Source organism: Bufo bufo, chromosome 1, assembly GCF_905171765.1.
Source record: "Bufo bufo chromosome 1, aBufBuf1.1, whole genome shotgun sequence".
Lineage (NCBI taxonomy): Eukaryota > Metazoa > Chordata > Amphibia > Anura > Bufonidae > Bufo > Bufo bufo.
The window spans coordinates 25292166-25364254 of NC_053389.1; the positions used below are offsets into that span (position 1 = coordinate 25292166).

At 46.7% G+C, this 72089-nt stretch overlaps 1 protein-coding gene across 1 annotated transcript; it reads right to left on the reverse strand.

Moving 5' to 3' along the window:
• Positions 1-11101: 11101 nt before the first annotated feature.
• On the reverse strand, positions 11102-60068 carry LOC120992452 (phospholipase A2 inhibitor subunit gamma B-like). The gene is made up of 4 exons (XM_040421447.1): positions 59972-60068; positions 13846-13989; positions 11304-11471; positions 11102-11272 (listed from the first exon to the last, which is right to left on the reverse strand). Exons 1-4 carry the CDS (start codon positions 60021-60023, stop codon positions 11250-11252), a joined length of 387 nt encoding a protein of 128 aa, XP_040277381.1. The 5' UTR covers positions 60024-60068; the 3' UTR covers positions 11102-11249.
• Positions 60069-72089: the final 12021 nt, after the last annotated feature.

A 72089-nucleotide genomic window follows, 5' to 3' on the forward strand; every position in this document is an offset into this window, starting at 1 on the left:
CAAAATGAGCCGGGGCGTGAACACTAGCAACCTCACCACCACCAGCATGATCCGCCACATGACATTCAAGCAACAAGTGGGCCGAACGCCTGGGTCCACAATCTGGGTCTGGGGGTCACACCACTGCCTCCTCTTCCCCTGTGTTACGCACTGCTGGCCAATCCCCTGTCGAAGGCGTAGGCCTGGATGCCCCTCGCCCTGCACCTGAACCTTCGCATGAACCATCAGCAACAACATCCACTTCCCTGGAGTCCAAATATCCGTAACTCAGTCATTTGAACGCAAGCGCAAATACCCACCCACCCACAAACCAGAGCACTAAATGCGCAACTTTTGAATTTACTGGCCCTTGAAATGTTGCCATTTAGGCTTGTGGACACTGAGGCCTTCCGCAGCCTGATGTCGGTGGCCGTCCATCGGTAGGCAGTCCCCAGCCGCCACTATTTTTCATGGTGTGCCATGCCCGCCTTACACCAGCATGTGTCCCAGAACAACATGCCCTGACCAACGCAGTTACTGGGAAGGTCCACTTAACCACGGACACATGGACAAGTGCTGGTGGCCAGGGACATTACATTTCCTTGATCGCACACTGGGTGAACGTTGTGGAAGCCGGGAGTGAGTCATACCCTGGAATGGCACAAGTGCTACCCACGTCCAGGATTGCGGGCCCTACGTCCATCAGGGTCTCGACCAGTCGCTATATTACTGGCTCCAACCCCACTTCTCCTCCTCCGCCGCCTCCTTCTCCATTTCCACCTCCAGCAGCAGTCAGCTATTAGTTGCTAGCTGGAAGGAGTGTAGCACTGCTGTGGGTAAGCGTCAACAGGCCGTGCTGAAACTGATCTGTTTAGGGGAGAAACAGCACACCGCCGCAGAGCTGTGGCAAGGATAAAAGGGAACAGACCGAGCTGTGGCTCTCACCACTCAACCTACAACCAGACATGGTTGTGTCTGAAAATGGACGTAACTTGGTGGCGGCTTTGGATCTCGGCAAACTGACACACATCCCATGCTAGTCCATGTTTTAAACTTAGTGGTTCAGCGGTTTACCAAAACCTACACCAATTTGCCAGAGCTACTAGTAAAGGTGCGCCGCATGTGTGCCCATTTCCGCAAGTCGTCCACAGCTTCAGCCGGTCTGTCAACACTGCAGCAACTGCTTCCAGCTCACCGACTGTTGTGCTACGTGAGCACGCGCTGGAACTCTACGTTCCACATGTTGGAGCACTCGCATATAATGTTTTAGAGTGACAGATCACCAGCAGGCACTCGCTTATAATGTTTTAGAGCATCAGCTCACCAGTAGGTAGTCACATATAATGTTTTAGAGTGTCAGCTCACCAGCAGGCCCTTGTCCCTAATGTTTTAGAGGGTCAGCTCAACTGCAGGCCCTCACATATAATGTTTTATAGGGCCAGCTCAGCTGCAGGCCCTCGCATATAATGTTTTACAGGGTCAGCTCACCCGCAGGCCCGAACCTAAAATCTTTTACAGGGTCAGCTCACCTTCAGGCCCTCAACTCAAATCTTTTATAGGGTCAGCTCACCTGCAGACCCTCAACTTATGCTGCCTTTCTTTAAAGTGGTAGTCATTGCCGTATTCAGGCTCCCTCTCCAAAATCCAACAATGATTCCCCGTTACCGGTGGTCACCATGTTAGGCGCATAAAAGAATATCAAAAGTTGATAGGGAAGATATCCAAATGGATCGTGGACGTCACGAGGACGTGCGATCAGGCAGAAGTTATCTAGAGTCAACAAAGCGACAGCAGAGCCTATCCTGTATAACGTTTCCTCATCCAAAATACCGCAGTGACATTCCCTGTAATTTTTTATTACTCATTCCAATAACAGGGCATCTTAAGAGTCCTGTATTGTTATTTATCGTCACTACCTCCCCGAGTCGGGAGTGGGTAATGGCCACGCGCCTGCTGCCTTCCTTGGATTCTTGAACTTTAATAATAATAATAATAATAATAATTTGAGGGTCACCAGCAGGCCATCAATCATAATTTTTCACGGGTATGTATGATGTCCTCCTTTATGTGTAACAAAGGGTGTATTGGAGTGCCGGTTCCTTGTAATTTTTGGCAGCCCTTTCACTTAGTGCATAGGCTTTATGAGTGTAGGAGTCCCACTACCTGAACTGTTGTACCATAATGTGAATGAGGCCCTCCTTTATGTGATATACAGGTTGTTTCAGAGTGCCTCTTGCTTGTAATTTTGTGCAGCACTTGCACTTTATATACAATTGAATATACAGGAAAGAATGTTTCCTAACAATTTTTCATGTAAAATAGATTTTTTTTGTGGGGGTTTTGTGCGTATTTTTGTCAGTCTGTAAAAGTGGCGTACTACTCGGACAACATGGTTCCCAGCAGCGACCTGGGAGTCCAAGATGCATCCAGACATCGTCCCCATGCTGTTCCTGATCCATTTCGGTGGTGTTTCTGTCACTTTCTGACCTTTTCCAATGGACCAGGCACCCTCCCCTCTTCAGAGCAGGGGGTGCCTGGTTGTCTCCCATTGTCTTCCATTATACTCGGGTGCTCAGCCGAGCACACGAATATAGCAATGTGTTCAGGCCGAACACCCGAATACTTTGGTGTTCGATCATCACTAGTACTGAAAATGTCACTGTTAAGGGTGTTGGGTACTGAGGAGGTCACTGTTATGAGGGAACTGTGGATATCACATAAACATTAAATAAAATAGTCAAAATATAACATAGTAACATAGTAACTAACATAGTACATAAGGCCGAAAAAAGACATTTGTCCATCCAGTTCGGCCTGTCATCCTACAAGTTGATCCAGAGGAAGGCATACCTGTACGAAGCCGAGTTATTCTGCTAGTGTTGTATAAAACTGACCACAAGTACATGAATAGGTTATTGGTTAATTACTCAGGGCCTCCCCCATAAACCTCACATTTTCTCCTCCCCGAAGTCCTTCCCAATAAGCACGCAACACACTTTGCTTGAATTAAATCGGCCACAGCAGCCATTTTTATTAATAAAATAAATACATCCATAAAAACAATAACATTAACCCCTGACGAGGGAGATCGTTGAAGCCCCAAAATGTTACCATCCATAAGAAGCCAACATGGCAATTTCATCTTGACTCCAGCCGTAAAACACCAGCTCGGAGACACCAACTGATGGACGCCTCTCCGAACCAACCAAGTGCCTTAAAAAATGAGAGTCCAGCCCCACCATTAAGGCCCTCCCATTTCCAATACCATCATATACCACTAGCTTCTATGATCTCCCACCGTCACGACAGCCGCGACAGCCACACCTGCCCATAATCCACCCCATCCCCCCAACTGACTACCGTGTCACCCTTATTACATCACCCCCAGACCTCTCCTTTTTTTTTTTTATACCTTAATGTGGGAGGGTGGGAGTTTTTCCTCCAAAATGACGCCCTCTCACCCCCGGCCACCTTCTTTTAAAACTTAAATCCCACCCCCTTTGTCTCCCTAAACACCTTCTCTCCACCACTATTAACTCACTCCTGCCATGGCCCTTTCTACTGCAGTACGCAGCCCTGCAGGGTGTCACGGATGGTGTACAGGAAACAAGATGATACAAATACAAACGATGACACACTGGATCCACAACTAAGGAACAAAAGGGAGACCCCTGCAATCGACCTGCCGCTCTCCCTTATTGCTCAGCCTATGCGACCACTCCAAAGGTGAATGGGCGCATATCCACGTACCTCGGCTATCTTAACCTGAAGGCCCTACAATAGTGAGGGCACACGACCACCGGCTCCCTACACAGACACGGAGGGAGTCAGGGTCACCTGAATCCAGACAACAGAAAATCATAAATACTTAAACAGAACTTATCTGCAGACGACTGTGGAGTGGGAACTGGTAGCTGGGCGCTGAGGACAGCATGCACACACATTCCAGGAAGTTGTATCAGCCGCACCCTACTACCTTATGGGGAAGAATTTAAAGGGAGGTAATGAGTCTGACTGCATGACAGCTGAGATAGCCTAACGAGGTGAGGAACAGAAACCAAAACAAAGAAACTCAAGGGGGAGGATCTGAACGGCTCCTGTCAGAGCTTCTCAACTGTCTGGTTGTGACAGTACCCCTCCCTCTAGGAGTGGACTCCGGACACTCAGGGCCCACCTTCTCAGGATGGGACCTATGGAAAGCCCTGATTAGGCGAGAGGCCTTAATGTCCGTCACTGGGACCCACATCCTCTCCTCAGGACCATAACCCTCCCAATGAACGAGGTACTGGAGGGAACCGCGGACAAGACGAGAATCCACAATCCTAGAGACCTGAAATTCAAGATTTCCATCAACAATAATCGGAGGAGGAGGCAAAGGCGAGGGTACAATAGGTTGAACATAAGGTTTCAATAAGGACTTATGAAAAACATTATGGATCTTCCAAGTCTGAGGAAGATCAAGACGGTAGGCAACAGGATTGATGACAGAGAGGATCTTGTAAGGCCCAATAAACCTAGGACCCAACTTCCAGGAGGGAACCTTCAATTTGATATTCTTGGTAGACAGCCACACCAAATCATCAACATTCAGGTCCGGACCAGGCACACGTCTCTTATCCGCCACACGCTTATATCTCTCACTCATGTTCTTTAGATTATCCTGAATCTTTTGCCAAATAGATGACAAAGACGAGGAGAATCTGTCCTCATCAGGCAAACCAGAAGAGCCCTCTCCAGAGAAAGTCCCAAACTGCGGATGAAACCCATATGCACCAAAAAATGGTGACTTATCAGAGGACTCCTGACGACGGTTATTTAAAGCAAACTCAGCAAGGGACAAAAAAGAACACCAATCCTCCTGATTCTCCGCCACAAAACAGCGCAGATATGTCTCCAGATTCTGATTGACACGCTCTGTCTGGCCATTCGACTGCGGATGGAAAGCAGAAGAGAATGACAAGCGAACCCCCAAGCGAGAACAGAAAGCCTTCCAGAATCTGGAAACAAACTGCGTGCCCCTATCAGAGACTATGTCTGAAGGAATCCCATGCAATTTGACAATGTGGTCAACAAATGCCTGCGCCAGCGTCTTAGCATTGGGCAAACCAGGAAAAGGGATAAAATGCACCATTTTGCTAAAACGGTCCACCACCACCAGAATCACAGACTTCCCCGAGGAACGAGGCAAGTCCGTTATGAAGTCCATGGACAGATGTGTCCAAGGACGGGAAGGAATGGGCAAAGGAAGGAGAGGACCTGATGGCCGTGAATGAGGGACCTTGGCACGAGCGCAAGTCTCGCAAGCTGCCACAAAACCCTCAACCGACTTACGAAGCGCAGGCCACCAGAATCTCCGAGCAATGAGATCCAGTGTGGCTCTTGTCCCCGGGTGCCCAGCAAGGACCGTATCGTGGTGTTCTTTAAAAATCTTGTGTCTCAAAGCGAGAGGCACAAACAACCTCCCAGGAGGACAAAGATCAGGAGCTTCTGACTGGGCTGCCTGCACCTCTGCCTCCAATTCAGGAAAAAGAGCAGAGACCACCACACCTTCAGCTAAAATGGGACCCGGGTCTTCAAAATTCCCACCTCCCGGGAAACAACGTGACAGGGCATCTGCCTTCACATTCTTAACCCCAGGGCGGAACGTAACAACAAAATTAAACCTTGAAAAGAACAAAGACCATCTGGCCTGTCTCGGGTTCAGACGCTTGGCTGACTCCAAGTAGGCCAGATTTTTATGGTCAGTAAACACGGTAATAGGGTGTCTGGCTCCCTCTAGCCAATGGCGCCATTCCTCAAAAGCCAACTTGATGGCCAACAATTCCCTATCTCCCACATCATAATTTCTCTCTGCGGAGGAGAGCTTCTTTGAGAAAAAGGCACACGGTTGCCATTTGGCAGGAGAGGAACCCTGAGACAAGACCGCACCCACCCCTACCTCAGAAGCATCAACCTCAACTATGAAGGGTAACGAAACATCAGGTTGTACTAGGATGGGAGCGGAAGCAAAACTCTCCTTGATATTAGAAAAGGCCTTACGCGCCTCTACCGACCAGGAAGAAAAATCAACCCCCTTTCTGGTCATATCCGTGAGTGGTTTAACAACAGAGGAATAATTCAAAATAAATTTCCTGTAATAATTAGCAAAGCCCAAAAAACGCATCAGCGCCTTCTGATTCTCAGGAAGCTCCCACTCAAGCACAGCGCGAACCTTCTCGGGGTCCATGCGAAAACCAGAAGCGGAGACAAGAAACCCCAGAAATTGGATCTCTGGAACCGCAAACACACATTTTTCCAGTTTCGCGTATAATTTATTCTCCCGCAGGATGAGTAAGACCTGACATAAGTGTTCCTTATGAGTCTTGAAATCAGGAGAAAAAATCAAAATGTCATCCAAATACACTAATACAAATTTTCCCATTAAATGATAAAAAATGCTGTTGACGAAATGCTGAAAAACGGCTGGAGCATTCATCAAACCAAAAGGCATAACTAAATTCTCAAAATGGCCCTCAGGGGTATTGAAAGCCGTCTTCCATTCGTCTCCTTCTCTGACCCTGACCAGGTTGTATGCCCCTCTTAGGTCTAATTTGGAAAAGACTTTAGCCCCAACAACCTGGTTAAACAAATCCGGGATTAGAGGAAGCGGATAAGGATCACGAATAGTGATACTGTTCAGCTCCCTGAAATCCAGACAAGGTCTTAAAGAACCATCTTTTTTCTTAACAAAGAAAAAACCAGCGGCAACAGGTGACTTTGAGGGTCGTATGTGTCCTTTTCTCAGACTCTCAGAGATATAAGCACGCATCGCGACCCTCTCAGGTTGGGAAAGATTGTATAAACGAGATTTAGGCAGCTTGGCGCCTGGGATGAGATCAATAGGGCAATCATACTCCCTGTGCGGAGGTAAACCCTGAACTCCACTCTCAGAGAAGACATCCAAAAATTCAGAGAGGAAAGGTGGTACAGTCTTAGTAGAAACCTCAGAAATAGATGTTATGAGGCAATTCTCTCTGCAAAAGTTACTCCAACCATTTATTTGCCTCGCTTGCCAATCAATGGTGGGGTTATGTTTAGTGAGCCAGGGTAGCCCCAACACTAGAGGAGTAGGCAAACCGCTAAGGACGAAACATGACACATCCTCAACATGAGCATCATTCACAATTAAACGGATATTGTGAACTATGCCCTTTAATGATTTCTGAGAAAGTGGAGCTGAATCAATAGAAAAAACAGGAATATCTTTTCCCAAAGTGCATACCTGGAAACCATGAGTTATTGCAAATTGGTTATCAATGAGGTTGACAGCTGCTCCACTATCCACAAAAATCTCACAAAAAATGCTCTTGCTCTCTAGCGCCACCCTAGCAGGCAGGACAAAACGGGAACTACAAGCAAAAGAAAAATCTTCAATTTCCGCCTCAACCCTGCCAATAGTAACAGACGGAATATTCTTAAAAGATTTCTTCCTTTTTGTCTCTTTATTACTCCCAGAAAACTGCCTGAATCTCCTAGAGGGACAAACATTTGCCAGATGATTTATACCTCCACAACAAAAGCAAACCCTCCCCTGCGGGCTGAATCTTCTATTGTCAGAGGCAATCAACCCCAGCTGCATGGGCTCCTGCTCAGAAGGGGCTGACAGCGACTGAGACCCCTGTGCACAGAATGACACCGCTGCACTGTCCCGGGACTGAGTATGACAAGAAGGAGAGATCTCTCCTCTTTCTCTAAGACGCCTGTCAATACGAACAGCCTGAGACATAGCAGAATTCAAGGAGGTAGGTCTTTCATGAAAGGCAAATGCATCTCTCAATCCCTCAGAAAGACCATAGCAAAATTGACTTCGGAGTGCAGCATCATTCCAACCCGTATCTGCTGCCCATCTCCGAAATTCTGAGCAGTATATCTCTGCGGATTGTTTACCCTGGCATAACAGACGTAGTCTAGACTCAGCCAGAGCAATACGATCCGGATCATCATATATCTGACCCAGGGCTAAAAAGAATTCATCCACTGAACGGAGGGGCCGTGCCCCCTCCGGCAGCGAAAAGGCCCAGGACTGAGCATTACCTCTGAGCAGCGATATAATGATGCCCACCCTTCGTTCTTCATCACCGGAAGAATGGGGAAGAAGGCGAAAATGGAGTTTGCAAGCCTCTCTAAAACGTACAAAATTCTCACTACCCCCGGAAAACGTATCCGGGAGCGAAATCTTAGGCTCAGCACAAACTCCATGAACGCAAGCTGAACCGGTCACTTGAAACTGAGAAAAAGTCTTACGGAGATCAGCTACCTCCAAAGAAAGACCCTGAAAGCGTTCAGCCAAAAGTGTAACCGGATCCATGCTTGAGACGGTTTAGGCGGCTGATAATGTCACGGATGGTGTACAGGAAACAAGATGATACAAATACAAACGATGACACACTGGATCCACAACTAAGGAACAAAAGGGAGACCCCTGCAATCGACCTGCCGCTCTCCCTTATTGCTCAGCCTATGCGACCACTCCAAAGGTGAATGGGCGCATATCCACGTACCTCGGCTATCTTAACCTGAAGGCCCTACAATAGTGAGGGGACACGACCACCGGCTCCCTACACAGACACGGAGGGAGTCAGGGTCACCTGAATCCAGACAACAGAAAATCATAAATACTTAAACAGAACTTATCTGCAGACGACTGTGGAGTGGGAACTGGTAGCTGGGCGCTGAGGACAGCATGCACACACATTCCAGGAAGTTGTATCAGCCGCACCCTACTACCTTATGGGGAAGAATTTAAAGGGAGGTAATGAGTCTGACTGCATGACAGCTGAGATAGCCTAACGAGGTGAGGAACAGAAACCAAAACAAAGAAACTCAAGGGGGAGGATCTGAACGGCTCCTGTCAGAGCTTCTCAACTGTCTGGTTGTGACACAGGGTGAGTGAGTGGCAGGTCACGGTTAATAGGCAGAACGAGGGTTGCTTTTGGGTACTCACAGTTCATAGAAGACCCTGGGCAGGCGTACAGCAGTGATGGAAAGGCTGGCACTTGAATCCTCTGGGGCACTCTCTGTGTATAGGGACCAGGCCAGTGGTAGGTGAGGTGCCCTGGGTGTTGCAGGTTTAATGTGCCCGTGGCGAGATCCCTTTAAGTTTGTGACCCCAGTGCCGGTAACGGTGGCACACCGATTGATGATAGTAATAATGGAGGAACACACGTTGCCGTGAACCAAAACTTCCTTTTACTGGAACAATCAACCATTTACAGTCTTTTGGCAAAGTAACATATGTCAGCAGAAGTCAAAAGCAGGCTTATACAAATGGCAGGCACAATGTTCTTGCAAGATACTCAGAGGGTTAAACACTTACAGATCTGGCTGCACTTTTCCTCAGAATCCTGTCTGTCTTTATCCCAAGGCCGTATGCCCTATTGCTGGCTTTATCCTTGGTTAGGGAAACTTCCTCAGGTATATAACTCCTTGCTTTTAATATATCCTTCTGCCCTTCAGCTCTCTGTTAGCTGGAAACAACTTGGCTCTGCTCTGTTGTAGGAACTTGTCTTCTCTCAGGAGGCAGCTTCTTCTCCTGGTAGCAACTAGAAGCCTGGGCTGTCCAGCTGCATGTCAGAGCCTACACTTCAGCTCCTCTCTGGCTAAAGTGTCCTCTTGCTTCTGACTCTACACACCTTTCCCTGAACAGGACCCGACTATATATATTAGGGGTTCCCTAGCTCCCTCTACTGTCTAGGAGGAGGAACTACACCCTAACAGGCCTGATACACAGATAACAGGAAAAATACACATAAAAACATAGCAATATACATTAAAATGTAATGTAAAATACAATGCCACTGTTCCACGGGAGTTGGAGAACAACGTGGCCAAATTGACCGTTGTGTAGTGCCCACATTTACCTAGTGGGACACTACACTATCAAAACCTCTCATGTCGGCCTCCCCTTACCTTTCGTCCTCGTCCGGCCTTTCTATACAGAATAGAATATCACTGCACCACTTATTAATACACATCGCTGTTTTCTTTAGATGTTCCTTTGCTCTATGATAACTCGGTGATTTGTGTGGTTTACCTGATCAGTGGCTCACATAGAGAAAACCAGTCTTTCAGCAAAGAGCAAAGTTACCTGCGAATGACATAACCGGTGGACATCCAATGCTTTGCTGTGGCCATAGGGGCTGCAGTGTCTACAGTAGTGATGAGCTGCAGGGGCTATATTCGAATTTGCAATATTTTACGAATATTTGGGAATATATTCGTCATAGATTCACGAATTCGAGATTATTTTCTTGATTGCGAAAAATCAGCAATGTAATATACGCGTAATGCGTGCGAAATAGAGGCGTGGGTCACTTTTGCTACATTTTCCAAGCTGCTAAAAGTTACCTGAGACTGGAGAAAATGGTTGGCACGGCAGAACATTAAAAATGGCTTAATATACAGTTAGAGTGCTCTAATATATTTGCGATTGCGCTAATCGGCACTAATGATGCGAATATTTTGCCGCAATATGTGAAACTTCACATTTTAGCAGGTCTGGATGTATGTATGGACAGCAGAACCTATCACACTACCTAACACCCTGCACTGCAACAGCCCCACTATATCAGGATATAACCTACACTATATCAGGATATAACCTACACTATATCAGGATATAACCTACACTATATCAGGATATAACCTACACTATATCAGGATATAACCTACGCTGACTACCTGCACTAACTATCTGTATTACATATATAAGCTATCTAACTATCTATCTAATGTAGTGTGGAAAGCACAGAGCACAGCAATAACACTGCTCTCTCTCTCTCAGGACTTTAAAAAACGATAGAAAATGGCTGCTGGGGAGGTTCTTATATAGTAAGGGGTCGACAACTTTCCTATTGGTTGCTAGGGATGTTGCTAAGCTGTGACAAAGACATTGCAGCCTTCTCATTGGCCCACAAGCAAGAAGGGAGGTTACTGATGAAAAGAAAATCTAGAATATTCGAAATTACGAATATATATCACTATATTCTAAATATTTGCGAATTCTCGAAGTGCCGATATTCGCGATTAATATTCGCAATTCGAATATTTGCGCCCAACACTAGTCTACAGTACAAAGAGATAACTCGTGGCCACAGATCTTTCTGTACAATGCCATTTATTATGTATTCAATAGGAAAAATCTAAGACAACATCAATCGACATGAAGAAGAATTTCTGAGGTTTTATCATTAAAAACAATGGGGAAAGATCTGACAATGACGGGAACATTCTCATCGGCCGCACGGACCTGGAAATCTTCTAGAAAAGCCATCTCATCAGTGGAAGACACACGACGGCCGGAGTCAGGACGACTTTCTGGACACTTATTCCTCCACTGGAGCAGAAATAAATATCCTTGAATGTTGTTCCTCCTTTAGTATAAGACTCAATCCCACGGTCACAGTAGCTCTGGGTTGCGCACCCCTGAAGGGCTGATACATCTACAGATTGTCCTGCAGAGATTTCATGTTGATGTTAGCATATACAATTACTGTAACGATTGTCTCAGCATTACATGATCTGAACAATGAACAGGTTAATGTTTCTACATCTGCATGACTTCTGGGTCAGAATCTGAATCCAGCCTGAGCTAAAGGAGACTGAATTGGAAGCTGCACATATTGTACTTGCGGCTGTCATTTCCTCCTCTGTGAAGGTGGATAAGGGGGTCAGTGTTAGACCAACAGGCAGCATAAAGGGAGAGCAGGTATACCACAGAGCCTCCTGTATGGATTTAGACCCAGGGGTCGGGGGGACATGAACCTTTCATGTTATCACCCCCTTATCAATCAGAGAACATAGATATTTGCTCTTTATTTGTCACATATGTACAGTAGTGACTTTCGTTTGCCGAAAGGACTGAGCATATAATCATCTAATAACATCTCTTGTCCTAATTAACAAGTCTGATGCCACGGTCTGATGTTTTACAGTAAAAATTCATAAAAATTATCATATAAAATGTAGTATTATTGACAAATTGAAAAGTAATAACTTGAACTATAAAATGAAAGTTTTTATCCCCCAGGGACAGACACTAAAAAACGCTGCCAGAATCACAGTTTTTAGTTATTCAGCCAACAAAATAGAAGAATAAAAAGTATTTAAAAAGGTGTATGTTCTCCAACTACAAGTCAACCAAAAAGTATGCCGTGCATTCAGAAAGCCTTCAGAACCTTTCACAGTTTTTACATTTTATTATGCTGCAGCCTTGTGCTAAAATAATAAAACTATATATTCTGCACTTAATTCCCCACAATGTAAAGTGAAAACAGAATGTTCCAAATCTTTGCTAATTTATTGAAAAAGTATCACATGGACAAACGTATTCAGAGCCAACTGTGCTCTTGGAAACGTTCAGTTCAGCAGAAATGTTTTGTCCCCTTCTCTATATCTGTGCCTTCACACCAGTGGCGTTCAGGGAAGCAGGGGAAGAGGCTGCTTAGGGGCCCCAGTTGAGAAGGGGCCTGGGGGCAGTGTCATTTCTAGTACAATTCGGGCCAGGTCGGGCCCCCAATGTGACTGTATCTGAAGAAGGCCCGGCGTGGCCTGAATTGTACTAGAAAAGGTGTACATAGCAGTATGAAGGACCTTTGGAATACAGTAATGGTAGGCTAAAGGACCTTTGATGATGTCATCATGTCACATGATTGAAAGTCCTTTCAGAGGCGGCTCTAGACTTTTTGAGGCCTTAGGCAAAACTCGAACATGAGGCCCCCACGAAGATCGTTGGGATGCTCGTGATCTCCCATACGGCGCCCCGGCTCAGTCCTCAAGAAATAAGCTGTGTCAACCACCGCACGGAGCGGTGGTGTGGTCAACACTCCCCCTCCATGTATCTCTATGGAAGACTCGGAGATACACAAGTGCTCCCATAGATACATGGAGGGGGAGTGTTGACCACTGCTCCGGGCACAAGGAGATCTGGAGTACCATACAGGAGATCGTGGGGAATCCCATCGGCCAGACCCCCCGATCAGACACTTATCTCCTATTCTTTGGATAGGGGATTTATTTTCTGCCCCCTACAGTGCCCCCTACAGTGCCCCCATTGTGTAATTTGCCCCCACATTGCCCCATTAAGTAATTTGTCCGCCATACTGCCCCCCATTAAGTAATTTGTCCACCACACTGCCCCTATTAAGTAATTTGTCCTGCGGCGCGTAATCCCGCGAGACCCGTGACCTCCCATGGCGGGTCTCGCGGGATCGCGCTCCGAAGTGACTGAATTCATAACCGCGCGGCGCAGCAGCCTAGCAGATCAGCGGGGTTGGGGTGGGGAATAGGGGGGGTTGGGGTGGGGAATAGCATTCGGGGCACTGGCTCAAGCCCCGAATGTTTTGACCTAAGGACGCTCCCACCCGACTTTGCCGCAAGTACAATTTGTACTTGCGGCGGTGTCGGGTGGGAGCCAGAGCGAGGCCCCCACCAACGCGAGGCCTTAGGTGATGGCCTAAGTGGCCTAATGGAAGAGCCGCCTCTGGGTCGTTTAGTCTACCATTACTGCATTCCAAATGTCCTTTAGCCTCCAAGAGAAATTAGAGGAGAAGGAGCAGAATGGAGAACCTGTAAGTAAATACCGGTAATAGTGACACAATTTACCAGAATTTACATTAGAAACTGGCATTAATCACAATAGAAATCTGACATATAGCATATGACCCTCCTCTCTTAATAAATTCCCCCTATGTCTTTTAGGAGCTCTGTAATAGACATCTCTAGATAGGTATATGATGAGATTATTCAGCTAACAACAAAATAATGGAATTACCACCTGTCCTGTCAAAAGATAAAATACCAGAAATACTTTGATTCTAGAGGACTTACCTGAGTTGTGCTCTGAGATCCTGAGAAGACATCTGTCCTCACTTCCAGTGCATTTCAGAGATACTACAGCATCACACGTTATGGAGCCACTAGCGTCACAGGTTGGACACATCAGACCATTGGGGTTACCATTGCTGGGTATTACTGTCATGGAGGAGAGCAGTAAATAGTAATATACAATGATGGGAATACAGTGTGATAGAGTCACTTACAAATACAAGCCCTATATTACCCACAGAGCCCTAAAACCTGTAAGGCCATCAAATACTTAACCTTCAATAACACCAGGGCCGCTAAAACCATAGGGAAGATGGAGCACATGTACCGGCTCCCCCCTGGCAGCGGGCCCCATAAAAGCGGAGTCACTTTTAACTGTATTTGTGTCTTATGAAGCAAATCCAGTTAAAAACTTACAGCAGGAGAACATCTGCTGTATGTCCTGATGCGTCATGATGGCAGGACAGCAGCATCACATGGGGTGAAGCCTGAATCAGCTTCCAGTCTGACTACGGCAGCACTGACTGTTTTTTTTTTAAATTGTTTAAATTTTTATTGAATAATAGTTTGTAAATGAGGCAGTTTACAAATTAGACAAAATGGACATAAAGCAAAAAGACAAATAATAATAAATAAATAATAAAGGGTACCATATATGCGTACAGCAGAATTGTCAATTGAATATGTAACATGAGCAATGAGTATTGTATACTAAACAGAATGCATCTTACATTTTACAGTAAGCCAATGTGTCACAAACACAAATATTCAGTGTACTTATACAATAGGTCTATAGCAGATAATATGGGAGTGGGACCGCATGTGGACTAGACAACCATAGTAACCATGTGTTACGTGTTGATATTCTGTTTTTCATAGAGGAGGCGAAGGTGAATTCGCATTGCATATGATAGTTTACTATACTTATGACTTCGCTAAATAATGGGGACTGTAGACTTTTCCACTGGTGGGCAATCACTTTTTTCGCTGCTGAGAGGATATGTGCCACTATGCTTCTACTGTCGTTAGGAATGTCCACCAGGCCAATGCTCAGGATCGCCAACTCCGGCCTCAGTATTCCCCTTATCCCAGTTACTTCTTCTAGGATTTTTAACACTGAAGCCCAGAAATGGGTTAAAGTAGGGCAGCCCCACCACATATGACACGGAGAGCCTATTTGACCACATCCCCTCCAACATAATGGTGAGTAATCCGGGATGGTATGAGCTAACCTGTTTGGAGTGAGATACCACCTCAGTTGAACTTTCCTATTCTGCTCTGCATGGTTTATGCATTTTGAGCATTTCATGGACCAGTATAAAGCATCTGTCCATTTATCTAGAGTAAATTCTTTCCCCATTTCAGCCTCCCACCTGGACATAAAGGGCTTTTTATCTTCCACGCCTGATGACATCATGAGTGGATACCAAAAGAAGAGGCTGGAATGAGAGCAGGCATTCGCATTAAGAAGTTTGCTGATTGGGTCACTCTCATTCATTGATGTATCTAATGTGAAAGATGAGAGAAAGTGACGAATCTGCAGGTACTGGTAAAAGAGAGAGTTAGGTAGGTTATAGATGGAGTGCAGAGTCTCAAAGGGTCGTAGGGTGGATTGCTCAAATAGGCTCCCCAATGTATCTATCCCACAATTCAGCCAGCCTGTGAGTTAAAGCGTAGGAATGTGATATTCAATCACCGAAATGGGAAAATGTTTTTTCTCCATAGGGAAAGGTGTTTTATTTTTGAATGCATGGGCCCATGCAAATATGGAAGCTTGCATCGTGTCTAGAGGCATGGAGAAAACAAAAGGTTTTAACAAATAGTGTTGATCACGAATATTCAAATTTTTGTCGCGAATATAGGTACTTCGAAAATTCGCGAATATTTCGAATATAGTGATATATATTCGTAATTTTGAATATTCGATTTTTTTTTTTTTAATCAGTACACATGATCCCTCTCTGCTTCTAGCTTGTGGGCCAATGAGAAGGCTGCAGTATATTTGACTTTAGGAGTAGTGTTGTTTGCGAATTTTCGTATTGCGAATTTTTCAAATTACAACTATTAGACAAAGAAGATTATAGCACTATATTAGCTAAATTGCTCTATATTCATTTTTTTTCGAATATTCGCTATATTGCTATAACTTTGTTTTTTCGAATATTCGTAATATTCTAAAACAAGAATATATAGCAATATAGCGAATATTCGAAAAAAAAATGAATATAGAGCAATTTAGCTAATATAGTGCTATATTCTTTGTCTAATAGTTGTAATTTTTTTCTCATTTGAAGTTCAGATTGGAAAAAAATTTCAACTATAAAAAAAGATTATAGCACTATATTAGCTAAATTGCTCTATATTCATTTTTTTCGAATATTCGCTATATTGCTATATATTCTTGTTTTAAAATATTACGAATATTCGAAAAAACAAAGTTATAGCAATATAGCGAATATTCGAGAAAAAAAACTAATATAGAGAAATTTAGCTAATATAGTGCTATAATCTTTTTTTTTAATAGTTGAATTTTTTTTCCGATCTGAACTTCAGATGAGAAAAAAAAACTATTAGATAAAGAAGATTAGAGCACTATATTAGCTGAATTGCTCTATATTCGTTTTTTTTTAGAATATTCGCTATATTGCTATATATTCTTGTTTTAGAATATTACGAATATTCGAAAAAACGAAGTTATAGCTATATAGCGAATATAAAAAAAACGAATATAGAGAAATTTAGCTAATATAGTGCTATAATCTTCTTTGTCTAATAGTTGTAAGTTAAAAAATTTGCAATAAAAATTCGCATTACGAAAATTCGCATATTACACGATCATTACCTTGCCGATTTTTCGAGTAAAAAAATCGTAGAATACAACGAATATTCGAATTTGCGAATATTCAATGAATATTCAACAAAATATTCGTGAAATATCGCAAATTCGAATATGACCCCTGCCGCTCATCACTATTAACAAATAGGCTGCTAGCAGCGATTTCAAGGATCTCCTTTTGACATAAACCTCTTCAATACTTAGCCATTTATGGGGCGAAGATGGAGACCACCATTCCATAGCCTGATCTAATAAATTGGCTAAGTAATAACTGTATAGGTCTGGAACCCCTAAACCACCTTTACGGAGAGAGGGGAATAACACATATTTACTAATCCTAGGATGGGTACCTCCCCAAATGAAACTAAGCATGTCATTTTGCAACTGCTTTATGCAAGTCCTGGGAATTTTCAGAGGGATGCATCTGAATATATATAGGATCTTTGGGAGCACCAACATCTTCACTGTGTTGATTTTAGCTATCCATGAGAGTAACACTTTGTTATACTTAGAGTAGTCTTTTTGCAGTTCAGACCTTAATTTTCTAAGATTGAGCGAAAGCATGTCAGACAGTGAGCTGGTCAGTTCTACTCCCAAATATCTTATTGATTCAGATGCCCAATTGAAAGGATACCTATTACTTAGATCTTGTTGCAAACTTGCTGGCACATTAATAGGAAGTACATTGGTTTTGCTAACATTTAACTTATAATATGATAAGGAGGAATACTGATCCAGTATTTCCAGTACCGCTCGTAGTGAAGTTAAGGGGTTAGAGAGTGTCAGGATAATATCATCAGCGTACAAGCCAATGCAATGTGAGTATTTCCCAGCTGTGATCCCTGATATCTGCGTACAGTTGCGTATTTTTTCTGCCAGTGGTTCCATCACCAGCGCAAATATCAGGGGTGACAGTGGGCACCCCTGCCTAGTCCCATTAGTAATCGAGAAAGGGGCAGATAAGAATCCTGATGCTAGAACGTTCGCGCTTGGTGTCGTGTACAACCCTAGGATAGCTTGTAGGAAATGTCCATCAAACCCAAATTTCCTGAGAGTCTGGTCCAGAAACCCCCAGTGCACTCTATCGAATGCTTTTTCAGCGTCTAAGGAGACAAAGATCGTGGGGGTCCTGGACCATCCTGCAATTTGGATTAAATTTATCATTTTTCTAGTACCATCTCTACACTGTCTTCCTGGCACGAAGCCAACTTGGTCAGGGTTTATTAGGGCTGGTAATACCGTGTTAAGGCGAGAGGCTAGTATCTTAGCAAACAGCTTGAGATCTGCATTTAGCAGGGAAATTGGCCTGAAGTTCTCAGGGGCATCAGGAGATTTCCCTGGTTTAAGGCAGGGTAATTACCGTGGCTTTAAGCATTTCTGGGGGAATTCCTCCTCCTCATGACCTCTGAGGTCATGAAAGCGTTATATAGCTTAGCTAAATAAGGGAGTAACATAGAGTGAAATGTTTTATAATATTCCACTGGGAATCCGTCAGGTCCAGGGGCCTTGTTAGACGGAGTAGCTTTAATGGTTTTTAAAATTTCTTCGGAGGTGATTGGCCTATTTAGAACGCTTAAGTCATCTGTAGATACTTTAGGAAGCTTATGGGAGACTAGATATGCCGAAATTGCCTCCACGGATGGCTGGGTGGTATTACTATCTAACCGCAGGTTGCATAGGGAGGAATAATATGATGCGAAGGCATCAGTTATTTCCTGAGTATGAGTGAACACTTTGCAATTGTGCTTTAAGCTGGTTATTCTAGCTGCGGCCTTTCTACTTTTTAGTCTGCGCGCCAAAAGTGCAACTGCTCTATCTCCTGCGTGGTAAAAGTTTGTCTGCAACCGCTTCATACCTAGTTCTTGGCGATATAAGAGAAGAGTTCTGAGTGCAGTTCTGCATTCTTGGAGGGTGGCTAACGTTGTATGGTTGTTATTTATTTTGTGGCTCTGTTCTGTAGTTTGCAGACGGGTTAGGGCGTCTTGTATAGCCTTATTTCTATTTTTATTCATTCTCGCCGCTAACTGTAACAGAACCCCTCTCATGAATGCCTTGTGCGTAAGCCAAAGGGTATTTGCACTGGTGTCAGGGAGATCATAAAATTTCATAAACTCCTGCATAGTGTCTGTGATCCCTTTAACTCTGTCTGGGCATTTGAGCAGGTAGGTGTTTATTCTCCATTGCCGTCTAGGTAGGTTAGGAATGCCATCATCAATAACAATACTCACTGGGGCATGATCCGACCATGACGCTCCCCCAAGGTCTGACCTTGCGACCCTATGCAGGAGGCTTTTGGAAACTAGAATATAATCAATACGAGACTGTGATAAGTGTGCAGTAGATATGAACGTATAGTCACGCTCATTACTATGCTGATATCGCCAAACGTCATGAAAGGCGGACTCATATAGTGTCGTTCGCAGCTCTGCGCGGCGACACCCTTGAGCGGACTTATAATCCAGTGCTGAATTAATCGGGATGTTAAAGTCTCCACCCATTACTACCTCGCCCACCGCTTATTTCTCCACCTTGCTGAACAGCCTCCTGCAGAAGGCCACCTGACCGACATTGGGGGCGTACGCAGATACCAAAGTAAATGGCTTACTATCTAGAGTACACAATAAAATGATGTATCTCCCCGCTGAGTCAGTTATGCATTTCTTAAGGGAAAAGGTAATTGTAGACTTTACACCAACAAGTACCCCTGCTTTCCTCTTTTTCCTTGTGTGTGAATGGAATAACACAAGGAAATTCTTGTGTTTGCATCTGAATGCGTCTTTTTCCAGCAGGTGTGTTTCTTGTATTAAGAGCACATCACATTTAGCTTTAGCGGCTTCTGACCAAAGTTGTGTACGCCTGTAAGTTCAGGCCACGCACATTAAGAGATAATACTTTCAACCCCATTTCTTCTGCGAAAAAGCTCCCTGTAACACATATCTCCACATTTCAATAGGGAAGCCCTCAAGCACATATTACATATATGATATGCATCGGTACCAACAAAAAAGTAAAACTGAACACGTGAAAAAGGAAAAATAAAGTTAAATGTAGTATGGTCATCAAGGCGTAACGAGCCCGACCAGTTAAGTAATGGTCAAGGGACCAAAAAAACAAGTCCCATCGGGGCAAAGAACTTTAGCTCCTTACTACGGACTAACATTAATGATTGCAGACAGTCAATCGACTACCCCCTGTCGGGGAAAACTCACGTATCAGGCAACGTCCCAATCTGGAGGAATCTTGTCCGGACGCGGGGCGGACTCCTTTGCCCTGTGAGGATCTTCACTTATGAGGCCCCAGTCGATCAAGCGCTGAGTCACTCCTTGTGGTGAGTTGAAGATCTGCAAGCCGCCATTGTATGTGACCAGCAGTTTTACTGGGAAACCCCAGCGATACTTTATTTGATGTTGCCTTAGTGCAGCGGTAATCGGGGCAAATTCCCTTGTTTTTGCAAGGGTAGCTGCACAGAGGTCTGTGTAGACCGCTATACCTTTGAAATCCTCCGTTGGGGTCGGGTTCTGCCTTAGGGCTCTCAGGAACGCTTCTTTGATGGTATAGAAGTGGATCCTGGCAATAACATCACGTGGAAGAGATGAATCGAGGCCTTTAGGCTTAGGAACTCTATGAATGCGATCTATTATGAAGTCCCTTTCTGTAGTCTCAGGAAATGCTGCTTTAATAAGTTGTTGCAGGAGGTGCTCCAGCTCATTTGCTTCTACAGACTCTGGGATCCCACGGATTCTGACATTATTCCGTCTGTGTCTGTCCTCCAAGTCTTGAAGTTTAGCTGTTAATTTAGGAATATCGTCCTCCATAGCCTCATGGGCATCTATCAAAGTATTGTGGGAAGTGGCAAACTCGGCCATTTTAGCCTCCAGATGAGACGTGCGATCGCCAATGCTCTGTATATCTTTTCTAAGATCTTTTAGAACCCCCAACATGTCCTCCTTCATAGAAGAACGTAAATTCTCCAGCATGGAGCGCATGATGTCCGCTGTTAGCTGAGTAGGTTCGAGGACTTCCCGCTCAGGCCCGCGCTTGTCAGCAGAGTTAAACGCAGATAGCAATGGCGTTCCCTCCGGAGAGGCCAGCGTGCAAGCTGGAGGTGGTGTCCCTCTCTGACCAGTCTCTACTGGTGTCGCTTTACCAAAGAATTCAGTCAGTTTAGCCGGGGCAGGACGCCTTCTGACCTTCCCCATGGCTGGAGCACTTAATAAGGCTTCTATTAATTGCGATATGGTGCAGGAGTAGTAGCTGTGAGCCGCTTGTTGAATGTTAAGTCCGGAGAAGACGCGCTATGCGCCATCAGCGTGCAGGCCACGCCCCCAGCACTGACTGGTTATAGTCACATTGTATAATGTTTATTTTTGATTTAAAAGATCCCAATGTGTTCCTAAAAATAGTATAATTAGGCTTGTAAAAGAAGGTATAATGTCCCCATTAGTGATGATCGAGCACCCAAGTATTCGGGTGTTCGGCCCGAACACATTGCTATATTCGCAAAAAAAAAAAAAAGGTCCCTGTTGATGAAGGCATGCTACAGGATTGATTTGATGAAATAAACAACACTTGGTTGAAGACACGTTTGCTGGGATATTCTTTGTACATTCGTGGAGACTGCTTCCTATTCCGTGCAACGTGCAAACTGAGTGAGTGCCGACTGTTTCTTTTGTGTTCTTTTGTGATGTCTATCACATAAAGGAGGGCATCATTCACATTGTGTTACAATTGTTCAGGTAGTGGGACTCCTACACTCATAAAGCCTATGCACTAAGTCAGGGGTCTCAAACTCGCGGCCCGCGGGCCATTTGCGGCCCTCAGTACAATATTTTGTGGCCCGCACCAACGGCCGGCCTGCGCAAAAATGAATGAATGAAAAAAAATAAATCATCTGACTTACTGTAGTACTGCTGCAGCGCCGCGCCGCCCGCCCAGCCTGCGAGTGCCGTCATGGCAACACACGGTCACATGGGCTCAGGGCAGACCACGGGGGTGTGACAGGGTGAGTGAGCAGCGCCGCGGTGGCGGGAAGCAGCCAGAGCAGAGAGACTGTCAGAGGCGAGCAGTCTGACACAGCCACAGCGGTCAGAAAAAGATTGAATTGAAGAGTCGCAGGCAGCCGGCAGGAGAGTCAGGACAGGTCAGGTTGTGTTATGTTAGGGTAGCGAGTGTGATGTGAGTGACAACACAACATGGATGGCATGGAGGGGGAGAAATATGATAACATGGATGAGGGGGAGAAATGTGACAAGATGGAGGATAGAGGGAGCCAGAGGGGGAGAAATGTGACAACATGGAGGGAGCCAGAGGGGGAGAAATGTGACAACACGGAGGGAGCCTATGACAACGTGAGAGCATTCTCCACAAAACTTGTGTTATGGAGATTCCAGCTCTCTCAGACAAACCTTTGCCATTTCCCAGCATGCAAGGCACTTGTGGATGCAGGCATACCATTCAGTGGTGAGAAATATGTTGATGCTATTTTTAAGCTAGAGAAGGAATTTGATCACAGATTTGCAGACTTCAAAACGCACAGAGCCTCTTTCCAAATTTTTGTGGACCCCTTTCCCTTTGATGTGCAAGATGCCCCTCCTGTGCTTCAAATGGAGCTCATTGGAGCAACTCTGATCTCAAAGCCAAGTTCAGGGAGATGAGTGGAAAAGCAGACATGCATGGGCAATTTTTGAGAGAATTGCCCTCCAGCTTCCCTGAGCTTTCCCGAATGTTCAAGCGGACCATGTGCCTTTTTGGGAGCACATATTTGTGTGAAAAGTTATTCTCCACCTTGAACTTCAATAAGTCAAAGTACAGGTCTAGACTTAATGATGATCATCTTCAAGCCATACTGAGGGTCTCAACTGCTTCTTCTCTAAAGCCAAATGTGGTTCAGATTTGTGAGAAGAAACGCTGTCAAGTCTCTGGCAGCAAGGAGTAGGCAAAAGATGCCATGTTCAGAAGAACTGTTCATGATCTTCACTCAATGTTCTATTCATGTTCAGGACTAGAGTTGAGCGAACACCTGGATGTTCGGGTTCGACGAGTTCGGCCGAACTTTCGAAAAATGTTCGGGTTCGGGATCCGAACTCGACCCGAACTTCATCCCGAACCCGAACCCCATAGAAGTCAATGGGGACCCGAACTTTTGGGCACTAAAAAGGCTGTAAAACACACCCGGAAAGGGCTAGAGGGCTGCAAAAGGCAGCAAAATGTAGTTAAATCCCCTGCAAACAAATGTAGATAGGGAAATGATGAGTTAACATAAAATAAATAAAAATTAAACAATATTAATTGGAGTGAGGTCCCATAGCACAGAATCAGGCTTCAAGTCACCCACCAATGGAGAAGGTCACTTACTATTATTTTGACCACAGCACCCAGACAAAGGAGAGAGGTCCCACAGCAGAGAACCAGGCATCATATCACCCACCACAGGAGTAGGCCACCATTTAGTTACTTTGACCCCTACACCCAGACGGAGGAGAGAGGTTACACAGCAGAGAATCAGGCATTTAGATCACCCACCACAGGAGTAGGCCACCATTGAATCAGACCCTGGCAACCATGTCAGATGGCACAACCATCAGCTTTATATCAATCAGCACAGGAGAAGGCGACTTTGAAAGACTTTGACCCCTACACCCAGACGGAGGAGAGAGGTTTCACAGCAGAGAATCAGGCATTTAGATCACCCACCACAGGAGTAGGCCCCCATTGAATCAGACCCTGGCAACCATGTCAGATGGCACAACCATCAGCTTTATATCAATCAGCACAGGAGAAGGCGACTTTGAAAGACTTTGACCCCTACACCCAGACGGAGGAGAGAGGTTTCACAGCAGAGAATCAGGCATTTAGATCACCCACCACAGGAGTAGGCCCCCATTGAATCAGACCCTGGCAACCATGTCAGATGGCACAACCATCAGCTTTATATCAATCAGCACAGGAGAAGGCGACTTTGAAAGACTTTGACCCCTACACCCAGATGGAGGAGAGAGGTTTCACAGCAGAGAATCAGGCATCATATCAGCCACCACAGGAGAAGCCACCATTTAGTTACTTTGACCCCTGCACCCAGGAAGAGGAGAGAGGCACCACAGCACATATTCTGGCATCATATCAGCCACCACAGGAGAAGCCACCATTTAGTTACTTTGACCCCTGCACCCAGGAAGAGGAGAGAGGCACCACAGCACATATTCTGGCATCATATCAGCCACCACAGGAGAAGCCACCATTTAGTTACTTTGACCCCTGCACCCAGGAAGAGGAGAGAGGCCCCACAGCACATATTCTGGCATCATACTAACCACCACAGGAGAAGCCACCATTTAGTTACTTTGACCCCTGCACCCAGGAAGAGGAGAGAGGCACCACAGCACATATTCTGGCATCATATCAGCCACCACAGGAGAAGCCACCATTGAGTTACTTTGACCCCCGCACCCAGGAAGAGGAGAGAGGCACCACAGCACATATTCTGGCATCATATCAGCCACCACAGGAGAAGCCACCATTGAGTTACTTTGACCCCCGCACCCAGGAAGAGGAGAGAGGCACCACAGCACATATTCTGGCATCATATCAGCCACCACAGGAGAAGCCACCATTGAGTTACTTTGACCCCTGCACCCAGGAAGAGGAGAGAGGCCCCACAGCACATATTCTGGCATCATATCAGCCACCACAGGAGAAGCCACCATTTAGTTACTTTGACCCCTTCACCCAAACAGAGGAGAGAGGTTCCACATCAGAGAATCAGGCATCATATCAACCACCACAGGAGTAGGCCACAATTTAATGGGACCCCGGCAACCATGTCAGATGGCACAACCATCAGCTTCATATCAATCAGCACAGGAGAAGGCGACTTTGAAAGACTTTGACCCCTACACCCAGACGGAGGAGAGAGGTTTCACAGCAGAGAATCAGGCATTTAGATCACCCACCACAGGAGTAGGCCCCCATTGAATCAGACCCTGGCAACCATGTCAGATGGCACAACCATCAGCTTTATATCAATCAGCACAGGAGAAGCCACCATTGAGTTACTTTGACCCCTGCACCCAGGAAGAGGAGAGAGGCCCCACAGCACATATTCTGGCATCATACTAACCACCACAGGAGAAGCCACCATTTAGTTACTTTGACCCCTGCACCCAGGAAGAGGAGAGAGGCACCACAGCACATATTCTGGCATCATATCAGCCACCACAGGAGAAGCCACCATTGAGTTACTTTGACCCCCGCACCCAGGAAGAGGAGAGAGGCACCACAGCACATATTCTGGCATCATATCAGCCACCACAGGAGAAGCCACCATTGAGTTACTTTGACCCCCGCACCCAGGAAGAGGAGAGAGGCACCACAGCACATATTCTGGCATCATATCAGCCACCACAGGAGAAGCCACCATTGAGTTACTTTGACCCCTGCACCCAGGAAGAGGAGAGAGGCCCCACAGCACATATTCTGGCATCATATCAGCCACCACAGGAGAAGCCACCATTTAGTTACTTTGACCCCTTCACCCAAACAGAGGAGAGAGGTTCCACATCAGAGAATCAGGCATCATATCAACCACCACAGGAGTAGGCCACAATTTAATGGGACCCCGGCAACCATGTCAGATGGCACAACCATCAGCTTCATATCAATCAGCACAGGAGAAGGCGACTTTGAAAGAGTTTGACCCCTACACCCAGACGGAGGAGAGAGGTTTCACAGCAGAGAATCAGGCATTTAGATCACCCACCACAGGAGTAGGCCCCCATTGAATCAGACCCTGGCAACCATGTCAGATGGCACAACCATCAGCTTTATATCAATCAGCCCAGGAGAAGCCACCATTGAGTTACTTTGACCCCTGCACCCAGGAAGAGGAGAGAGGCCCCACAGCACATATTCTGGCATCATACTAACCACCACAGGAGAAGCCACCATTGAGTTACTTTGACCCCTGAACCCAGGAAGAGGAGAGAGGCCCCACAGCACATATTCTGGCATCATATCAGCCACCACAGGAGAAGCCACCATTTAGTTACTTTGACCCCTGCACCCAGGAAGAGGAGAGAGGCCCCACAGCACATATTCTGGCATCATACTAACCACCACAGGAGAAGCCACCATTGAGTTACTTTGACCCCTGCACCCAGGAAGAGGAGAGAGGCCCCACAGCACATATTCTGGCATCATATCAGCCACCACAGGAGAAGCCACCATTTAGTTACTTTGACCCCTGCACCCAGGAAGAGGAGAGAGGCCCCACAGCACATATTCTGGCATCATATCAGCCACCACAGGAGAAGCCACCATTTAGTTACTTTGACCCCTGCACCCAGGAAGAGGAGAGAGGCACCACAGCACATATTCTGGCATCATATCAGCCACCACAGGAGAAGCCACCATTGAGTTACTTTGACCCCTGCACCCAGGAAGAGGAGAGAGGCCCCACAGCACATATTCTGGCATCATATCAGCCACCACAGGAGAAGCCACCATTTAGTTACTTTGACCCCTTCACCCAAACAGAGGAGAGAGGTTCCACATCAGAGAATCAGGCATCATATCAACCACCACAGGAGTAGGCCACAATTTAGTTTATTTGACCCCTGCACCCAGGAAGAGGAGAGAGGCCCCACAGCACATATTCTGGCATCATATCACACACCACAGGAGAAGGCCTCTTTCAGTGATTTAGGCCTTTGGACCCAGACAGAGGAGAGAGGTCAGAGATTAGCTTCATATCCCCCAGCACAGCAGAAGACCGCTTTATTTGACTTAGGCCTCAGCACCCAGACAGAAGACAGAGGTAGCATGGCAGAGGTTATGGCTTCATGTCACCCGTTAGTTTAACCGGCCACTTTCATCTGGTTAGGCCCCGGCGCCCAGACAGAGAAGAGTTTCATTCAACTGTGGGTTTCATAAAATACTTTCAGTCTTTTGACTGTATGGATTACAGATGGAATGACTGTTATATGTGAGTACCGCTTTCTTTGACAGATTCTAGTATGGGTACATATATGTTTTCCCAACCCCAGCAAATTAGTTTGCTAATTCCAGATGTATGAAACGCAGGCCTAACTGTATCTAGTATATTGAACGCCAGATAAACTAACTTGGCCTTTTTTAAATAAAAAAAATCCCCTCACTGGAATACTTTCAGTCTTTTGACTGTATGGATTACAGATGGAATGACTGTTATATGTGAGTACCGCTTTCTTTGACAGATTCTAGTATGGGTACATATATGTTTTCCCAACCCCAGCACATTAGTTTGCTAATTCCAGATGTATGAAACGCAGGCCTAACTGTATCTAGTATATTGAACGCCAGATAAACTAACTTGGCCTTTTTTAAATAAAAAAAAAATTCCCTCACTGGAATACTTTCAGTCTTTTGACTGTATGGATTACAGATGGAATGACTGTTATATGTGAGTACCGCTTTCTTTGACAGATTCTAGTATGGGTACATATATGTTTTCCCAACCCCAGCAAATTAGTTTGCTAATTCCAGATGTATGAAACGCAGGTCTAACTGTATCTAGTATATTGAACGCCAGATAAACTAACTTGGCCTTTTTTAAATAAAAAAAATTCCCTCACTGGAATACTTTCAGTCTTTTGACTGTATGGATTACAGATGGAATGACTGTTATATGTGAGTACCGCTTTCTTTGACAGATTCTAGTATGGGTACATATATGTTTTCCCAACCCCAGCACATTAGTTTGCTAATTCCAGATGTATGAAACGCAGGCCTAACTGTATCTAGTATATTGAACGCCAGATAAACTAACTTGGCCTTTTTTAAATAAAAAAAATCCCCTCACTGGAATACTTTCAGTCTTTTGACTGTATGGATTACAGATGGAATGACTGTTATATGTGAGTACCGCTTTCTTTGACAGATTCTAGTATGGGTACATATATGTTTTCCCAACCCCAGCACATTAGTTTGCTAATTCCAGATGTATGAAACGCAGGCCTAACTGTATCTAGTATATTGAACGCCAGATAAACTAACTTGGCCTTTTTTAAATAAAAAAAAAATTCCCTCACTGGAATACTTTATGGCTTTTCACTGTATGGATTACAGGTGGACTGGTATTAGTAGGGGTGACACAAGCACACCCAAGTCCCTGATGTAGGATTTCTATGGCACAGACCACTATTACAAGTGATTAATGGACGTTGGGAGAGATTGTGCTGCAGCACTAGTCCCAAGATGGCCGCCGCCTATCAGCCCAGTAACATGTGCCACAAAATGGTCTGCACAACCTTTAAAAAAAATAGCCTTGGACTGTGCTGCTAAATCGCTATTGGTCTGAATCCCAGGTGTAGATGTCTGACTTGTTTGGAGCTTTGGAATGCACACTGTGGCAGCTTCTGCTGCAGCACTACAAGTCGCAAAATGGCGGCCGGCGGTCAGCCCGGGTACATGTGGATGGAAAAATCACTCTGGCCACTCTAAAAATAGCCAATCCCTATCAAAAAAGCAGCTCAGCTGCAGTTGTTCAGATGAATCACAGGTGGAGGAGAGAAATTTGCTTCCAGTTATTCAATTATCCCTGCCTATTCTCGCCCTAGCATCAGCTGCGTCTATCCCTGTTCTATTCACATCGGGAGTGAGCACGTCCCGACGTGCGCACAAGCTTATAAGAGGCTGAGTCACATGCTGCACTTGGCCAATCACAGCCTTGCCAATAGTAGGCATGGCTGCGATGGCATCTTAGGGCAAGTAGTATGATGCATGTTGATTGGCTGCTTTGCAGCCTTTCAAAATGCGCCAAAATACATGCCGAACGACGAACCCGAACCCGAACTTTTACGAAAAAGTTCGGGTTCGGGTCCGTGTCACGAACACCCCAAAATTCGGTACGGACCCGAACTATGCTCGAACTGTTCGCTCAACACTATTCAGGACACTTCATGTTCAGAAGAAATAATTAAAACTGTTAATAATGACATTTGAGGACTTTTTTTTGTAAAATCCCTTATGCGGCCCAGCCTCACCCAGACTCTGCCTCCTGCGGCCCCCAGGTAAATTGAGTTTGAGACCCCTGCACTAAGTGAAAGGGCTGCTAAAAATTACAAGGAACCGGCACTCCAAAACACCCTGTGTTACACATAAAGGAGGGCCTCATACACACTCTTGAAAAAAAAAGATTGATGGCCTGCTGGTGACCCTCAAAAACATTTAGAGCAAGGGCCTGCTGATCTGACCATCTAAAACCTTAGGGGTGAGGGCCTGCTGCTGCATTGGTGACTCTACATAACCTCGATTATCTAGAGTCACCCCGTGACGGCGACGATCCATTTGGATGTCTGCCCTATCAGCTTTCGATGTTCTTTTCTGCGCCTACTATGGTGATCATGGGTAAGGGGGAATCAGGGTTCGATGCCGGAGAGGGAGCTTGAGAAAGGGATACCACATCCAAGGGAGGTCAATGGCTGAAATCTGATTGGCTGTTGTTGCCTTTTTTTTTCATATTTGTGAACCACCCAGAGAGGGTGGGTCAAGTTATTAAAGTTCAAGAATCCAAGGAAGGCAGCAGGCGTGCAGCAATTACCCACTCCTGACTCGGGGAGGTAGTGACGATAAATAACAATACAGGACTCTGAAGATGCCCTGTTATTGGAATGAGTAATAAAAAATTACAGGGAATGTCACTGCAGTATTTAGGATGAGGAAACGTTATACAGGAGAGGCCCTGCTGCCGCTTTGTTGACTCTAGATAACTTCTGCCTGATCGCACGTCCTCGTGACGTCCACGATCCATTTTAGATATCAACTTTCGATGTTCTTTTATGCGCCTAACATGGTTACCACCGGTAACGGGGAATCATTGTTCGATTTTGGAGAGGGAGCCTGATAAACGGCTACGGCTACCACTTCAAAGAAAGGCAGCATGAGTTGCGCGCCTGCAGGTGAGCTGACCCCATAAAAGATTAGAGTTGCAGGCCTGAAGGTGAGCTGACCCTGTAAAAGATTTTAGGTTCGGGCTTGCTGGTGAGCTGACCCCGTAAAACATTATATGCTAGTGCCTGCGGGTGAGCTGACCCTCTAAAAAGTTCTATGCGAGGGCCTGCATGTGAGCTGACCCAGTAAAAGATTTGAGAATTGCGGGCCTGCAGGTGAGCTGACCCAGTAAAAGATTTTAGGTGCGGGCCTGCTGGTGAGCTGAGGTGGAACCGACAAACCCAACTTGATTTTCATGTCTGCATTAATCTGCAGGTGACCATGATAGAGCTCCACAAATTTTTTCCATCTGCATCTTTCTAAACAATCTGTGGCCTTAGTCTTTTTTCCAGACTCAGTCATTGTGCCACTATGTGGCCTTCTCATGCTGCCATCTCCACACCATGTCACCTTGCCACTCATTTTTATCACCATGCTGCTGCTGATGCATCTTAAAAGGCCTTAAAGTGATCACCAGGCCCACAATTTAATTATGGTTTTGTAATCGCTAAACCCAAATTGCTTTTGTGGGCTGCATCAGTGGCGTAGCTAGAAATTACTAGGCCCCACAACACATTTTCGAATGGGGCTCCATCCCATAGTAATTTTTTAGCGCCCCCTTGCATTCATGCCACCCCCATTCCTGTGGCTAGTAAAGATCGCTCTCCTAGACCAGGGCTGACAGCTGTTCCATCAGATTTATACACTGTCTATACTGTCACTGTATATAATTTCATTGTGTAATACTCTTGAGGGGGCACTGGCCAAATCCTTTAGTCCTCCTACTCCTGGATGGGCCCCTTCTGGGTCAGGGCCCCAAAGTTGCAGATTCCACTATAGCTACGGCCTGGTCTGCATTAATTTGCAGGTGACCATGATACAGCTCCACAGATGGTTTCCATCTGCATCTTTCTAAACAATCTGCGCCACATCTAGTGACAAAACCATTACTATGAAGAAGGCGAGCAGTAAGGGACGGAGAAGTGGGCGTGATGCTTATGGTGCACACAGAGGCCGTGGCCCTGGGCGCAATGAAACTGTGCCTGCTGCCGGTGCACCAGAAAAAATAATAATAATCCACTGAACCGATCTTCATGTCCAACTTAGCTTGGCTGCGCAGGACAACACTGTCCAAGTCGGACCAGTGCGAATGAAGTGTCCCACTCAAGTAACCGTGGGCCCCCGCAAACGTGCTTTTATTATGTATTAATGTCATGTGATATGCCTGTATTTTGTATTTTATCTCCTGTCATATTCTCCATGTCACAATGTGATTTCATATGCAAATATCCTTTACACAGGCCTAGTCAGGGTGCACTACACTCGATTCTCCACAAGATGGAGCAGTGTCAGTGTGTATATATATACACTCACCTAAAGAATTATTAGGAACACCTGTTCTATTTCTCATTAATGCAATTATCTAGTCAACCAATTACATGGCAGTTGATTCAATGCATTTAGTGGGGTGGTCCTGGTCAAGACAATCTCCTGAACTCCAAACTGAATGTCGGAATGGGAAAGAAAGGTGATTTAAGCAATTTTGAGCGTGGCATGGTTGTTGGTGCCAGACGGGCCGGTCTGAGTATTTCACAATCTGCTCAGTTACTGGGATTTTCACGCACAACCATTTCTAGGGTTTACAAAGAATGGTGTAAAAAGGGAAAAACATCCAGTATGCGGCAGTCCTGTGGGCAAAAATGCCTTGTGGATGCTAGAGGTCAGAGGAGAATGGGCCGACTGATTCAAGCTGATAGAAGAGCAACGTTGACTGAAATAACCACTCGTTACAACCGAGGTATGCAGCAAAGCATTTGTGAAGCCACAACACGCACAACCATGAGGCGGATGGGCTACAACAGCAGAAGACCCCACCGGGTACCAATCATCTCCACTACAAATAGGAAAAAGAGGCTACAATTTGCATGAGCTCACCAAAATTGGACTATTGAAGACTGGAAAAATGTTGCCTGGTCTGATGAGTCTCGATTTCTGTTAAGACATTCAAATGGTAGAGTCCGAATTTGGCGTAAACAGAATGAGAACATGTATCCATCCTCTGATGGCTACTTCCAGCAGGATAATGCACCATGTCACAAAGCTCAAATCATTTCAAATTGGTTTCTTGAACATGACAATGAGTTCACTGTACTAAAATGGCCCCCACAGTCACCAGATCTCAACCCAATAGAGCATCTTTGGGATGTGGTGGAACGAGAGCTTCGTGCCCTGGATGTGCATCCCTCAAATCTCCATCAACTGCAAGATGCTATCCTATCAATATGGGCCAACATTTCTAAAGAATGCTATCAGCACCTTGTTGAATCAATGCCACGTAGAATTAAGGCAGTTCTGAAGGCAAAAGGGGGTCCAACACCGTATTAGTATGGTGTTCCTAATAATTCTTTAGGTGAGTGTATAGCTTAGCTCAGACCTAAGTTAGGCTGTGCAGTCCTGTTCAGTTGTGTGCTGTGCAGTTCAGTTCAGTTCCTGGTTGAGGTAAATCCAAACCAGTGCAGATGAGCTCATGTAAATCCAAGTGAGAGTTCAGTTGAATGCAGTTCTCTCATGAGCCTTCAAGAAAGCAACAGCGATGTAGCTAAATACCTGGAGAGAGGCATATTCCTAGCCTCTCTGCTCTGTCCCTGTCGGTTCCATAACCCAGGGTTAAGGCCTGCAAGTATTCTTCCTAGAGGTGAGCAATCCACTCCTATAGATCGCTCTTCCAGGGTGACCAATGTCTAGATTGCATGCAGCCGAGTATATAAGGAAGTATCACGTTTATGCAAGACAAAGGAATAGCAGGATAGTCATTACCTGAGGACTTATTAAGCACCTTTGTACTAGGTGTAGGAGATAGCTTGAAGCATCTACATCTCCAGTTTAAATCCTGAGGCCAACTGTCAGAACAGCATTGGAATAGAAGTGTCAGAATTCAGAAAAGCACCTTTTTAATCAAGGATTAGAATCAGGCCGGAGTTGTTACCAGTGTCAGACTTTCATTATTACCAGCCTAGTCTGAGCAGTAGTTTTCTTATTGTATTACAAGAGCCTGTACTTCATTGAGGATTTGCATTTCCCTTTCCCCATATGCATGGGAGATTGTGCTTAATGCCGGATTGTATCAAGAGACTGTTTAATGCCTGTGGATGTATTGTAGTCAAGAGTCATCATCAGTAAAGTGCCATTTGGAGTTTCACCCTGCTTGCCTCAGACTCAGTTCCTCTATTAATACAACAGTAGATGGTTGTACCTCCATACAAAAGGTACTGGCGTCACGATTACAAGGGACATTGCCACTGGCACATTAATACAGACCACCAAGGGCACCTCAAACCAACATCTGGCCAGTGTCCCTTACACCAGAGTGTGCCCCAGAGAATCCTTGTGCCATTTTCCTTTTCACTTATGCGAGCCTGCCCAGGGACGACATAACTGTGAGTAACCAGAACTGTATTTACCTCGGCCCACCTATTGCTCACACCGTGACCTCACGCATAATACCCCTGCAAGGACTGGCATACCGCACGAACAGTTGGTCGGTTGGATTGCTGAAGAAAATGCTTCCAGTCAGTTAAGCACCACCCTCTCTTCCACCAAGTCCAGTCTCTGTAGCCAAGAGTCTGGTCAACCGAGTCCTCACTCTGAGCATCCTTCCTCCCACCATGGAGAGGCTTGCCAAACGAGTGATCCCACACTCGGATATTCCGAGGAGCTCTTTCCAGCCCCACTATTACATTTCGCCCTCGCGCCCAGCAAGCTTGAAGAGGGACCTGAGATATTGTGCCCTGATTCCCAACCTCTTGAGCCTTCACAGTCTCAAGAAGATGACGGTGGTGAACGGCAATCATTAGTTCACGAGGTGGATAATGATGAGACACAGTTGTCAATCACTGAGGTTGTGGTTAGGTCAAGTCAGGAGGATGAGCAGAGTGAAGAAGTGGAAGAGGAGGTGGTTGATGATGAGGTCACTGACACAACATGGGAAGGTGAAAAGCCAAACAAGGACAGCAGTACAGAGGGGGAGGGATCCGCAGCACCGCAACAGGCTGGAAGAGGTAGTGGGGTTGCAAAATGGAGAAGTCGTCCCACAATAAACAGGCCCGCAACCGTTACACCAAACAGCCCCATGCGTAAATCTCCCTTGCCAAGGGGTAGGTGTTGCGCAGTATGGCGGTTTTTTGAGGAAAGTGCAGACGACAAAAGAGTGGTAGTATGCAACCTGTGCCGTACAAAAATAAACCGGGGAGTGAACACTAGCAACCTCACCACCACCAGCATGATCTGCCACATGGCTTCCAAGCACCATAACAAGTGGGCCAAACGCCTGGGTCCACATTCTGGGTCTGCGGGTCACACCACTGCCTCCTCTTCCCCTGTGCTACGCACTGCTGGCCAATCCCCTGTCGAAGGTGCAGGCCCGGATGCCCCTCGCTCTGCACCTGGACCTTCGCATGAACCATCAGCAACAACGGCCACTTTCCTGTCCCAGCGCAGCTTCCAAATGTCCATAACACAGTCATTTGAACGCAAGCGCAAATACCCACCCACCATAGCACTAAATGTGCAACTTTCAAAATTACTGGCCCTTGAAATGTTGCCATTTAGGCTTGTGGACACTGAGGCCTACCGCAGCCTGATGTCGGTGACTGTCTCTCGGTACGCAGTCCCCAGCCGCCACTTTTTTTCATGGTGTGCCATGCCTGCCTTACACCAACATGTGTCCCAGAACATCACCCGTGCCCTGACCAATGCAGTTGCTGGGAAGGTCCACTTAACCACGGACACATGGACAAGTGCTGGTGACCAGGGACGTTACATTTCCCTGACCGCACACTGAGTGAATGTTGTGGAGGCCCGGGAGTGAGTCATACCCTGGGATGGCACAGGTGCTACCCATGCCCAGGATTGCGGGCCCTACGTCTATCAGGGTCTCCACCAGCAGCTATGTTACTGGCTCCAACCCCTACTTCTCCTCCTCCTCCGCCGCCTCCTCCTCCACTTCCACCTCCAGCAGCAGTCAGCCATCATTCGCTAGCTGGAAGCAGTGTAGCACTGCTGTGGGTAAGCGTCAACAGGCCGTGCTGAAACTGATCTGTTTAGGGGAGAAACAGCACACCGCCACAGAGCTGTGGCAGGGTATAAGGGACCAGACCGAGCTGAGGCTCTCACTACTCAACCTACAACCAGGCATGGTTCTGTCTGACAATGGCCGTAACCTGGTGGCGGCTTTGGAGCTCGGCAACCTGACACACATCCCATGCCTAGCCCACGTCTTAAACTTAGTCGTTTTCAGCGGTTTATCAAAACCTACCCCAATTTGCCAGAGCTACTAGTGAAGGCGTGCCGCGTGTGTGCCCATTTCCGCAAGTCGTCCACAGTTTCAGCCGGCTTCCAGCTCACGACTGTTGTGCGACGTGAGCACGCGCTGGAACTCTATGTTCCACATGTTGGCCAGGCTTTGTGAGCAGCAGAGGACAGTTGTAGAATGCCAGCTGCAACATGGTCGTCGCCTTTTGAGTCAACTGCCACCATTCACAAGCAAGGAGTGAGCATTGATGTCAGACCTCTGTGAGGTTTTAAAAAACTTTGATGAATCCACACAGATGGTTAGTGGTGACAACGCTATTATCAGCGTAACCATCCCACTGCTGTGTCTACTCAAGCGATCTCTGCTCACAATTAAGGACAACGCTCTAAATGTGGCAGATGAGGAAATGGGTGAGGATAATACACAGGGTGATAGCCAGCCCACCCTCAGGTCATCTTCTCAGTGCGAATTGGACCATGAAGAGGAAGAGGAGGAGCTGGAGACAGCTGCCTCTGCTACAGAGGGTAGTACCCATGGAACTTTAATTCCATCTGTTCATTGTGGATGGGCAGAAGAGGAGGATGAGGAGATGGAGAGTTATCCTGATGTCTACATTGACGTCTTGCCTGTTGGTACTCTGGCACACATGGCGACCCTCGCGTTATGCGCATTTTAGATAAGACGGATTACTGGGTGTTCACCCTTCTTGACCCTCCCTACAAAGAGAACTTCTCATCTCTCATTCCTCCGGTGGAGAGGACGAGCAAAATGGTGCAATACCAGAAGATCCTTGATGGAAAATTGCTCCAAAATTTTCCATCTGACAACGCTGGCAGCAGAGTCTGTACTTCCTTGGCCAACTGAGAAGGGGAGACAAGGGGAACACACAGCAGTTCCAACAGAGGCAGGGCAACACTCTCCAAAGCCTGGGACAGTTTCATGACACCCCGCCAGCACTCTCACCCTGATTTGTGGCCTACTGCCACAAGGAGAGAAAAAGTTTGAAAGATGGTGAAGGAGTACATAGCAGACCATGTCAGCATCCTCAATGATCCCTCAGTGACTTACAACTACTGGGTGTCCAAGCTGGACACATGGCACGAACTGGCGCTCTATGCTTTGGAGGTGCTGGCCTACCCTGCCGCCAGCGTCTTGTCTGAGCATGTAATTAGTGCTGCTGGTGGCATTATAACATATAAGCGTATCCACCTGTCAACTGAAAATGCTGAGAGGATTGACCATGACTTCTCGACTCCACAAGAGGAAAGGTGATGAACATAAAGGCACTTTACATGTGTTGTTTTTAACTGTAAGGCTATTACCAGCCTGGATTTGTGGGAGGGGCGTCTGGCTATTTAGTCACCTTCCCTCTGTTCAGCCAGGCGCCCGAGCCTCACGCATCATCAGCGTATCGCGCTCCTTCCTCCGACCAGGGTCTTTACTTCCGGTATTCTGGGTCACGTGCCGCCGACGTCCGCATCGCTACACGCCAGCCTGCCAGGTAATCGGGGCTCAGCCGGCTCCGTTCCAGCTGTGCCTCACGCCCGTCCTGGTCTCCAGCCCTGGGTGCGAGGTTGTGATGCCGCTCTCCCCCAGTATGTTCCGCTCTCAGAACTGCGGGCGGCTGGGTTGGGGGGAGCGGCATCTTAGCTTCTGCGATCTGCCGGTCACATGCCGGCTCAGGATGAGTTTTATAAACACGCTCGTTCAGCATGGTCTGATTCCTAAATCTTACCTGGAATCCAGTTATGCTAATAGGGCTTCCAGCTCAGGAGGCGTTCTCAATTGTGGTTTTATGATGCAGGCAGTATTCCTGTGTCTCAGGGGGAGCGCAGCTTCATTAGTGCTCCACAACCCACAACAGTTCATCTGCGGTATAAAAAATAAAAATCAGCCCTTAATATACATGCCCATTTAAACTCAGAGCAGCTATACTTAGGCTGTACAAAAACAAAAAAAAAAAAGGGCAGCATCATAATACCAGAATTTGCGGTTTAGGTGCAAGGGATGTTTTCAATTTACTGTTTTGTGACAGCAGGTTTTGTCGTCTCAATCTACTTCTGTCCCATGGTCTTTTCGTTTTCCAGGGTCCTTGGTTCACCCATATTTTCAATGTTCCTGGATCGCCCAGGTTGTCAGTGTTCCTGGATCGCCCAAGTTGTCAGTGTTCCTGGATCGCCCAGGTTGTCAGTGTTCCTGGATCGCCCAAGTTGTCAGCGTTCCTGGATCGCCCAGGTTGTCAATGTTCCTGGATCGCCCAGGTTGTCAATGTTCCTGCATCGCCCAGGTTGTCAATGTTCCTGGATCGCCCAGGTTGTCAATGTTCCTGGATCGCCCAGGTTGTCAATGTTCCTGGATCGCCCAGGTTCTCAATGTTCCTGGATCGCCCAGGTTGTCAATGTTCCTGGATCGCCCAGGTTGTCAATGTTCCTGGATCGCCCAGGTTGTCAATGTTCCTGGATCGCCCAGGTTGTCAATGTTCCTGGATCGCCCAGGTTGTCAATGTTCCTGGATCGCCCAGGTTGTCAATGTTCCTGGATCGCCCAGGTTGTCAATGTTTCTGGATCGGCCAGGATGTCAATGTTCCTGGATCGCCCAGGTTGTCAATGTTCCTGGATCGGCCAGGATGTCAATGTTTCTGGATCGGCCAGGTTGTCAATGTTCCTGGATCGGCCAGGTTGTCAATGTTCCTGGATCGCCCAGGATGTCAATGTTCTTGGATCGGCCAGGATGTCAATGTTCCTGGATCGCCCAGGATGTCAATGTTCCTGGATCGGCCAGGTTTTGTCTGCATTTTCTTAGGGTTTTACATCTATTCTGATGACGGTTGTTCCTTCCTTTAGATTGGGCAGTTGTTATTTTTCCTTCTCTCCTTCGTTTTCATCTAGGAATTTCGAGGCAATTCCAGGTAAGTCAGCTCAGAGACGGTCACTGGGGTAGGGTTAACTGTCAGTTTGATACTCAAGTCCGTTCTTTTTATTAGTTTCCACTTAATCGATCGGGGTTTTGGAAGTCGTCTTTCCAAATCCGTTCACATTCCGTCAGGTAGGTTCTTTTGTTGGTCACATTTACACGCTTCAGTCTCTCACTTTCTTTCAGCCGCTACTACCACTTCCATCTGTGCTTCTTTTTCGTTTTCCGGTAGACTTAAGTTCCCCTTCTTTTCCCAGTTCATCATGTCTCACATGTCCGATATGGAGGACAACCTCTCCATGCCAGGATCATCCGTCTCGGGGCATTATAGCAACACATCTCTAAGGAGCTGGACTGTGCCAAAGTTAATCGCCGAACTCAATCGCAGGGGGATCCGGCATCCCGCGACTGCCCTCAAGGCCGAATTATACCGGCTCCTGATGACCACTCCAGGTCCGACAGCTGAGCAGTCCAATAGCGACTCCATCCGGCTGGCTCTAGCTCAGATCCAGTCATCCATCACCGGACTCGTTAGCTCAGTCACGGACATTCAGAATAGGGTCGCGGTTTTAGAATCCAGACCAGAAGCCTCACCGCAATATCCAGGTTCGGCAGTCATTCCTGCCATTCCTTCGGACGTTGCAGGTAGGCCTTCTGCCACCCCCCAAATTGCTCCTTCCCATTTCGTTCCGGAGCATATTAAGAAGGATATCTTGGCAGGCAGGGACGTTAATTTAGCATCCATTTTGATTGCCTCCCAGGATATCTCCGAAAACCGGGTGATTAATTGCGGAGAGGTTTCCGTGGTGTTGAAGGCCAAGGATGCTCGGTTAAATAGGAAGTTGTCGGTTTCCGAGTTCGTCCTGGCCTTCAGCCTCTACAGGGATGTAATATGCTCCGCCCATCCCAATCGCAGGGAAGAATTAGATACTTACTTGTACCGGATTATGGATTTGGGGCACAAGTACGGCGGCTCGGCATTTTACGATTATCATCGTTCGTTTTCTGCCAAAGCCGCCGCAGCCCTGAATCAATTTCAGTTCATGTCCAACTGGGCAGACTTGGACATGGAGTTATTCTGCCGGCACTTCGCAGGTCTGAAGGCTCCCCTGTGTGCCATCTGCCAGTCCATCTTTCATTCCACGGAATGGTGCCCTAATCCAGTGCAAGATCCTCAGTCAGCGCCCATTCCAGGTCCGTCCGGGTCCACCAGGTCTTCCTCATCATTAGATAAACTGGGTAGGCCCATTGTGTACCTTGGCAGTAGCCAGGTGTGCAATAATTTTAATGCCAAGGGCTGTGCTTTCAATGCGTGCCGGGCACTGCATATCTGCTCCCTTTGTTTTCGGGCCCACCATCGTCCTTCCTGTCCCAGGAAGTCAGCCAGGGACTCCTGACTAGCCGACCTCAACTTGGAGTTACTGGCTGCACTCCTGCAGGACCACCCAGATCGTTCCTTTGTCGCCTTCTTATTGGATGGGTGCAGAGAGGGGTTTCACACCGGCATTATCACGCCCCCTCAGGGCTGCTGGTTGGGCCCCAATCTGCTATCCGCCTCCAGTGACCCTGAGGCGGTGACCACTCTCATTCAGGCAGAGGTCGACAAAGGGTTCATCATTGGTCCTTTCCTTCAGATCCCATTCCAGTCGTGGCGCATCAACCCTATCGGCCTGGTCACGAAGTCATCTTCAAATAAAAAAACGTCTCATTTATGATCTCTCCGCGCCTCATATGTCCTCCATCCCCAGTCTTAATTCACTCATTCCGTCTGAGGAATATTCCATGCAATATTCCTCAGTTGACGAGGCCATCCAGTACATTCTTCAAGCAGGTGTCGGGGCTTGGTTGGCCAAGGTAGATATTGCCGATGCTTTTAAGCTGCTTCCAATACACCCGCAGCTTTGGAAGTACTACGGCATCCAGTGGGCAGGTAAATTTTATTTTGCCAACCGGCTTACTTTTGGTTCCAAGAGCAGCCCTTGGCTTTTTGAACAGCTTGCTAAAGCCCTGCACTGGATTCTCAACCATCACGGTGGCTTATCCATGGTCGTTCACTACTTGGACGATTTTCTCCTCATTGAAAGGCCCAGTCAGGTCCCTTCCATTCCCCATTCACTTCTGGATATTTTTTCCCGACTCCAGGTCCCCGTGGCCACGGCCAAGACTGAGGGTCCGGCCACTACAGTCACCTTCCTGGGCATTATTCTAGATACCGTTAGAATGGAAGCTAGCCTCCCCAGCGAGAAGTTGCTCAGGATTCGCTCAGCCATCTCCCGGGCAGTCCAGTCTCACTCGCTGACCAGGGCGGAGCTCCAATCCTTGCTGGGGATGCTTAATTTCGCCACCAGAATCATGCCTCAAGGCAGGGCCTTCCTTTCCAGGTTGCTATGTCTCCTGCCCTCGGCCCCGGAACATGATTCTGTCGTCCATTTGGACAGCCAGGCCATTGCAGATCTCGACATGTGGAGCAGTTTTCTCGCTAACTGGAATGGCATTTCCTTGTTCGTTCCGCAGTGGGATTCCTCTTCCCCCATGGTTTTCTCCGACGCCGCCGGTTCCTCCGGGTTCGCTGCCATTTTCAGATCTCATTGGCTGGCTGCCGGATGGCCGCCAGAATTAGCCTCGGACTCTGCAGCTCTAAAATCTTCCCCCCTTTTGGAACTGTATCCCATAGTGGCGGCTGCTCAGGCCTGGGGTCACCTCTGGTCTAACTCTTCCGTGACGTTCGTTACGGATAGCCAGACCTTGGTGGACATCGTCAACAAGGGCAGGGCCCAGTCCCTCAGGATCATGGCGTTATTACGCAAGTTAGTGTGGTTATCCCTCCACCACAATTTTCACATGCGCTGCGTACACATCTCAGGCGAACAGAATAGGGCTGCGGACGCGCTTTCCCGTGCTAATTTTGCAATTTTCTTTCAGGAAATGCGCGACGCGGATCGGTCAGGCACCCCGATGCCCCAATTCCGCACCCTCATTCTGGTTTAGATTCGCTCTTAGAGGAGGCCAAGGGCCTGGTCGCCAAATCGTTGTCACGTAATACGGCGAGGAATTATCAGGCTGGCCTAAGGGCGTTTGATAAATTCTCCAGGAATCATCCGAGGGGTCAACACTCCGAGATCTCCTACATCATGGCCTTCCTGGCCTATTGTCACTCGCATCTCTTTCTGTCGTATGATACCATCAGACTTTATTTGGCCGGACTTCAATATCACGCTATGCTGGCCAATCCTCATCACAGGTCCTACTTTTCCATCCAAGCTATTAAAGCCACTCTTCGGGGCATGCAAAAGGAAGGGAAGGGATCCGTGAGCCATAGGCAGCCAGTATCCAGCCAATTGTTCAGGGATCTCTCCTCGTCATTGGATGGTAATCCTTTTGGGCCCTCCACTAGCCTGATTCTGAAAGCGGCTATGTATCTCGCTTTTTATGGGTTCCTCCGGCCCGGAGAGGTTCTGGCCGGTCCAAATCGTAAAAACCATCCTCTGAAGCAACATCTGTCATGGGGCCAGGGCCATTACACTCTGCTTCTACCCTCCACCAAAACCAATCAGACGGGTCCTCCCTCTGAAATCAAGTTCTACCCGACCTTGAACAATTGGTGCCCAGTTCAAGTGCTGCATCAACTGACAGCACTCATCCGAGATTCATTGCCCGACAGTCCACTCTTGCCGCATGCAGGCAAGCCTCTCAGCACCTCGCAATTCATCGCTTATATCCGTGCCCTCGCCCAGGGTTTAGGCTATGACCCCAAGGTAATTTCAGGGCACTCATTTCGTATAGGGGCAGCCTCCGCTGCTTCCCGTCATCAGGTGCCGGCTCACGTCATCCGGTCCATGGGGCGGTGGCGATCCTCCTGCTTTACCAGGTATATACCCAATCCTCAAACCGAGATATCTCATGCCTTTCGTTCTCTGGCTTTGTAATTTGTAAATAAAAGTGTTGTACCTACCTGTTGTTTTTTGCCCCCTTTTCCTCACTGGTGTACCCGCGCCCGTGGCTTCCGGCACAATTCAGCCACTATGTTCAGGGCAGGTTTCTCTGCGTACGCCGACGTTGTCCTAGCCCTGACCATAAATTGTAAGGCTGTTACCAGCCTGCATTTGTGGGAGGGGCATCTGGCTATTTAGTCACCTTCCCTCTGTTCAGCCAGGCGCCCGAGCCTCACGCCCCTCCCTCCCGCCCTTTTTCTCAGGTTTCCATCAGGTATGCCCCCTTTTCCTCACTGGTGTACCCGCGCCCGTGGCTTCCGGCACAATTCAGCCACTATGTTCAGGGCAGGTTTCTCTGCGTACGCCGACGTTGTCCTAGCCCTGACCATAAATGTAGTTAATGGACTGTATTCCCATGCATCCCTTCCACCACAAACAAGGGTATATGGTTGAATCTTAATTTTCTCATCCTCCTTCTCCTCTTCCGTCATATCAACATGCATTCGTTACATATAATGCCTTTGCATATATGGCCTTCGAATATAATTTTTTAGAGGGTCCGCTCACCAGCAGGCCCCTCACATCTATTTTTTTAGAGGGTCCACTCACCAGCAGGACCTCACATCTAATTTTTTAGAGGGTCCGCTCACCAGCAGGCCCTCACATCAAATTTTTTAGAGGGTCCGCTCACCAGCAGGCCCTAACATCTAATTTTTTTGAGGGTCCGCTCACCAGCAGGCCCTCACATCTAATTTTTTACAGGGTCCGCTCACCTGCAGGCCCGCAATTCAAATCTTTTTCAGGGTCAGCTCACCTGCAGGCCTAAACCTAAAATCTTTTACAGGGTCAGCTCACCTGCAGGCCACAACTCAATGTGAATGAGGCCCTCTTTTATGTGATATAATGGCCGCGAAACGTGCGGGGAGGAGACTCGAGCATGGCGCTCGAGAACATGTGGTACTCGGCCGAGTACCGCCATGTGCCGAGCATAGCGATGCTCGAGCCGAACTGGTATTCGGCCGAGCATGCTCACTCATCACTAAAACTGACCAAATAACTGAGGTATGAACAACGCCTTACAGTGCAAAGGCTAAAGAGATATAATGTGGCATTCTACACTCAGCTGCTGTTGTTGCAACCGCAGTCCGTGCCTACAAGGTTCTGTCAGACTGCTAGTCCAATTATTCAGGATTTGGGGCCCCACTTTGAATTTTGCCCAGGGCCACACTTGGTCTAAAACTGGCCCTGCAAAGACAATGCTCAGCTGAAAATGAATTTCCAGAGCTTCTCCAATCAGTGAAAAATGGACCAAGCACAGATGCCATCCATGTTGTGTCCGTGATTTTCACAGAACCATAGACTTCAATGGATGGGTGAGTGAAAAACCACTAATGTGTGAAGAGACACATTAAAATCAAGGGGTACGTGCGCCGTCTGCAGAAAATACGGACAGCACACATCCGTGTCCTTTTAGAAATAGGATATTACTAATGAAATAAACGGCAGGGACTGATCCTCTCAGAACTTGAACAAATAAAGGGGGGTTGGATATCTATGGTGGGTGTTGTGGGGTACGTAAGCTATTATGAATACTGTATTCACCCTATATGTGTGTATTGTGGGGATTTGCTCTGGTAGACAGGCTTGCGGACGCAGTATGTAGTGTACGGGGACTGTAATGCCCGTCACTACAAAAGTGTCACTTGGTGTGCTGTCGTCCCTCCTTATTTATGGGGAAGTTGGTATATGTCAGTTTTATAAAATGTCATGTAATGTAATGCATGTATTTCCCTGTTACTGTGAAACTTGCATGTACAGGCCTGCTAGGGGTGTCATTCCAGCTTCTAGTCACTAGAGGGAGCTAGAGAGCCCTAGTTTATATAAGGCCCAGACAGGGAAGCAAAAGGCAGTCTAGACCACAGTTCAGAAGTTTCTAGAGTCTGAGGAAGTTGAGAGAGCCAGAGGCAAAGCGCAGAAAAGCAAGAGGTACTCAAAATAACAGAGGAGGTACTTTATAAAGAGAAAACCAAGGATATACGCCAGAATTAAGGTAATGGGCCTTGGAGAAGATTTTCTATGTCCCAGGATCAGTCAGAAATAGAGTGCAAGCTCCTGTACTGCAAGTCCTGTGTTTCACACTCTGAATTCACCTTGCTCAAATCTGTATTGCCTGCATCGACCGTATTGAGAAATCAACTGTATGCAAAGGAACTGCGCTTCCGTAAATGTCTCTATATGAAAACTACTAAAGTTGGAGTTCTGTTTTAACATCACGTGGTTCCTCATTTATTCCTGCTATCAGCAAACGGCGTGCCACCGTTTAATTGGCACTGGCGTCACGAACTTTCTATCATCACCTGCCCTTGCAGAGAGTCAGCCGTACCAGGTTAGTGTCTATTGCACTACATCACCCAGAAACACCTATTACACACAACTTGAGTACGCTGCACCTCTCTTTTGGCGTCACGAACAGGATCCGCACGCTTTATAGTGCAAGAAGCGTGAACTTTGTGCCTTATACAGTTGCCCTGTGACCAAAGTGAAAAATTTCCTGTTTATTTAAAGTGGACTTTGTGGACTGAAAATCATACCCAAAGTGTACCTAAAATCTCCAAAAAGCGCTGTGCAGTGTTGCGCTACCCAGAGGAAGAAAATCGCCACATTGGAGTGTGGTTTTGTGGACTTTTTACAATCCTGCTTGCTGTCAGTGAATGGACAGCGTTTTGCTAAAGATGGCCACCGGCTGCCTGGAGTGAAGTTTCCCGCGCCACTGAGGACCTTCGTGGGCGGATCCTTGCAAAGACACAGAGAGTCCCGCCCCTCTTCATCATCGCACCGCCGCGGCCCTGCTTCTTCTACGTCATCGGGTGCTCAGGACGTCCGGGATCTCGCGAGACTTGGCCTGCGCAAGCCCGACGATACCGGTAAGCACTTGTAACCGGAGGGAAGGGGAGTGTTCCGGCCCCTTTAGTCGCCAGCGGACACCTCTCAATAAATTACCATGTCAGAGCCAGGAGTGCCTGAGCAGCCGGCCCCGGGAGAGTTTGCGGCTCCTAATCATCCTACAGCCCCCAGCATGATGCCCTTTACCATGCCTTATTATTTCGGGGCCCCATGGTTCCCTCGCTACAGGGGGGAGACCCATACTTTAAGGGACTTTAAAGAAAAGTTGCTGGCACTATTTCGATTGTACCCTATAAATGCCGACCAGCAAATGGAAATCCTGCTGGCACAACTGGAGGGAGCTGCCCGCAGAGAAGTGTTATCCTGGCCTGCTACTGAGCGGAGTACTCTAGAACAGATATTCACCCGCCTCAGAGCCACTTTTGAAACTAGGACTGCCTCAGAGATAAAGATGCACTTCTTTGGCAAGAAACAGAAGTCCGGTGAGTCCCTCCGTGACTATGCCCTATCACTTCAGGAGGCTTTAGGGGCTGTAATTCAGATAGATCCCAAAGAGGCTGATAACCGGGACCAGACCATAAGGGAACAATTTATAACCGGGGTGTCTAGTGAGCAAACAAGGACCCAATTAAAGATGCTGTCCGCCCAGCACCCTAACAGTGCCTTTCTGGACTTTAAAAAACTGGCTATAAAAATTCTGGGGTCAGCAGTATCTACAGAGTTAAACACCCCAACTGAGTCATCAGCCTGCAGGCCAAAACCGCTTATCACTAACCAAGCTCAGGCCGGTCAAGCTGTTCAAGCTTCAGCTACCGATACTATCGCAATGCTGACAGAGCAAGTAAATCACCTCACCAAAAGTCTAGAGAGAGTGTGCAGGAAGATAGAGGAATGGGAAAAACCCATAATGTCAGAGGAAGAGTTCCTGTCACCTCCTAGGCCGTTCCCACCTCCTTACCAAGAGACTCACCCCAGGGATCCTGGGAGGCGCAATAAAGGCCGTAAGCGGCCCGTGTGTACATACTGCAAAAAGCTGGGACACACAGAATCCACGTGCTGGCAGTTAAACGGGCAACCCCTGAGGCTGAGGACCACCCCTCGGGAGGTAGAACACTAGGTCCAGAGGATCCAAATTGGATGCCACGGTATGTAGGATCCCATCCTAAAATCAATATAGAGATCAACGGGGTCCCCTTTGAAGCCCTATTAGATACTGGGTCTCAAGTCACTACTATTCAGCTGCCTGCATTTGAAAAGTTCTGGGACACCAACCGGTTGACCCAGCCGCCTGAATCCTGGGTGGAGATTATCGCCAGCAATGGCAAACCAGTAAAGATTCACGGATACTGGGAACCCACCCTGCAGGTGGGAGAAGTAACCTTACCACAACAGGGGGTGATAGTAGTGCAGGCCGGCGACAGAGGAGGACATCCTGTCATTCTAGGCACCAATGTCTTCAAAAACTGTTATTCGGAAATACTGGCCGTATTACACCAGACTTTACCCACTGCTTCCTCTGCAACCAAGAGGGTGATTCAGAAGACTATTACTGTGTTAAGTGCCCAGCAGAGGTTTGCTAATGGGAAAGGAGAAATTTGTACTGCCAAGATTCGTGATATTAAGCCTGTGACTTTGCCTCCTAATTCTCAAACTCTCTTATGGTGTCGTGCTGTCCTGGGAGTCCAAGGCTGAGATTATCCAGCACTGGTGGAACCAATCCAGATGGAGAACTACCCTTATGTGAGAGCTGCCAAGTGCCTGGTGAACGTCTCCCAAGGTAAAGTACCTGCCCGTCTGATTAACCTGAGTGATCATCCTGTTGCGCTTACTAAGCATTACCCTGTTGCTCAGCAGTCCCAGGTGTCCTTCCAAGACATCATTCGTCTTCCAGTGACAGAAAAGCTGCCAGCTGCAGTCAGCGGACGTTCGCCGGTGACCCAGCCACAAGTGCCCTGGTGGGAAGAGCTCCATGTAGGGGACGAGACTACCCCCCAACATCAACAAGAAGGGATTCTTCAGCTTGTCAAGGAGCACCACCAGGCCTTCAGTAAGCATGCCACTGATTATGGAGAGGTGAGTGCCATACAACACACCATACCTACTGGCTCTCATCCTCCTATCAAGGAGAGATACAGACCTTTACCGCCTACTTCATATCAGACTGTAAAGGAAATGATCCAAGAGATGAAAGACTCTAATGTAATCCGGGACAGCCGTAGTCCGTGGGCTGCACCCCTGGTCCTTGTAAAGAAGAAGGACGGTGGTATCCGTTTCTGTGTGGATTATAGGAAAATTAATCAAATAACCCACAAAGATGCATACCCACTGCCCCGCATTGAGGAGTCACTAACTGCTCTGGGCTCCTCTGCCTATTTCTCCACATTGGACTTGACCAGTGGCTACTGGCAAGTACCCATGGCTCCTGCAGATAGGGAAAAGACTGCTTTCACTACTCCCATGGGCCTGTTCGAATTCAATTGTATGCCGTTCGGGCTATGTAATGCCCCAGGAACTTTCCAGAGACTAATGGAGCGGTGTTTGGGTCACAAAAACTTCGAAACAGTGCTGCTGTATCTAGATGATGTCATTGTGTACTCAAAAACATATGAAGACCATCTGAAACATTTGGCAGAAGTATTTGAAATCCTTATCAAATATGGCTTGAAGGTAAAGCCATCCAAGTGTCACCTGCTCAAACCTGCAGTAAGATACCTGAGGCATGTGGTAAGCGGAGAGGGAGTGCAACCTGACCCTGATAAATTAGCAGCTGTCCGTAATTGGCCGGTTCCTACTACCGTCAAAGAGGTGAGGAGTTTCCTTGGTTTTGCCGGCTACTATAGACGTTTTATCCCCCATTTTGCTCAAATAGCTGATCCTATCCAGGAACTCTTGAGGGGGCAACCCAAAAAGAGTCCTAGAACTCCTGTGCCCATTGAGTGGAATGAGGAAAGAGAGATAGCGTTCCAATTGCTAAAAAAGAAACTGACCGAGCCTCCTGTGTTAGGTTACCCAGATTATAGCAAGCCTTTCCATCTTTATACCGATGCTAGCAAGCGAGGCCTGGGAGCTGTGTTAGCCCAAATCCAAGAGGGAAAAGAGAGAGTGATAGCATATGCAAGCCGCTCCCTGAAAGGAGCTGAGAAAAATGACCAGAATTATAGTTCCTTCAAACTAGAGTTCCTGGCATTAGTGTGGGCGGTGACAGAAAAATTCAAGGATTATCTAGCCGCCACCCCGTTCATTGCATTCACTGACAATAACCCTCTGGCACATCTAAATACAGCTAGATTGGGGGCCTTGGAGCAGAGATGGGCCTCTCGCCTTGCCAACTATAATTTCTCTGTAAAGTATCGTGCTGGACGTACTAATGATAATGCTGATGCTTTATCCAGGCTTCCCACAGAGACAGCTCCTGATGATGTGCGAGATGCTTGGGAAGATGTAGAGATGCCGGCTTTCTATAACAAATTTGCTCAACAGGATCAGGCTCGAGCTACCAATAACAGAGCTGCAGTTCCTTCACCCTCCAGTAGGCCTGAACCTAAAGAAGAAAGGTGGGTGAAACTACAGTCTGAAAGTAGAGTGCTGGGTGAGTTGTTGGACTTCATTACTAGTGGCAGAGCCCCTGAGAGGATTCGGCGTAAGAGTGCAGATCCTGAGCTCATCAAACTGTGGAGACAGCGCCATCAACTCTTCATACAAAAGGGCCTATTGCTACGGAGAAGCCTAGACCCAGTGTCCAACGAGAGAGTGCACCAGATTCTCATACCCCGACGAGATGCAGGTATGGTATTGGAGATGTACCACAATCAATCCGGTCACTTTGGGGTCCAAAAGACTGAGGCTACTATCCGCCAGCGGTTTTACTGGGTGGGCATGAGAGAAGACATGGAGAAGTGGCGTTGAGAGTGTGTAGCCTGTGCCTTGAAACGGAGTGAGCACCATGATCAGAGGGCACCACTGAGACCCATTGTAAGTACCCGTCCTCTTGAACTTGTCGCCATCGACCATGTGAAACTGGAGCCTAGTCGCTCAGGGTATGCTTATGCCATGACTATTATTGACCATTTCACTAAGTTTGTTGTAGCAGTGCCTGTGAGAGACCAGACAGCCAAGACAACAGCCGAAATGTTCTGGAAGCACTTCCTCCTGCCCTATGGATGTCCAGAAAAGATCCTCACCGACCAAGGACCTGCTTTTGAGTCCCATCTGTTCCATGAACTGTGCCGCTTACACAACTGTAAGAAGATCCGGACAACGGCCTACCATCCTCAAGGTAACGGATTATGTGAAAAAATGAATCAGACCTTGATAGAGATGCTGAGGGCCGTGCCTCCTGAAAACAGAGGAGATTGGCCCAGTCTGTTGCCACAGCTCATGTTCACATACAATCATACCATACATTGTTCCACCGGGTATACCCCTTTTTACTTGATGTTTGGGCGCCAAGGGACATTGCCTGCTGATCATTCATTGGACATACACGTACCTGATTGCATTAACCCATTACCTAACACCGACTGGGTTGCTGAGCACCAAAGGCGATTGGATGCAGCCAAAGCCATTGTTCAGGAACGTATGGACTTTGCTAGAGACCGACAGCAGAGAGACTATGATCAGGCAGCCCATGCCGAACCCTTGACCATAGGGGCCGTGGTATGGTTAAAGAATAACCGCCGTACCAGTAAATTGGACAGTAAATGGGAGCGAAGTCCTTATGTTGTCACTGCAATCCCAAATGTTGGAACTCACACTTATGAGATCACCCGGGAAGACAAGGGATCCCAAATTGTACACCGAAACCGGTTGAAGCTCTGCCTGACACCAGAACCTAGTGCCGAGAGTTCTGGATCTGAATATCCTGTGTCAGAGTCAGCAATACAGCCCGAGGATCCTATGCAGGCTGTTAGTAATCTGAGGTATGACGCTGATCCGATGCATTGGCTTCTGACACCTTGGTTGAACTTGCTGGTGCCTGCTCCGGCACCTACTGTAGCTTCACCTCCAGAAGAGCCGGTTCAAGATGCCCCGGATCCAGTTCCCCCTCTAGTGGATGTTGTTCCTGTTGTTCCTGTTGTTCCTGTTGTTCCTGTTGTTCCTGACCAAGGTCTCACTGATGGAGACCCTCCTGTTGCTCCTCTCTCTTCTACCTCGTTGCTAAGGGAAGAGGAGACCCCTGTGTTGAGAAGGTCTACCCGGATGACCAGGGGACGCCCGCCAGTCCGTTTAGGAGACTTTGATTATTCTGGTGGTGTCTCCTCCCAAACAGTTGCCACGGGCAATACCTTACTTGACATTTGTGCGCAAGAATGGACTCCTCCACGTGAGCCCTTGCCTGTGATACACCCACAGGAAACTCCTGGGTTGTTCCGTTGTTCTACTGTTTTATCCATTTTACTGTTCTATTATGGACTTCTTCATTGTCATGGACTATCCTGGTTATAATGTTACGCTGTGCCAGGTCAGCGCCCCCGTTCCATTCACTATCCTGAGAGAAGAGAACGACGCCCCTTGTCACTATCCTTCACCTTTGCCAATTGGACCTGATATGAATGTAAATGCAGATGAATCACATGTATGTATGCCTGCATGTCTCTATTTTTATGTTTCAGGTAGAGATTCCAGTTGGGCGAGCCCTGATGGAGTACGAGGTCGTACTCAGCTTAAAGCAGTGGGGTATGTAGTGTACGGGGACTGTAATGCCCGTCACTACAAAAGTGTCACTTGGTGTGCTGTCGTCCCTCCTTATTTATGGGGAAGTTGGTATATGTCAGTTTTATAAAATGTCATGTAATGTAATGCATGTATTTCCCTGTTACTGTGAAACTTGCATGTACAGGCCTGCTAGGGGTGTCATTCCAGCTTCTAGTCACTAGAGGGAGCTAGAGAGCCCTAGTTTATATAAGGCCCAGACAGGGAAGCAAAAGGCAGTCTAGACCACAGTTCAGAAGTTTCTAGAGTCTGAGGAAGTTGAGAGAGCCAGAGGCAAAGCGCAGAAAAGCAAGAGGTACTCAAAATAACAGAGGAGGTACTTTATAAAGAGAAAACCAAGGATATACGCCAGAATTAAGGTAATGGGCCTTGGAGAAGATTTTCTATGTCCCAGGATCAGTCAGAAATAGAGTGCAAGCTCCTGTACTGCAAGTCCTGTGTTTCACACTCTGAATTCACCTTGCTCAAATCTGTATTGCCTGCATCGACCGTATTGAGAAATCAACTGTATGCAAAGGAACTGCGCTTCCGTAAATGTCTCTATATGAAAACTACTAAAGTTGGAGTTCTGTTTTAACATCACGTGGTTCCTCATTTATTCCTGCTATCAGCAAACGGCGTGCCACCGTTTAATTAGCACTGGCGTCACGAACTTTCTATCATCACCTGCCCTTGCAGAGAGTCAGCCGTACCAGGGTAGTGTCTATTGCACTACATCAGCCAGAAACACCTATTACACACAACTTGAGTACGCTGCAAGTATAGAGGCAACAACAACGTCTTTAACTTAAACAGTTCAGTGTTTATTTGCACATAAGGATAAGCAAAAAAAAAGTCAGTTTCAAGGAAAACAGTCACCTTGAGTCTGCTGTTTGTTCACACCATGCAGCAATGCAGAAGTCCTTGGACATAGCAGAATCCACCTGCTCTCACGCCAACAAGGTACAGTAGCAGGCCTTTACCCAGGCCCAAACTCCCAGGTCCCAACACAGAGACTGACAGAGCTTCACTGTCAGAGAGGAGTAAATTCCCACCACCTGACAGTGCTGCCTGTGTTTTAGAGCCCAAACCAAGACCCCGCCTGGAACGTGGGGAGAAGCCACCCACCCTGCACTTTGGCTGCTCCCAGTAAGAGCCAACCCGGATCGGCTCTACAGCCATACTAAATTCCAAAACCATGTCAGCCAGCACTAGCTCCTGCTGACACATGAAATTACAGGCTCTTACCTCACTGAGGCCAGGAATCTCAGTGACACATACCTTCCGTCAATAACGGACCCTTGCGCCTTCCTACAGTATGTATGTATAGATTGTAAGCTCTTGCGGGCAGGGTCCTCTGTACCAGTCTGAACAATCAAATAGCTACAAGCTGATATCCTCTCTTGTCCCAGATATTAAAATATAACTTTTAATATTTGGATTAAAATAGTATAAACAAATCTATTAAACTATTATAAGGGAGCAAAAATATTGTGGGTTAAAACTAGCTGATACTCATTATTGGTGCCACGTATCTGCGTGATTGTACTACGTTGCTTCTAGAGGATGGCTGGGAGTGCACTACCCCACACCACCACTCTGATTATGGTGCACACACTATCCACTAGATATAAACATGCGTGTATATGTAGAAGTAAGAGATCAGCAACTAAAACCTAAGTCTGACCCCCAATATGTTTCACCAGTTGATCTGGCTTCATCAGGGGTTTGAGCAGCATTGAGAGCGGAACGCCACAGATGGGGTATAAGTGACCTTTGTGATATGATCGACAGACCAATGCCCCAACGAGAATTGAAAGTGTCATTAAAGTGGGTGTAGGTTACCTGGAGGTTTCTCCAATTACAACTCTTAACTCTACCAATCCCTCTCTTTAGGGGAGTGTACAGGGTCATGTGCTGCGCCGAAAATCGATGCGCACTAACTTACCTCACTGGATAGACTTAAGTCCGCACGGAGGCTGCGCCAGAACTTAGAAATTTCCCAGTGCGATCACATTCCACACGCTTGTCCCGCGCATCAAAGGATGCGCCGGGACTTAGCCTACATACACTTCATCCCCCTCAGTGCGCATGTCCTGCGCACCAGAGGGATGCGCCGGGACTCAGTGTTTCCCTGCGACATGACGTACTACTACTGAGCCTGCGCCAGGACTCGTACTTAGAATGAACAAACTTCACTTAGTACATACAGTACAGAGCAAAAGTTTGGACACACCTTCTCATTTAAAGAGTTTTCTTTATTTTCATGACTATGAAAATTGTAGATTCACACTGAAGGCATCAAAACTATGAATTAACACATGTGGAATTATCTACATAACAAACAAGTGTGAAACAACTGAAAATATGTCATATTCTAGGTTCTTCAAAGTAGCCACCTTTTGCTTTGATTACTGCTTTGCACACTCTTGGCATTCTCTTGATGAGCTTCAAGAGGTAGTCACCTGAAATGGTCTTCACTTCACAGGTGTGCCCTGTCAGGTTTAATAAGTGGGATTTCTTGCCTTATAAATGGGGTTGGGACCATCAGTGGCGTTGAGAAGTCAGGTGGATACACAGCTGATAGTCCTACTGAATAGACTGTTAGAATTTGTATTATGGCAAGAAAAAAGCAGCTAAGTAAAGAAAAACGAGTGGCCATCATTACTTTAAGAAATGAAGGTCGGTCAGTCAGCCGAAAAATTGGGAAAACTTTGAAAGTAAGGGCTATTTGACCATGAAGGAGAGTGATGGGGTGCTGCGCCAGATGACCTGGCCTCCACAGTCACCGGACCTGAACCCAATCGAGATGGTTTGGGGTGAGCTGGACCGCAGAGTGAAGGCAAAAGGGCCAACAAGTGCTAAGCATCTCTGGGAACTCCTTCAAGACTGTTGGAAGACCATTTCAGGGGACTACCTCTTGAAGCTCATCAAGAGAATGCCAAGAGTGTGCAAAGCAGTAATCAAAGCAAAAGGTGGCTACTTTGAAGAACCTAGAATATGACATATTTTCAGTTGTTTCACACTTGTTTGTTATGTATATAATTCCACATGTGTTAATTCATAGTTTTGATGCCTTCATAGTCATGAAAATAAAGAAAACTCTTTGAATGAGAAGGTGTGTCCAAACTTTTGGTCTGTACTGTATGTCTTGCGTGTGTGAGAGATGTGCCAGGACTTGAAATAGCTTCAGCGCATATTGTCAATAGCACATATTTATATGTTTAGACAAGGTTAACAGTGAATAGCACACCGGATTAAAAAACAGAGCAAAATGTCCTATCCTGGCGAAATATAATATACATGTAAGATATCACTTCTAACCATGGACTCCTCTGTGCTGGTCTATACCTATAGATAGGCCAAGTCACCAGGTCCCCAATAATTCCAAACGCATAATGACAGGTAAGTATTGATGAAGAAACTAAACCAAAAGGTAAAGCATTTGTATTATAGGCAACTCAGAATTCTGTATAGTCCCTTCAAAATACAAGTGGACCGAGCATTAACCACCTCCCGTCTCGCTAACGCCGAATGGCGTGATTGCGGCGGCGCTGCAAGGTCACACTAACGCCGATCGGCGTCATCTCGCGTGAGCCGAGATTTCCTGTGAACGCGCGCTCACAGGAGCACGCGTTCACAGGATCGCGCAGTTCACAAGTTCATCTGCAGCCTGCCGGCCGCGATCATTGGCTGGCAGGCTGTGTATTTTTGAAATGACCAATCAAAGAGGTATGTCAGACGCTATTTTGATATACCTGCTACCTGCTCCTCTGGTGGTCCCTTTTGCTTGGATCGACCACCAGAAGATACAGGCAGCTCTGTAAGTAGCACCAAATCACCACACTACACATTACACATTACCCTGTCATTTATTAACCCCTTATTTAGCACCTGATCACCCATATTAGACTCCCTGATCACCCCCTTGTCCACCCTCTTGTCCACCCCCCTGTAAGGGTCCTTCATCACCGCCAGGTAGTTAGCTACTTGCTAGGTAGTTAGTGCCCAGCCCACCGCACCGCAGTCACTGATTAGTCGCTGATTAGCGTCATCGCTGTCGCTAATCAGCACTAGTACTATATAGTATCTGTAAGTGATCAAGACTGATCGCATTCAGATCTATGGGTCACCTTAGGCTCTACAAAAAACGCAGTGTTCGCCCGATCAGGCCTGAACTTGTGCGCACACTTGCGTTTAGTCCGCCCCACCGCTGTGACAGAATTTTTTTTTTTCTGATCACTGCAAAAACACGGTAAAATCGCTGCAGCGCTATAAAGATCACTTTTGAGCTTTTTGGATCTTTATTAGCGATCGCAGCTTTACTTCGCAAGCACTCCTTTTTACTAGGTAGGTTTGCTCTTTTTCCTGGGTAGTCTCAGAGGAATGCCCCCTAAATTTAGTGAACCCAAAATGTCAAACAAGGGGTATTCCGCTGAAGAGGCCTACAGGATTCTGGCCGTGATGGATGAAAGCGATGGGGACGCCTCACCCGCTGAATCCAGTTGTTCAGAATATGAACCTGTAGACAGCAGTGGCACTCTAACCAGCTAGCGAAGATGACGGGGTAGAGGTCCCTGCTACGGTCAGGCGTACCCGATCCCATGTCAGGGTTCTGCATACCCTGCATGATGAGCCTCATTTGCAGCAGAGTGGTGCTAGCGCTAATCTTTTTTATGGTGCGGCATACACCAGCAGCGCAGCACATCCTGGACCTTCTACCAGCACTGCCGTATTCCCTGGTAAAGTGGCGAGCACCAGAAGGGCAGTTCAAGCTTGTACGGTGGCACATGCAGTAACTCCCCCGTCGCAGCCACCACGTTCACAGGCCCGTAGAGCCCTTAGTCTCCCAGAGGTGCTGGCAAATCCTAATTGGCACTCCCCTGCTTCCGCCGCACCCGTATTGCCCCCTTTCACCACCCAGTCTGGAGTTCGCGTGGAGACGGCTCATTTAGGATCGGCCCTTCAGTTTTTTTAGCTGTTCTTCACCGCGGATCTCTATGACCTAGTTGTGGCAGAAACCAACCGCTACGCCACACAGTTTATTACCGCCAATCCGGAAAGCTTCTATGCCCAGCCTTACCGGTGGAAACCAGTCACAGTTTCCTAGTTAATTTTTTTTTGGGGTCTAACAAAAAAAAAATGTATTGCGGTCATATTGGTCTAAAGGCCCAATACATTACATGCCCATGTTCTCTGCTGCAATGTCCAGGGCACGTTTTGAGGTCATCATGTGCTTTATGCATTTCGCTGACAATAACACCTGTCATCCAAGAGGCCACCCTGCTTATGACCGGCTCCACAAAATTCGGCCCCTCATAGACCATTTGTCATCCAGATTTGCAGATGCGTATACCCCTAATCAAAACATCTGCATAGACGAGTCCCTAGTACATTTTACCGGGCGCCTTGGCATAAAACAGTACATCCCCAGCAAGCGCGCCCGGTATGGGGTCAAACTGTATAAGCTCTGTGAAAGGGCCACAGGCTATACATATCGTTTTAGGGTCTATGAGGGAAAAGACTCAAAACTGGAGCCGGTCGGATGTCCTGACTACCTGGGGAGCAGTGGCAAGAATGTCTGGGACTTGGTGTCACCCTTACTCCACAAGGGGTACCACTTATACGTGGACAATTTTTACTCAAGCGTGGCCCTCTTTCGGCACTTACATCTAGTCGGAATTCAATGCTGTGGCACCGCGCGACCTAGTCGCCGGGGCTTCCCCCAACGCCTCGTTAGTACCCGACTTGCACGGGGGGAGAGGGCTGACTTGTGTGACCAAGAACTGCTCGCGGTGAAGTGGAGGGACAAGAGGGACGTTTACCTTCTGTCCACCATTCACGCAGACACGACTGTCCAAATTGAAAAGGCAACTGGAGTCATTGTGAAACCCCTCTCTGTCCACGACTATAACCTTCACATAGGAGGGGTGGACTTCAATGACCAGATGTTGGCTCCTTATTTAGTTTCCCGACGCACCAGACTCTGGTATAAGAAGGTGTCTGTATATTTGATTCAATTGGCTGTATATAATTGTTTTGTTTTCTACAGTAAGGCTGGGAGAACAGGATCCTTCCTAAAATTCCAGGAGGAGATCATCGCAAACCTCCTGTATCCAGGAGGGTCCGTGCCCCAAGTCCCTGATGTAGTGAGCCGGCTACATGGCAGACACTTCCCGTCTGTCTATCCTGGTACCCCAACTCAACGTTCCCCAAGAAAAAGATGTCGTGTCTGTAGCAGGGGTGGAATAAGGCGTGACACCACCGTTTTTTGTCCTGACTGTCCTGACCACCCTGCCCTATGCATAGGGGAGTGTTTCTGAAAGTTCCACACACAGGTACACTATTAGTGTAGGGATCGCGTGACACAGGACAGGCACACAGGGGTCTTAGGGTCCTTTCACGCAGAGCTGCCACAAACCTCTCCTTTCACCTGGGACAAAGTGCATAATGTACTTCGCCACATCTCTGGGCGATTTGCGCTTTGCACATTGTCCCATGGGGAAGGAGAGGATTGTCCTCTAAAGGTAAAAAAAAAAAAAAAAAAGGTAAGAAAATAAGTTAATGTTCTGTTTCAAAAGTTTATAAAAGTTAATGTTCTGTTCAAATGTTATAAAAAGTTAATGTTAATAAATTTATTGCGTTGCGGCCTGTTTTTTTTTTTTTTTTACCTTCTAGGTGGACCAAGCGATCGACTAGCTGATGTGCATTCTGACAGAAGCATTGCGCTGCTGTCAGATTACACAAAGTCGGTGTATGCGGCGCTGCAAGACGAGATTTCTCCTCTGCAGTAAAAAAAGATACGTTTGCCGAGGCTTATGAGCTGAGGGGCGCGGTGTTCATATGATTTGGCAAACATTTTTTATTAAAAAAAATAAAAATCCCGGCAATGATTTATTCATCCACATCGATTGATGTGAATGGAGAAATCGGGTTTGCCAGGGCATACGGGCTAAGTGGGTATGGATGTTGGGCGGAGCTCCTATGTCCTGGCAGATGCCTTTCCCCTCCTTTTTTTTGGCAGAGATTTTTTCATCCACATTGATCGATGCGAATGAAGAAATCTGTGCCATTCATTTTTTCTTTCAGCCCAGAGGCTGAACGGAAAAAAAAAATCTCATTACCCGTATGCTCAATATAAGGAGAATAGCAGAAACTCCTAATGCTGGCCATACATGTAATGATTGCGGAGACCCTCAAATGCCAGGGCAGTACAAACACCCCACAAATGACCCCATTTTGGAAAGAAGACACCCCAAGGTATTCGATGAGGGGCATATTGAGTCCATGAAAGATTGAAATTTTTGTCCCAAGTTAGCGGAAAGGGAGACTTTGTGAGAAAAAACAAAAAAAAATCAATTTCCGCTAACTTGTGCCAAAAAAAAATATCTTCTATGAACTCGCCATGCCCCTCATGGAATACCATGGGGCGTCTTCTTTCCAAAATGGGGTCACATGTGGGGTATTTATACTGCCCTGGCATTGTAGGGGCCCTAAAGCGTGAGAAGAAGTCTGGAATCCAAATGTCTAAAAATGCCCTCCTAAAAGGAATTTGGGCCCCTTTGCCCACCTAGGCTGCAAAAAAGTGTCACACATGTGGTATCGCCGTACTCAGGAGAAGTAGGGCAATGTGTTTTGGGGTGTCTTTTTACATATACCCATGCTGGGTGAGATAAATATCTCTGTCAAATGACAACTTTGTATAAAAAAATGGGAAAAGTTGTCTTTTAGAGAGATATTTCTCTCACCCAGCATGGGTATATGTAAAATGACACCCCAAAACACATTGCCCAACTTATCCTGAGTACGGAGATACCACATGTGTGACCCTTTTTTTGCAGCCTAGGTGCGCAAAGGGGCCCACATTCCAAAGAGCACCTTTAGGATTTCGCAGGGCATTTTTTACACATTTGGATTTCAAACTACTTCTCAAGTTTTAGGGCCCCTAAAATGCCAGGGCTGTATAAATACCCCACAAGTGACCCCATTTTGGAAAGAAGACACCCCAAGGTATTTCGTTATGGCCATAGTGAGCTCATGGAAGTTTTTATTTTTTGTCACAAGTTAGTGGAATATGAGACTTTGTACGAAAAAAAAAAAAATACATCATTTTCCGCTAACTTGTGCCAAAAAAAAAAAAATTCTAGGAACTCGCCATGCCCCTCACGAAATACCTTGGGGTGTCTTCTTTCCAAAATGGGGTCATTTGTGGGATGTTTCTACTGTCTGGCCATTGTAGAACCTCAGGAAACATGACAGGTGCTCAGAAAGTCAGAGCTGCTTCAAAATGCGGAAATTCACATTTTTGTACCATAGTTTGTAAACGCTATAACTTTTGCGCAAACCAATAAATATACACTTATTGCATTTTTTTTATCAAAGACATGTAGAAGAATAAATTTAGAGAAAAAATTAGTAGTTTTATTTGAAAAATTTTACAACCAAAAGTGAAAAATTCTATTTCGATTAATAACAAAAAAAGTAAAAATGTCAGCAGCAATGAAATACCACCAAATGAAAGCTCTATTAGTGAGAAGAAAAGGAGGTAAAATTAATTTGGGTGGTAAGTTGCATGACCGAGCAATAAACCGTTAAAGTTGTGGAGTGCCGATTTGTAAAAAAGGGCCTGGTCACTAGGGGTATAAACCTGTGGTCCTTAAGTGGTTAATAAACCCATCGGGTGTAAATATAGAGTTGATAAATGGGTTTCTTTATCAGTGGATTGGCAGTCAAACATTCCTCGATATACAATCCAGAAACTGTACCATACATTCTTCAACAACATTAAATTTGCCATGTAACAGGGTACTTTCACACGTTTTTCTTTTCCGGCACTGAGTTCCGTCCTAGGGGCTCTATACCAGAAAAGAACTGATCAGTTTTATCCCCATGCATTCTGAATGTAGAGCAATCCGTTCAGGATGCATCAGGATGTTTTTAGTTCAGTCTTTTTGACTGTTCAGGACGGAGATAATACCGCAGCATGCTACGGTTTTATCTCCGGCCCAAAAAACGTAACACTTGCCTGAATGCCGGATCCGGCATTTTTTTCCATAGGAATGTATTAGTGCCGGATACCTTTAATTCCACTCTTACACCTGACGGACTATCTGACGGACTACAGGTCAGGGCTGTGATTTTGGCACTCACTTGTATCAGGTTTTTGCACTTCTATCCGGCCAGTCCGACATGGACTATTGGTGTGACAATTTGTATTCTTTTGCTGCATCTTAAGTCTTATTCAAGGCAAGGCTTAAAAGACACTTTAAAATTTTAGTTTAAGGGACTATCCAGAGCAATAGGAGCCGATGTAGATTTCAGTAAATGACGCCAGTCTTCCAATGTAAATAACGGTATATCTTTTGGGACTCAAGGCCACGCCTACTTCCATACTCATGCCCCGCCCACTCTGTGACTTTTCTAGAGATCAGCATAGAAGCTTGGACAAATCCCACCTCCCTCTGAGTATTTCCATTCCCAGACCTAACGACGGTAGATGCTGTGGATTTGATGACATTTCTCTACTAGGGACTCAATGTATAGTCAGTGTGACTGCACCAAACAAAAGGGACTACTTACATGTAGGAACAGGAGGTGTGCAGTCGTCAGTGGAACAGCAGGTAATGGCCATCCTGATTTTTATATCAGACAAAGCAATATTTCCTTTGAGGTCACATTCACTTTTATGTGCGCATCCCCTGAAGAGTTCTGAAGTCGTTACTTTATCTGCAAATGTGCATAAAATAGATTATTTCCTGGAAAAACTAAAGCCTGAATTACACCAGCAGATCAGCAGAGGATTGTCGGACGGAGAGACGGCTGCTATTTCATACAATGATCTCCTCTGCAGCATGGGGAGGAGCGATCGCTATGTCATCACTCATCCCCATGCTGTACAATGGTGTGCTGGCGGCAGATCGCTATTAAACAGCACGATCCGCTGCTGGCACATTGTGACTTAAGCATCGGACAATCAGCGGCATATTACACTGCCAGATGATCGCTAACGAGCGTTCATGAGAGCACTAGTTAGCGATTAATTATCAGCCAAAATATTGGCCAGTGTAATACAGTCACAGGGCTCATGCACACGAACATATTTTTCCGTGTCGCTTCCGTCTTTTTTGCGGCAGGTATGCGGAACTTCATTCACTCTAATATGTCCGCAAAAAAAAAAAAAAACGAAAATGACTACGTGTGCATTCAGTTTCCGTATGTCTGCATGACCATTTCATAAAAAAGATAGAACATGTTCTATTATTGTCCTTTTGCGGACAAGGATAGGCATTGTTGCAATGGATTCGCCCAAAAATATAGGGATGCAATATGTCACACGGACGTCATCTGTATTTATTTGCATGAGCCCTTAGTACAGGTGGGAGTTGTAGTTTTACAACAGCTGGAGAGCCGCAGGTTGGCCATGTCTGCCTTAGTATGAAGATAAGGAGAATGTGTAAGCTATTATCACTATGTGAAATCCGGCCATACATTTCTCTATAGGGAAAATATAGCGTTACACGCTGGGTCTGCCAGTGTAGGAGAGGCTCCAAGAGTTCCATTCTGGCTCATAGATGACATTTATAGGTCCAGTTGTACACATTCCAAAATGTTGTAAGAGTTGTAACACAGCACCACACACATACCGGATTTTTCGCTTTATAAGACGCACCTGATTATAAGACGCACCTAGGTTTTTGAGGAGGAAAATAAGAAAAAAAATATTTTAAACCAAAAGGTGTGCTTTTGGTGGATTTTGTACTAATGGTGATCTAGGGATGACATTGTTATGGGGAATCTGTGGATAACACTGTTATGGGGGGAATCTGTGGATGATTCACTATTATGGGGGATGTGTGCTGTGACACATAGGGCCATGAGGGGCTATGATGACACACATATAGCATCTTATGCTGGTCCCCCTCATGGCCCTATGTTTCACAGCATTACAGTACTTTATTCTTTGTATGTAAAGTCTTTCTTTAACCCTAAATCAATCGCTCTCATATTGATAAACTAAACTAATCGCCTGCATCAGTACTCACTATGAATGCAGCGTGCGGTCCGGCCGGTGCATGACCGACGTCACTCAGTCAGTCACACTCCTCCCACTTCATTAATGAAGCAGGATGAAGTCATGCGCCAGCTGGACCGCACGCTGTATTCATAGTGAGTACTGATGCAGGCGATTAGGCTAGTTTATCAATAGGAGAGCGATTGAATCAGCATTAGAGTTGAGCGAACACCTGGATGTTCGGTTTAGGACCCGAACTTGACCCAAACTTGACCCCGAACCCGAACCCGATTGAAGTCAATGGGGACCCAAACTTTTGAGCACTAAAATAGCTGTAAAAATGTAATGGAAAGAGCTACAGGGCTGTAAAAGGCAGCAAAATGTGCTTAACCACTTGCCATCTGGGCCATTTGCCCCCTTCCTGACCAGGCCTAATTTTGCAAAACTGACCTATCTCACTTTATGTGGTAATAACTTTGGAACGCCTTTACTTATCCAAGTCATTCAGAGATTGTTTTCTCGTGACACATTGTACTTCATGATAGTCATAAATTTGAGTCAATATATTTCACCTTTATTTATGAAAAAATCCCAAATTTACCAAAAATTTTGAAAAATTTGCAATTTTCTAAATTTCAATTCCTCTGCTTTTTAAACAGAAAGTGATACCTCATAAAATATTTATTACTTAACATTCCCCATATGTCTACTTTATGTTGGCATCATTTTGGAAATGTCATTTTATTTTTTTAGGACGTTAGAAGGCTTAGAAGTTTAGAAGCAATTCTTCACATTTTTAAGAAAATTGCCAAAACCCACTTTTTAAGAACCAGTTCAGGTCTGAAGTCACTTTGTGGGGCTTACATAGTGGATACCCCCATAAATGACCCCATTGTAGAAACTACACCCCTCAAGTTACTTAAAACCGATTTTACAAACTTTGTTAACCCTTTAGGCGTTCCACAAGAATTAAAGGAAAATGGAGATCAAATTTTAAAATTTCACTTTTTTGGAAGATTTTCCATTTTAATCCAATTTATTCTTTAACACATCGATGGTTAACAGCCAAACAAAACTCAATATTTATTACCCAGATTCTGCAGTTTACAGAAACACCCCACATGTGGTCATAAACTGCTGTATGGGCACACGGCAGGGCGCAGAAGAAAAGGAACTCCACATGGCTTTTAGATGCCATGTCCCATTTGAAGCCCCCCTGATGCACCCTTACAGTAGAAACTCCCAAAAAGTGACCCCATTTTGGAAACTAGGTAATAAGGTGCCAGTTCTATTGGTACTTTTTTTGGGTACATATGATTTTTTGATCATTAATTATAACACTTTATGGGGCAAGGTGACCCAAAAATTTGTTGTTTTAGCACAGTTTTTATTTATTTATTTTTAAAACGTTCACTTGAGGGGTTCAGTCAAGTGACATTTTTATAGAGCAGATTGTTACGGACGTGACGATACCTAATATGTATACTTTTTCTTATTTATTAAAGTTTTACCCAATAATAGCCTTTTTGAAACAAAAAAATTATGTTTTAATGTGTCCATGTTCTGAGAGCTATAGTTTTTTTTATTTTTTGAGAGATTTTCTTATGTAGGGGCTCATTTTTTGCGGGATGAGGTGACGGTTTTATTGTTACCATTTTGTGGGACATACGCCTTTTTGATCACTTGGTGTTGCACTTTTTGTGATGTAAGGTGACAAAAATTGCATGTTTTGACACAGTTTTTATTTTTTTATTTTTACGGTGTTCACCCGAGGGTTTAGTTCATGTGATATTTTTATAGAGCTGGTTTTTACGGACGCGGCAATACCTACTATGTATACTTTTTTTTATTTATTTCACTTTAACACAATTATAGCATTTTTTAAACCAAAAAAATGATGTTTTAGTGTCTCCATGTTCTAAGAGCTATAGTTTTTTATTTTTTGAGAGATTTTCTTATGTAGGGGCTCATTTTTTGCGGGATGAGGTGACGGTTTTATTGGTACCATTTTGTGGTACATACGCCTTTTTGATCACTTGGTGTTGCACTTTTTGTGATGTAAGGTGACAAAAATGGCTTTTTTTGACAGTTATTTATTTTTATTTTTTATGGTGATTATTGGACTGGGTCTATTATGTGATATATTTATAGAGCCGACCGTCACGGACGCGGCAATACCAAATATGTCTATTTTATTTTATTTTTTCTATTTTTTTATTATTTTTTTTATTCCTTACTTGGGGAATATTTTTTTTTACATGTGAAAACTTAATTTTATTTTTTTTTTTTAACATTTTTTTTTTAATTTATTTTTTTTACACTTTGCGTCCCCCATAAGGTCATACAAGACCTCTGGGGGACATTTAACTTCACTTTTTTTTTTTCTTTTCACTGTTGATTTCTCCTATAACTGGGGCTGACATAGTAGCCCCAGTTACAGGAGAAATGCACCCCCAGAGAGGCTGTACAGCAGAATACAGAGCTGTACAGCCTCAGTGCAGGGCTGATCGAGGTCTCTGAAAGACCTCACAGCTCCTGCACTCTCCCGGCTCAGACAGTCACATGTCCTGGAGATCGTGCTGATTAGACTCCAGTGAAAACAGCTGCTGGGTGAGTGTAAATGTTCCGATCTCTCTCTCCTGCTAGCACTAATGAGAGGGAGACAGTACAAGCCTCTCTGAGCGCTGTAACTGCAGATTACAGGCTCACAAAACATGCTCTGGAGACAATGCTGCTGATTTGTCTCCAGTGTAAACAGCTGCTGGAGTGTGAATGTACCGATCTCCCTCTCCTGCCAGCGCTACAGAGAGGGAGACGGTACAAGCATTTCTGAGCGCTGTAACTGGAAATTACAGCGCTCACATGCCCTGGAGACCATGCTGATCGGTCTCCAGGGCTTACAGTTTAACATTACAATCGCGATGCCTACTTTAAATACCGATCTCCCTCTCTGACTGGCAGTAATAAGAGGGAGATGGTAGATGCATTTCTGATCGCTCTGACTGCTTGTCAGAGCGATCAAAAGCCTGGAGACCAGCAAAAAAGGTCTCAGGGTAAAGATCCATGTTCTTGGCTCTCAGGAGGGAGCTTAGTCATGGAGTTTCTATGTACAGGGGCAGAGCACAGGAGGGAAAGCTGCAGGACGTTTTAAAACGTGCTATCAGAAATAGAGATCCACCTCCTGGACGTTTATAGTCAATGGGCAGACGGGAGGTGGTTAAGAGCATGGCAAATGCTCTGCAAACAAATGTGGATAGGGAAATGAATAAAAAACCCATAAAAGACCTTAAAAAAATTCAAATTAGGAATGATGTAGGAGGAAGAGGTTGAGGAGGCGGTGAATGGGTGGATGTGGCCGTGTAGGCTCACATGGCGGTCTAGGTGGAAGCAGCGGCGAAGGAGGAATAGGTAGCCAACACAGATGTGTGTTATTTTGTATTTTTACATAGGGGTATTGTAACGGAACGCCTGGCACCCTGACTGGGTACCTCCGTTGATGGATGCTCCCAGTGCCTCCCGAGTTCTCTAAGCACTCCCCTCTGCACCAAAACCACCACAGGAGCCAGGAACAGCTCTTACAAGAGCTAGTAGTTATGCCAGGGGAGTATAGCAAATCTTCAGCGTATAGCAATCCCCCCAGTGTCGATCAGTTACCCAAACACCAGCCTCAACTTGGTAAAGGGTAAAAACAAGAACTCTTCATTGAGGGCTACCCGCCCGCATCCATGCAGGTCCCCATCCGGTGGACACTCCCCTAGGGGACCAGATGGAAGACCGCAACACAGGACAGACATGCAGCAACTCAGGACACACAGACACAATACATCCCCACAACGCATCATGGTCTCCTCCTCTCTGCCCTGGAGACACCCGAGGAGCAACCCAACCATCTCTCAGGACAAAGGGAAATCGCCAATACACATGTGGGGACAACAGGACAGAAACCACCATTCACACACACAATGTCACAACCCCCACAGTAAACACAGACATTCAACACATCCCCAGACAGCTCAAGTCTGAGTGCATACCATTAGGTGAATGGCACTCAGCCTACACGAACACAAGAAAATTAGCCATCTGGGCACCCCCACACAACATGCAATACAACTCCAAAGACAGATATGTCTGTCACACAACTCAAAACCCCACATATCCCCATAATGTACACATCCATGGACAGCTCTGATCTGGGTGAACAACACATCCAAAAATCACCCAGATCCGAGCAGGGGTTCCCGAATTCCATGGAAGTCACATTTGGCCGACCGCAAGCATGGCTTTCCTGCCCAAAACAGCTCCACAGACCCAAGCTGTACGGCCGGTCTGTCTTCTCCTCTAAAGTTAGTATGGGCCATAATCCCGAGGCAAGAGGCTGGCAGCCAGGCCCCTCCAAAACCCAGTGGTGAGGTTGGTTTCGCCACAGGTATCCCCCAAAATATTGGGACATATAAAAAAAGCAAAAGGAATAAGTGCACTTGAGTACAAGGATGGATGGTTGAGGCTGTTAGAACTGTCTATTCTGCACAAAGTACAGACAAGTCTTGTGGGATCCAGGCCTGGTTCATTTTAATGAACGTGAGCTTGTCTACGTTGGCTGTGGACAGGCGGCTGAGTCTGTCTGTAATGACGCCTCCTGCCATGCTAAATACACGTTTAGAGAGTACACTGGCTGCAGGGCAGGCCAGAACCTCCAAGGCATACAGGGCAAGCTCTGGCCATGTGGACAATTTGGAGACCCAGAAGTTGAATGGTGCAGAACCATCAGTCAGTACGTGTAGGCGTGTGCACAGGTACTGTTCCACCATGTTGTTCAAATGGTGCCTCCTGCTAACACGCTCCATATCAGCAGTTGGGGCCGGTTGTTGCGGCGAGGTAACAAAGCTTTTCCACATGTCGGCCATGCTAACCCTGCCTTCTGAGGTGCTGGCGCTGACACAGCTGTGTTAGCGACCTCTTCCTCTTCCCCTGCCTTCGCCATGTGCTTCCATGCTCTCAGGAGAGCGTCTACCAGCGTGCGCCTGTAGTCGCGCATCTTCTGATCACGCAGTGCAGGAAGTAAGGTGGGCACATTGTCTTTGTAACGGGGATCCAGCAGGGTGGCCACCCAGTAGTCAGCACACGTTAAAATGTGGGCAACTCTGCAGTCGTTGCGCAGGCACTGCTGCATGTAGTCGCTCATGTGTGCCAGGCTGCCCAGAGGTAAGGACAAGCTGTCCTCTGTGGGAGGCGTATCGTCTGCGTCCTCTGTATCCCCCCCAGCCACGCACCAGTGATGGGCCCGAGCTGCATTGGATGCCACCCTGCTGTGAACATTCTTCATCCCCATCCTCCTCCTCTTCATCCTCCTCCTCCTCATCCTTCAGTAGTGGGCCCTGGCTGGACAAATTTGTACCTGGCCTCTGCTGTTGCAAAAATCCTCTTTCTGAGCCACTTCTAAAAGACTGGCCTGAAAGTGTTAGAGATGACCCCTCTTCCTCCTCCTCGTCCTCAGCCACATCCTCTTCCATCATCGCCCTAAGTGTTTTCTCAAGGAGACATAGAAGTGGTATTGTAACGCTGATAACGGCGTCATCGCCACTAGCCATGTTGGTGGAGTACTCGAAACAGCGCAACAGGGCACACAGGTCTCGCATTGAGGCCCAGTCATTGGTGGTGAAGTGGTGCTGTTCCGCAGTGCAACTCACCCGTGCGTGCTGCAGCTGAAACTCCACTATGGCCTGCTGTGGCTCGCACAGTCTCTCCAGCATGTGCAAGGTGGAGTTCCACCTGGTGGGCACGTCGCATATGAGGCGGTGAGCGGGAAGGCCGAAGTTACGCTGTAGAGCAGACAGCCGAGCGGCGGCAGGATGAGAACGCCGGAAGCGCGCACAGACGGCCCGCACTTTATGCAGCAGCTCAGACATCTCGGGGTAGTTGTGAATGAATTTCTGCCCCACCAAATTCAGCACATGCGCCAGGCAAGGGATGTGCGTCAAACCGGCTAGTCCCAGAGCTGCAACAAGATTTCGCCCAATATCGCACACCACCAGGCCGGGCTTGAGGCTCACTGGCAGCAACCACTCATCGGTCTGTTGTTCTATACCCCGCCACAACTCCTGCGCGGTGTGGGGCCTGTCCCCCAAACACATCAGTTTCAGAACGGTCTGCTGACGTTTACCCCTGACTGTGCTGAAGTTGGTGGTGAAGGTCTGTCGCTGACTGGATGAGGAGGTAGTAGAAGAGGAGGAGGAAGCCGAGTAGGAAGAGGAGGCAACAGGAGGCAAAGAATGTTGCCCTGCGATCCTTGGCGGCGGAAGGACGTGCGCCAAACAGCTCTCAGCCTGGGGCCCAGCCGCCACTACATTTACCCAGTGTGCAGTTAGGGAGATATAGCGTCCCTGGCCGTGCTTACTGGTCCACGTATCTGTGGTTAGGTGGACCTTGCCACAGATGGCGTTGCGCAGTGCACACTTGATTTTATCCGATACTTGGTTGTACAGGGAGGGCACGGCTCTCTTGGAGAAGAAGTGGCGGCTGGGAATGACGTACTGTGGGACAGCAAGCGACATGAGCTGTTTGAAGCTGTCCGTATCCACCAGCCTGAATGACAGCATTTCAAAGGCCAGTAGTTTAGAAATGCTGGCATTCAGGGCCAGGGATCGAGGGTGGCTAGGTGGGAATTTATGCTTTCTATCAAAGGTTTGTGAGATGGAGAGCTGAACGCTGCCGTGTAACATGGTGGAGATGCTTGGTGACGAAGGTGGTGTTGTTGGTGGCACATCCTCTGTTTGCTGGGCGGCAGGTGCCAATGTTCCTCCAGAGGCGGAGGAAGAGGCAGAGGCAGCAGCAGAAGAGGGAGCAGGACGGGCCCTTTCTTGGTTTTGAAGGTGCTTACTCCACTGCAGCCCGTGTCTCGCATGTAGATGCCTGGTCATGCATGTTGTGCTAAGGTTCAGAACGTTAATGCCTCGCTTCAGGCTCTGATGGCACAGCGTGCAAACCACTCGGGTCTTGTCGTCAGCACATTGTGTGAAGAAGTGCCATGCCAGGGAACTCCTTGAAGCTGCCTTTGGTGTGCTCGGTCCCTGGTGACGGTGGCCAGTAGCAGGCGAACTGTTTTGGCGATGGCTGCTCTGCTTTTGCACCCTGCTCCCGCTTTTGCTACGCTGTTGGCTCGGTCTCACCACTGCCTCTTCCTCCGAACTCTGAAAGTCAGTGGCACTACCTTTATTCCATGTGGGGTCTAGGACCTCATCGTCCCCTGCATTGTCTTTTACCCAATCTTCCTCCCTGACCTCCTTTTCGGTCTGCACACTGCAGAAAGACACAGCAGTTGGCACCTGTGTTTCGTCATCATCAGAGACGTGCTGAGGTGGTATTCCCATGTCCTCATCAGGAAACATAAGTGGTTGTGCGTCAGTGCATTCTATGTCTTCCAACCCTGGGGAAGGGCGGGGTGGATGCCCTTGGGAAACCCTGCCAGCAGAGTCTTCAAACAGCATAAGAGACTGCTGCATGACTTGAGGCTCAGACAGGTTCCCCGATATGCACGGGGGTAATGTGACAGACTGATGGGCATGGGTTTCAGGGGCCACCTGTGTGCTTTCTGCAGAAGACTGGGTGGGAGATAATGTGAACGTGCTGGATCCACTGTCGGCCACCCAATTGACTAGCGCCTGTACTTGCTCAGGCCTTACCATCCTTAGAATGGCATTCGGCCCGACCAAATATTGCTGTAGTTTCTGGCGGCTACTGGGACCTGAGGTAGTAGGTTCAGTAGGACGTGTAGCTGTGGCAGAACGGCCACGTCCTCTCCCTGCACCAGAGGCTCCACCAACACCACGACCATGACCGCGTCCGTTATTAGATGTTTGCCTCATAGTTATCGTTCACCAAGCAAAGTAAAAAGTGGTTAAGTCTGTTAAAAATAATTAACCGCCAATAAAAACCCTGATGTAGGGTATTGCACAATTATTATTTTTTTAACTCTATATGACAGCGGTATTTGTGGCCTAAATTTCACAGTCACTTATGCACGTCTAATCCCAGATGTGCACTATATCAGAGGTTTTTTTTAACCCCAGTAAGCACAAAGCCGTATTTCTAGCCTAAATGTGACAATCACTTATGCACGTGTAATCCCAGATGTGCAGCATATCAGAGGCTTTTTTCAACCCAGTATGCCAAAGCTGTATTTCTGGCCTTAATGTGACAATCACTTATGCACGTGTAATCCCAGATGTGCAGTATATCAGAGGGTTTTTTAACCCCAGTATGCCAAAGCCGTATTTCTGGCCTAAATGTGACAATAATTTATGCACGTGTAATCCCAGATGTGCAGTATATCAGAGGCTTTTTCCCCCCAGTAACCAAAAAGCCGTATTTCTGGCCTAAATGTGACACTCACTTATGCATGTGTAATCCCAGATGTGCAGTATATCAGAGGCTTTTTTAACCCCAGTATGCCAAAGCCGTATTTCTGGCCTTAATGTGACAATCACTTATGCACGTGTAATCCCAGATGTGCAGTATATCAGAGCCTTTTTTAACCCCAGTATGCCAAAGCCATATTTCTGGCCTAAATGTGACAATCACTTATGCACGTGTAATCCCAGATGTGCAGTATATCAGAGTTTTTTTTTTACCCCAGTATGCCAAAGCCGTATTTCTGGCCTTAATGTGACAATCACTTATGCTTGTCTAATCCCAGATGTGCAGTATATCAGAGGCTTTTTCAACCCCTGTATTCCAAAGCCGTATTTCTGGCCTAAATATGAGACTCACTTATGCACGTGTAATCCCAGATGTGCAGTATATCAGAGGCTTTTTTAACCCCAGTATGCCAAAGCCGTATTTTTCTGGCCTAAATGTGACAATCACTTATGCATGTGTAATCCCAGATGTGCAATATATCAGAGTTTTTTTTCACCCCAGTAACCAAAAAGCTGTATTTCTGGACTTGCAGATAGCCTGTGCTGGTGCACTATCATTGCATAAAATGGCTGCCGATAATGTATTGATATTGACAAACTGAAGTAAAAAGAGTTTGTTTTCAGCAGTAGTTGGCTCAGGGCAGGCTTAAAAAAATTGTGCACTGCACCCACAAAACACATTTGCTGTAGATCGCTGAGTAAAAAAAGCAGTTCTGCAGCCTCTCCCTACACTAATCTGAGCAGAGTGACGGGCGGCGCTACGTGACTCCAGCTTAAATAGAGGCTGGTTCACATGCTGCAGTTGGCCAATCACAGCCATGCCAATAGTTGGCATGGCTGTGATGGCCTTTTGGGGCAAGTAGTATGACGCTTGTTGATTGGCTGCATTGCAGCCTTTCAAAAAGCGCCATAAAAATCGCCGAACACCGAACCCGAACTTTTACGTAAATGTTCGGGTTCGGGTCCGGGTGCCGAAAACCCTAAAGTTCGGTTCAACTCTAATCAACATTAAAGAAATACTTTACATACAAAGAGACTTCTGTGTGCGGGGCCCAGTGTAATACAGTGACTGCACCAGGCCTTGCTCTGTGAGTTGCCTCCAGCCCCTCCTTTCTCCCCGCACTGTAACTGATGTATCGCCGGCCACGTTGTGCAGCATAGCGGCCGGCGATATATCAGTGTCAGCCCTGTAAAAAAAGTCAACCATCGCTTCTGGGGGGGGGGGGGGAAAGTGTGTCTTATAAAGCAAAAAAATACGGTAAATACAAAAAAAGTAATAGGGGTCAGAATATGGAGACTAAAAGAAAAAATTCTTTTTTTTTCAAGGGTTTTAAGTTTTTGGCTGTTTTTAATAATGCGTTGGACAGTTATTAACTAGAGTTGAGCGGACACCTGGATGTTCAGGTTCGACGGGTTCGGCCGAACTTGAGATAAAAGTTCGAGTTTGGGACCCGAACTTGACCCGAACTTGACCCCGAACCCGAACCCCATTGAAATCAATGGGTACCTGAACTTTTGAGCACTAAAATGGCTGTAAAAATGTCATGGAAAGGGCTAGAGGGCTGCAAATAGCATCAAAATTTGGTTAAGAGCATGGCAAGTGCTCTGCAAACAAATGTGGATAGGGAGATGACTTTAAATAACATAAAATAGGTAAAAATAAAAAGTAATAATCTTGATCTAGGAGCACGAGGTCCATATGGAGTAGGAGGTTGAAGAGGCAGTGGATGTGGCGGTGTAGGTAGAAGCGGCGGTGGAGGAGGAGGTAGCCTACACTGCTTTTTGGTTTTAAATTTTATTTTTAAAATTAGGGTCACCCCAAAATATAACCTGTGATAACCCCCTCCAGTCATGCTAAACACACATTCAGACAATACACTGGCTGCAGGGCAGGCCAGCACCTCCAAGGGGTAAAGGGCAAGCTCAGGCCATGTGCCCAATTTAGAGACCCAGAAGTTGCAGGGGCTGTTTGTGTATGCGTGTGCACACTTACTGCCCCACCATGTCGCACGTCCCCGTGATGTTCACGATCCAATTTAATATCTGCTCTATCAACTTTCGATGTTCTTTTATGCGCCTACCATGGTGATCACGGGTGGCGGGGAATCAGGGTTCCAGGCCAGAGAGGGAAACATAGAAACATAGAATGTGTCGGCAGATAAGAACCATTTGGCCCATCTAGTCTGCCCAATATACTGAATACTATGGATAGCCCCCGGCCCTTATCTTATATGAAGGATGGCCTTATGCCTATCCCATGCATGCTTAAACC

Coding starts and splice junctions, on each gene's coding strand:
- LOC120992452 (XM_040421447.1), bottom strand. CDS start 60,023: ATGGCCATTACCTGCTGTTCCACTGACGACTGCACACCTCCTGTTCCT. Junction 13,990..59,971: donor CACACCTCCTGTTCCTACAT/GTAAGTAGTCCC, acceptor CCTCCATGACAG/TAATACCCAGCAATGGTAAC. Junction 11,273..11,303: donor GACTCCGGCCGTCGTGTGTC/TTCCACTGATGA, acceptor TTTCTAGAAGAT/TTCCAGGTCCGTGCGGCCGA.